Source organism: Chlamydotis macqueenii, chromosome 3 (assembly GCF_036417535.1).
Source record: "Chlamydotis macqueenii isolate bChlMac1 chromosome 3, bChlMac1.mat, whole genome shotgun sequence".
Taxonomy (NCBI): domain Eukaryota; kingdom Metazoa; phylum Chordata; class Aves; order Otidiformes; family Otididae; genus Chlamydotis; species Chlamydotis macqueenii.
Genome location: NC_141558.1, coordinates 11,348,856 through 11,420,944, shown reverse-complemented (window position 1 = coordinate 11,420,944; position 72,089 = coordinate 11,348,856).

The following is a 72,089-nucleotide window of genomic DNA, read 5'->3' as shown; positions in this document are numbered from 1 at the left end:
ACAACATGACAGGAAGCATCCCAAAATTACAGAGGTTCATCAAACTATTCTGTTCTATGATAAACTGAGCTTGTCTTAGCCTCATGACAGCTCAATGCCTCAAATTCAAATATACCCTTTCTTTCTTAGCCTTAGGAATGCAAGATGCTGGAAGAATTTTGGTCTTTAAAAGAAGAACATGGCCACCACGCATGCCTGAAAATTCATTACTGTTGTGCTTTGAGCTGGGTACCACCTCTTGCAAGGATGTGCCATGAAGATCACATGAAGAAAGAAGCAGAAAGTGTGTTTTTTGTGTCCACAGGTCAGTGAACCTACAAACCGTCTCAACAAAGGTTGCGGTAGATGCAAAAAAACATACATGGGTTCAAGGAGGCACTGGACAAGAACACAAAAAATAAATTCACTGAGGATTACTGACTTGATAAATCACGTTAAACTCAGGAAATCCCCTAAAAATAGTTGGAAGCTGACAGAGTATTTGGGAAAGCATCACTTATACTTCCCTGCTTTTGCTACTCTTTAGGTGTCCCTTACAGTCAGTGTTAGAGACGGTATGTCTGTTCTTACGACCTTATGTACTGGAGCAGCAGCTGACTAGCATCCTGATTCATATATGGATTATGTCCAAGGTGCACATATCTTGGTCTTGTGTAACAGGGACCACATGGCACCACATGGAGCAAGAGTATAGCATGTCAGTCTTCTTCCTTCCCCTTTCTTTCACCCCTCCTCCTCAGCAATACTGTGAAAGTAGCTGTTTCTGTTACTCCTCCTTGGGCCAAAGAATGAATGATGTCTGCATTAGTTAGAAGGAATTCCTCTTTGAAGGAATTCCTTTGAACTGCTTTTTGAGTTCCTACATAAAGGTCATGCATCCTTTCATGGAAAGTGGAAGAATTGAGGCTTATGGACATATTTCGGAGAATTAACACTAAAGCAGGGATTGCCATTTAGTATCTATTTTGGGTGTCAGGAAACAAGGCTAGGGCTCTGGAAACTAGTTTCAAAGTATTGGTAAAATGGAAAAAAAAAAGGAGATTTATTGAACTAATTCAGCATGTACTCTTTATTTTACTACTATTTCCTAAAATTTTCAAGTTTAGTCCTGTGCTGAGAAGAAGAAAAAAAAAAAACCCCATTTCGTCATAACAAAAGTTGCGCTGTTGCTGAAAAGATAGTTAGTGATAAGAAGATCATTCAGTAGAAGCAAACAGCAACGCATAGAACTGCCACTTTGGACACACACAAGCATTTCTGCTTAAGCTTTAGCTAAACACCAAGGGGAACTCTTCCCTCTATAGTCCATTAAGTTTTTCTTTTAACAGAACCTAAAATATAATTACTTTTGTTGATTTTTCATGGGCATATATGCACATGCATACACATATATTAGTATTTATATTCCAATGCGCACACATACATATATTTACAACTGTCTATCTATCTAGGAGTAACTACTGTGAATATTAAGCTTACTGAGGTATGTGATAAGTAGTTAGAAATTACCCATTTTTATAATACACTAAAACCCAGAATGTGAGTAAGCAAAAATACAGTGTAGATCTAGCTAAGGTTTGAAAAAGATGTGGATTAAATTAAAAAATACAATAGACAAATCCAAGCCCATGAGAAGCTAGCTAATTTACCAGGAATCTGTTAAGCTTAGAAGAGATACTGTAGCACCAACTTTTAAATTTGCTTTTATTATTTTTTTTTTCCTTCACAGCATAACTCTTCTTTTTTTTTTTTCAGAATATCACTAGCCTATTAAGCAGAATTGCTCCTGCATATATGAATAAAGTTTTGGGTAGTTGTTACAGAGAGAATTTGGGGCATTATTAAATTTTCAAATCTAGGAAAAGATGTTAAGTCTAAAGTTTGATCCTCACTTGGTTACTCTCTATATATATGTGGTTTTGTGTGTCCTCTTATATGTAGGTATTACACTCACATACCATCTCAAATTTGTGTATGCTAGATGTTTGGATAATGCTGCGTGTTCTTGAAAGGTATAATCAAATCACACGGAACTGTCTTTTAAAAAAAAATTAAAAATGTTGCTATTAATGGAAATTCATAAAGAAATATATATTTTTACAATTTTCTAAATACAGTCAGACTAACAGGTTCAATGTAATTCATGTTCTGCTTCCACTTGCACTTGAATCCAGCTATAATCAGTAGATCACAAAGGGTTTATATATGTATGTGTGCATATGTGTGTATAAAACACACAAGTTGGTTTAAACACAGAACATATTTTCAAAATTATGTCTTAATTTCCAGCTCCATATTTTCTAAAATAAATAAAGTCTACAGTATGAATATATAAGTACAGCCTGAAATCATGGAAATAAGTTTGACTTAAATGAAAACTCAGGTTCGCATATTTTCCAGCTTATACCTGGAAAATATCAGCTTTTATTGCAACTTATCTGCAAGTGCCGGCTTATAAGAATTAATGCAAATAATAAGAGTGAAAGTGAGATTACAACACCAAGATTTCTCTTCGTATGAAAATGTTCAGATTTTTCAGACCCATGTGCTATTATTGTCCATGAGCCTGGAAACAAACCCTGATATAAACACAGAATCCAAACCACAGAACATGACTTGTTTAAAAAGTTAAATTCTGTGAAGTAAGGCAGGAAACGAGATTTATCCTTCTGGGAATTTTTTGGCATGAATAAGGAACTAGGCATGCTCAGTGCATGTCATATCCTTCATCTATCACTGCTCTCTGAAGTAAATCAATTTCTTTTTTTTTTTTTTTTTAACTCAAACCAAGGGGAGGCAACACAGTCACCATCTGAAATGTGTAGAAATCCTTCTGTTTGACATGGCATTAAACAGAAGAAGGCAAATTACAGTGTGTTGCCTTAAGGATTATTGTTGCACATTTTGTGCCTTCTGGCTGTGGCAGTATTTGTTCCTCCAAGTGAAGTTAGCTGGTCCCAAGCCATTTTGCAACACTGTAAAAATAAATTGCTGTACTTGATAAGTGAATGTTAAACTTGTTGCTCTCAGCTAAGGGCAAACTGTTTTTAGCATCTTTAGGGTAACTTGGCACTCTCCAATACCAGCTACACAGAAGGTCAGCTTTCTCCCTTTGAAGCCAAGTTTAGGCTGTAGCTAGGGAAGGAGAGCAAACACTGCTGCTCGTGAGCAGGAGAAGGAACTCTGCCAACGCAGTCCAAATCTTCCAGGTTAGACTGTATCAGGTTAAAAATTCGGGATCACATCAACACTTACACTACATCAGGCTACACTTTGTATGGCAAAACTATTTAAACATCAAGATGACCTGAAGTGCTTACTCAGGAGACTGGAGCGAAGTCCTACCAGAAGACAAAATATGGAGGAAAAGGATCTTTGATTGGCCAGTTCTGTTGTGTAGCCCAGAGTGCTTACTGTCCTACAAAAAACCCTTGGTTTCACCCTCTCAGGACTTCTCAACCTGAATTGAATGCTATGCCTTCTTTCCAATACCCGCAGGATGATAGCAAGAAGAAAATTCTGGTATAAAACCAAATTTATTTGGGTGAAATTTAGGAATTAGCTCCCTCATATACACCACCTGTTTGGAATGCATTGCAGCTGAAATGCAGTGGCCTTTTTCTCGTTCAGCCTTGTAAATCTGAGAGTCAGTCAGTCAATCAACTTTTCTGTTGGAAAGTCCCACTTCATAAAATCTACATGTCCTTCAGGAAACGTGGCATTTTTCTAAAATAAGAAGTGATTTATTTTTATATGGAAAAACTGAAACAATGTCTTCATTATTACATGCCTCAGGATGCCTGCACAGAGACAGTTCAGCTGATCAGGAACCCCAGGCAGGCTGCTGGAAGGAAGGTTCAGGGCTGGAGAAGTCAGCTTTGGTGTCCCCCATGTCGTGCCTCCATCCAGACCCTCCTGCAGGGCCTGGCTTTGGCCAGCAACGGTGCAAGTGGCTGCTCATGTGTTTGTGGAAGACTCTCAACAGATCCCGACATGCACCTGGCAATCTTTCCCTACATCTGGCACGTAGAGGGGAAAAAATTGCTCCAATTCTACTTTTAAGGGAAGCTTCCTGGAAATCTTCTGAGGAAAAAAAAAAAAACAACCAAACAAATTTTCTGTTTATTTTCTTATTAAAGAATCAATAAAATACAATAAAATGCTAGTTTTGAGAGTGAGTCAAGAAAAAAGAGGCAAAAAAGGTGGTGGTTGGGATATCTCTCATCCACTTGAGTTTTGCAGAGGAGTTCCTTGCTTTCTCACGTCTATTCTCTAGTGGGAGGAGTAAGAAATTTGTACCTTCCGTAGAAAGCACAGACAAAAGGAAAGATTTCCAACACATGCTTGTTATGGGGCAATGTAGCCTTACTACTGGTCTCAAGAGGCCTCAGTGGGTGAGACAGTAGTTTAGAGACTCAGCCTGTGCAGTCGCTGGTCCTTCTCTTCCAAGACTGCAGCTGCTGATGCTTGCTGCAGCAGTGGCTTTTGTGATAACAGACACCTCCTCTGGGACCTGGATTAAGCCCAAGATTAAGTTACTATAGCAACAAGTTTCAGAGTCATTGCCAGTAAATATTGTGCTGATTGGCTACTGAAATCTAGGGTAAGTCATTATTCATGGCCTCGGTATCAAATATAATGAAGAAGCATATTTAATAGTGGCTTTTCTAGACCAATCCTTGCAACTTGCTTCAGGCTGTTCACAATACTTTAAAGTACAAACCAAATACAAACAACAGTAATAGAGTGACAATGTACAATGTGAGTCAAAGTTATAGTGACACTCAAAGACATTTTCAGGGCTTAAAGTGGAAGTCTTCCAAAGAAAAAGAAGGATCAGAGGTCTTGAATGCTTAAAATAGTTATATCTAAGACAACAGAGATAATAATGAAATAAATCAGTTATGAAAGCTTAATGAGTTTGTCCACTACATTGTGTATAAGACATATTACCTCACTCTGCCTCACCACATTTTGCTAAGAACTCACACGACAAAGACCCAAGCAGAAAAACTGCAATTGTCGAGTTAATTTCATAAATCTTCTCCTGCTTCCCTCTATTCCCTTCCTTTTTTTTCCTTTTTTTCTCCTTCCTTCTCCTCCCTCTCTCTCATGAGACACTGAGAGGTACCAGTGGAAGATTACTTCCATTGCAAGCTGCTGTGTGATCAGCTGCAGCCTCTGGAGAACAGCCTGGCTTTATGGTGGAAATGAAGCATCTTTTATAAGTATTCTAGTACTACTGGAATTGCTGTTCTCACTAAATTTCAAATTAACTCAACTTTCAATCAAGTACATAATTTCATTCATCTCAGAAATTATTTCTGAAATATTTTGCTGCATTATCTCTGAATGTTTAGCAGCAAACCTGGAGCAGGAATTGTCTTTTGATCGGTATTCTTTGCAAGTGAGATACTTTATCGCACTTCATACTAATAAAAGCTTAATAATGGAAAGGGTTTTTTGTTTCACTGCCATGATGATAAAGAACTGAAATCAGTATTGCCAAAAAAACAGATCAGTATAGCGTGAGAAAGCCCCACATAAACTGCGAGGTGTAGAAAAATAAAATATAGGTAATCATAAACTAATATATTGTGAGTTCTTTTGCTTTGTCTCTTAGTTTCTGAGCCATTGTAGTGCATGCAGGTTACCCAATCAAAACTTTCTGCAACATTAGAATGTCTAGAGAGATACTTTATTTTAAGTGTAACTGGGATTCTCACATTCTCACTCATTTCCAAGGGCCCACATTTGATGAAAAAAAAAAAAAAAAAAAAAAAAGATTCCAAGAGAATAAGAGAATTTTTGGTTAAATCGGAGACTCCAGGCACAAAGGGAAACCTACACCATTCATTCTGAAAAAAAAAAGAAAAAAATAAAAAAAAAGGAAGAAGTAAGAATCAATCTTCATCAAAGCCTGAAAAGAAAATTAATTTATTCTTCCACTGTGGAAAGTCCTTTAACTCATCTGGGCAGATGAAACCTCCTTCATTTCTTTTCTGGCATATCAACAACAGCTTTGCTACTTTCCTGGGTCTGGGAAATGGGACTTGTTTTTTCTGTTGCATAGTTTGAGGGGTAAGAATAAATTTTGAGGTGTTTTCACATGGCTGGCTCTACTCACTTCCTATTAACATTTCCCCTGCAGTGCTAACACAAATCTGCAAAGGGTGGAAATTAAAAACTCGTTTCTCCTGTACCAGGCAAAGGGAGTTGCTGCTGACTATGGCCTTCTACTTCAGAACCAAGCTGCAAGAAATCCTGTCGAGTGAAGAACTGAATAATCTGCCTCACAGGAAACTTTCTTAATTTCGTCTAGTAGCTGAGGTCATCTTCATCTCTGCAGGATGAATATAGAAGAGAGGGGGTGTGCATGCTGTGAAAAAAAATTACATCTGAACAGAAACAGAGCTGTAGGTCAGAAAAAAGAAAAGAAAGTTGGGAAAAAAAGTGTCATCTTTTTTTCCCTATTTGTTTATTCTGTACCTGAAATGAATTCTTTATCCTTTTTCATTTATGATCTTCACATTATAAAATAAATTATGTCTGTGTAAAGGGAAAGTGTTTCTTTCTGGACTAAAACTCTTGGAGAGCAAATGTACATTGACATAAATTATTTTAAAACTTCTTTTTTTCTGACAACTATGTTTGGTGATGATGTAATCCCGGTTCAAGTCATCTTTGGGGTGGCTAGTTTTGTGGGATTTATAAATCAGGACTTGTTTCCAGCAAGAAAGATAGATTCTGACTAGCATACAGTTGGGATTTTATTTAAATTAATGTTGAACTAATTAATACTTTAGCTTCAACCTAAGTGTCTCTTCTCATTTTTATTTTCCTTTGATTCATAGCACTAAAACTTGAAGCCACATACTAGCTTATGCATAAAAATCAGGATATATCTTATGAAGTTTGATAGTACATTTAAGACCCCTTTCTACTGTCTTTGTGTCAAAACCTATTCTTGTCCAAAGACTGTGGCATGAGAACACGGCCAACAAACAAAGCTTGGTCAAACACAGTATCCCTTCTTAGACTTGGAAACATGGGACACAGCTGGAAAAGAATTTTAGAGCATATAGAAGTCCAAGAATAAGTATCACCAGTGCAGGATACTCCTTAATCTCTTGTCCAGTTATCCAAAGGATAGTCTCTAAAGACAAAAAGAACCTGGAGGGCAGCTGGACTGCATTTTGAAGCAGCATGGCCTAGTATAAGAAATAGGTCAGCTTAACCTGCTTCTTCTCTTGATGGAACTGCAGCAGCTCTTTGTGGGCATTATTAAGCCCACACGTACATGTCTTCACTAAGGGCAAATCATACTTGACCAATTTTGTTGCCATCCATGACAGCACTACAGTGTTGGTGCACAAGGGATGACCAACTGATGTCATCTACTTGGACTTGTGCAGAGCATTTTACACTGTCACACATGTCATCCTTGTCTCTAAACTGGAGAGACACATATTTAGTGGGAGGACCACTTGGTGGATAAGGATTTGGCTGGATGGCCACACTCAAAGAGTTCTGGTCAACAGCTCAATGTCCAAGTGGAGACCAGTGACCAGTGGCGTTCCTCAGGGGCTGATATTGGGACTGGCCCTGTTCAACATATTTGTTGGTGACATGGACAGTGGGATAGAGTGCACCCTCAGCAAGTTCACCGATGACATCAAGCTGTGTGGTGCTGTTGACATGCTGGAGGGAAGGGATGCCATCCAGTGGGTCCTTGACAGGCTGGAGAGGTGAGCCCGCTTGAAGTTCAACAAGGCCAAGTGTAAGGTCCTGCATGTGAGTCAGGGCAATCCCAGGCACAAATGTAGGCTGGGCAGAGAATGGATTGAGAGCAGCCCTGAGGAGAAGGACTTGGGGGTCCTGGTGGATAAGAAGCTCAACATGAGCTGGCAATGTGAGCTTGCAGCCCAGAAAGCCAATTGCATCCTCAGCTGCATCAAAAAAGAAGCACAGCCAGTAGGTTGAGGGAGGTGATTCTGCCTCTCTACTCCGCTTTTGTGAGACCCCACCTGGAGTACTGTGCCCAGCTCTGGAGCCCCCAACATAAGAAGGGCATGGACCTGTTGAAGCAGGTCCAGAGGAGGGCCACGAAGGTGATCAGAGGGCTGGAGCACCTCTCCTATAAAGACAAGCTGAGAGTTGTACCTGTTCCACCTGGAGAAGAGAAGGCTCCAAGGACACCTTATAGCAGCCTTCCAGTACCTAAAGGGGGCCTATAAGAAAGATGGAGAGAAACTCTTTAGCAGTGTCAGTTGCAACAGGACAAGGGGTAATGGTTTTAAAATAGAAGAAAGTAGATTCAGACTTGATATAAGGAAAAAATTTTTCCAATAAGCATGGTGGAACACCAGAACAGGTTGCCCACAGAGGTGGTAGATGCTCTGTCCCTGGAAACATTCAGTGCCAGGTTGGATGGGGCAATGAGCAACCTGATCCAGTTGAAGATATCCCTGCTCCTTGCAGGGGTGTTGGACTAGATGACCTTCAAAGGTCCCTTCCAACACAAACTATTCTATGATTCTACACAAACAGCGAGCTCAGGCACAGCTGCAGCAGCAAAAGGGTGCAGGGAAAACTTACCATCCTGCAATTGGAGTGGGCCTCCGTCCTGCTGCTTGCAACCCTGCACCATGGATGTGGTGAAGGTATGAGTTACTGGGAATGGAGCTGTGGTTACAGCTTATACCACAGCTCAGTTGATGCATGATACTAGCTAAGTAGCAGCAACTTGATAGCATGTCTAAGCTGTAATTGGTGTGGCTTTGTCTACTGTGGTGCTATCTGATCTGGTAAGGGAGATGACAAATATATGGATTTATTTAATTTCTTCATTCACATTTATGATAATTTAAAAAGATGCCTTTCCAAGGCATCTAGCCTCCCCCCCAACATCGTTAATAATTCTATAAAATAAAAGCACCATTAAAGTAATCATTTCCACATGCACTGAGCCAGCCAGCTTCCTTCTGAAACTCCTTCCCACCCCTTTATCATTGTGGGAAGCCTACAATCAGCTCTCTCCAAAAACTCTATCGAACAAATGTCTGGACAGAGTGGTGCTGAGTAGTGAGGCTGTACAACATATCCAATGAAGGCACAAAGCTTTTTTCAGAGCAAAACCAGCATGAATTTATGTCATTTTCAACCTGTAATCTATAGCTGTCTTTGAGCTGGATGCCAAAACAAGTTCCCATTAGTACTGCTTTCTCTCTCCCTCACTTAATAGTTGTTTGTACCAGCATTTTAAATACAGACAAGAGTGGACCAGTTATTTCCTTAAATTCCCTTATTTCCACCACCAATAGCCAGTCTGCACTGAGGACTGGGCAGCTCACCGCTGGCATGATGTAACAAGACTCTTTGCTAAAGATTTCAGAGCGGAGACCTGTTGAGTTTATCAGCTTTTTGTTGCAATGTCCCCAGCACAACTATTTTTTCTATAAAGGGATGATAAGAGTCTTGTCTTATATGAATTTGGCTAAAACTATATCAAAGGTGGTACAATAGAGATGACAAATTGAAAGTGAGCAACTCTCATTTCCTACCTCTGCCTACAGTCCTGTAGAATTGCCATCCCTGAAGCCAAATTGTACTGGGGTACCAGAGGAATGGTAGAGCCCAATCTAACAGAAAGCATTAAATATTACTCATGCAGTTTGAGGAATTGAAGGTTGGAAATAGAAATTATATCTACCTATAAGCATGTATGAATTCAAAAACTCACCATAAACAATATTTGGATAAAAAGTAAATAGATTAAAATAGGCAAAGAATTTAGGCTAATCACTTTCTGAATATCAGAAGAGTTAGTGGATAGCCTCTCAGGAACCATAGTAGGAGCAAAAAACTCTAACCCTTAGCTGAAGAGCTTGGAAAAATTTGTGCAATAGGAGGGACTTGGATTTGATCCCCCAGACCAGACCTTACTATAGCCTTACTGCAGAGACAAAATACTAAAATATGAAGTTGAGTTAAAGCATGTGCTGAAAGCATCCCATGTTAGCACTTAGCATCATTCCTTGAAATATTATATTGTACAATAGTTCTAAATGCACTGACCACTTGCCATAGATACTATTTGATTTTCATACCCTGAAGAGTTTGTAATTGAAGCTCCTTAGCCTGCCCTTGTCTTGGCAGATCCTTTGGAGTTCACAAGTATTCTTCAGAGGTTCCTCCATCCAGCTGCAAGTCAGTCCCTGAAGAGTAACAGAAGGTGTTGCATGTCTTTACTGAATATGAAATGTAGATGTACGATAGCAATAAATAATCAAAAGACCCACAAATGGTTTAATAGATTCCCTGAGAGACAGTTGAAATGGAGTGGATCCTGCTCTGAGTCAGAGATTAAGAGTAGGTGATCTACAAAGATTTCATCCCAGCTCGGTTACTCCGTTGCAGCCTTGTAAGCACGAAATTTCTTTCAGTAAGTCATGCTCTCACTCAAGTTGCATCAATCCCGTCATGTTTTGGAACCAGCAGAGTATCAAGACTGAGAGAAATATTGTGCAAAAAAAAAAATATATAATTTACTAACTAGGAAATTATCTTTCCTCCTGAAAACCATAGTGCTATAAAAGGGAAATGTTTCCTTTTCTGCTAGCTTTGTGATTATGATGAATAGAGGTAGTAAAATCCCAACATGCAGAGCAAAATCTTTCTAAAAAGGAAGGGGCAAATTGCTGTTACTCTAAGTAGTTCGAGAAACACAAACATTTCCTTCAGTTTTTCTTCTCAGGAGGGAAAAGAGTTCCTAGAGGGGCTAATGAAGCTCAGCTGAGCTTTGGAGAAGATCTATAGCAAACAGTCCCTACATTGCACATTTCTCAAGCTCTCATACTACTAGATTGAAGACTAATTCTACCATGTAGACATCCAGCCTGAAGAGACAAAAGTGAAAAAGAATCGCTTTTAAGTTATTCTTTCCTCGCTGGTTCTTCAAATATGGCTCACACCTGTGCCAAGAAATAATAAAATTCAACTTTTTTAATTTAAAAAAAAGATACCTGCTGAGGGACAATAGGGAATCAAGTCTGTATTTATTAGTGTTTTTCTATTTAATACAAGAAAAACATTTAATAATGGAGAGAAGAAAGTGACATTTCTCCCACCTCCCCAACTTTTCTTTGGCACTAGGTGTTTCATAGTTCAGCCATTGAATGCATTTCCTCTATCCCCTTCCTGCAAGCAGGATCCTGTAGTATTGATCCCTGCATTTTCCCATGTTTTGTATTACCTTTGCTGACTATTATGTACTAGCTTATCTCAAATGGAAGTTTCATGACCTACATAGGCTATTTCTTTTCTCGTCTTCATAAGAATTGCACCCACAGATGGACAATGTGCATGGTAAATTTTTCTCACAGCAATAATACTTCTGTCTATTCTTATGAGACATTCACTCTGCTTCCAGTCTTAGCCTACCTTTATGATTACGTGTATGAGAGTCACACAAAACTGATGTCACTGAATACCTTAGCTCCTCGGTCTGCTCCCTCATCTCCCATTAGCACTTCATTTCATTAGTATAGAGCCTCTTTTAGAGCAAAACAGCTAACTCCCCTGAAGATAAAAATGCTGTGCACATCTACAATATGCTTATTTCTTTGGTGTGTGGGTTTTTTACCCCCCATCGATAAGACACAAATAAACAATAAGAGTGTCTCAAGACTAAAGTGATGTCACACAGAGCCCAAGATGATGTGCCCAGTAGCAGGAGCATTGCCAGTTCATGCTAGACCGTGCTAGCTCTGAACATCGTGGAAATCAGCCACTGTACCTTTTGTCTTTAGGATAACAAACATTCCCTAAAGCAGAACACTTGCTTTTGCCAAGATAGTCAAACTGAGCAGATGGCCAACTGTATCCACAACTCACAGAAGCTGCAAAAAAAGAAACACTTGAAATTTTGAACTATTTACATTTCTTTTTCTTTTCTTTTAAATAAAATACTTATCTCCGCTAACAGATAAACATTTTTTTTCCTACATACGCATGACTGTCATTGTCGTTGAATACACAGCTTGCACAACTACCCCGTTCTTATGAAACAAACTAGCATGTTGCATTTAACGTCCTGGCTTCTTAGGACTTCTCCTTCCCATTCACAACTCCTGGAGACTTTATGGACCATGAGCTATAATAAGGGGCTTGGGGAAGAGCAGTGGGTCCACATACAGGAAAGGGCTATGACAGAAGGACGAGCAAGGCTCTTCTAAGAAGGCACCAGCTCACCAGTTCCAGTGAGTATTTGCTTATACTGCAGATCAGTGTAGGACAGCTGCCAAGTGGTGGCTTAACAAAGACCACTGTCTTCTTTACATAGTAGGATGGAATGACAGAAACTCATCCCAAGAGGGAAAGAGTCTGTCATCAAAAGTAACACAAAGAAAACCCTGGACACTGCGGAAAAAAAAATATTCACAGGAGTTAAGGACTGGAACAGGTTGCCCAGAGAGGGAATGGAATCTCCATCCTTGGAGATTTTCAAATCCTAGTGGGATAAGACTCTTAGAAATGCAATCTTCATTTGAAGTTAGCATGTTTTTGAGCAGGAAGTTGGACTTGTGGCCTCCAGAGGTCCCTCCCAACATAAATTTTTATATGATTCTATGATGGAGCTTCTTCATGGAATTTAGCTGCTCCAAGTATGTTTTTGGGAAGAGAACAGATTCTCAAGTTTTCTTTCTTATCTTCTCAGAGCATGGGTTTACTAACCTTCCAGTTACGTTGCAGTGAATATTTATTCTCAAAGACTTTTAACAATCTCAGAGATTTTTAGACATAGGTATTGTAGTTTGAAGAAGGTTTTAAATGAAGTTTTATGGTATAGTCAGGTAGTATTTCTAAGAGAGGACATTTAAAAGCACTCAATATTGGCCTAAGTAGTTCCACTGACATCATCGGGTACTTTACCATGGATGTGAATGACGGCAGTGTTAGGTGAAAGCCAAGTGCTTTAGAAAATCCTGTCAATAATCTTTTGGGAAAGTCTATGATTTGGAAAAACACATAATTAGAAACTTAATGAGTCAAAGTACGGTAATGAACATTGTGGATTTCCTAACTAGGCATGTTAAATTTTAGGAGGTGCCTTTAAGTTCCGGCACCAGAGAAATCAAAATAATAAATAATTCTCCAAAGTTCTCTTTCCAAAAACCATGGCAACAAGAAGATGAAAGACATACAAACATGTACTGTAATATTAGATCTACCAAGAAAAGAAAAAGAAGCCCACAAAAAGAATTCAATACTGCTAATAAAAATAGAGACTAATTTGAATAATTTTTCAAAATGACAGCTGTTTTACTAATGAATCACTAAAATATTTTTCATTCAGTCAAAAAATATTTTAGAAATTGTGGTACCTAGAAAGGATATCCCTTACTGTGCAGAGAAACATAATATGTGCTCCATGGAGTAGGAAACTTTAATGATATATGCAGTTTTGTTATTAAAAGTGAGTTATATATTTTGCTGTACAGTGGAAAATTGTGACCCAGTATAACATATCTTCACATTGTTTATAACTTGAGGAAAATCAACATTCTAGGTTCTCAGTTCGCACAGTAGGAATTACATTTATTTTGGCCAAATGTAATTTATATAACTGCAAGGAACAATAAAACATGAACTTTATAGTGTTTTCTTACCTAAAAGTAATATAGAACTTGTAAAAGTGAAGAGATTATTATTGTAAAGAAAAAGACAGTAACTTAAAAGCTGAAGCTCATTTTACAGCTCTGTAAAACTTATCCCAGTATTAAAGCACCTGTGTTAGCATTTTCATTTCAGCACAGTAATCTCTGATAGTAAACTTTGTTTGCTCAGTAGCAGCAATCACTGCTGCAGGAAAAAAAAACCTTATCTTATACACCATACATTTTTTCTTACTTATCAGTAAGCTGAATTTGCTGAAGTCCTAAGGAGCTCTGCAGACATTTGTGCCATTCAGCAATATGGGTATGGGTAAACAATGGGTTGTCCACAAGGCTCCTATCCTACCCTATCCTATCCTATCCTATCCTATCCTATCCTATCCTATCCTATCCTATCCTATCCTATCCTATCCTCTCCTATCCCATCCTATCCTATCCTATTCCATCGTTTCTTAATGACTTCATCTATACTAATAGATTAAATAACATCAAAGTACAAGTGCAGTGATCTTGATAATCTCTGCTTTTGAGTGGTTTGGACAGCCCAAGCAAACTAACTCTCTCCTGAATGATTCTTTGGAGAGTTTACAGTCTAGCATGTACCAGGGATTATTCCCAATAAACAGTAAGATGCAATCATTTTATTGTGGAGGCTAAAATAGTTTAAGAGTTGCGGGGCAGACTTCACCAGCTGATCCCTGGGACAGTGACTGAGCTTTGAAACTGTTTAGTTTATTAATATAATGTAAAAATTAGATTAAAATATATTAGATTTATCAGAATGCACTTCAGTAACACAGACAGTAGGAGCAATAAAAATCTGTCATAAGTGATTCATTGTTTCTCTTATATTTTTTTGTGATGGGAGAATATACACAGGGAGAAGTAGTACTTCAGTTTTACAGATGGGGAAAATAAGCTGCAGTGATAAGGAAGTGAATCTTCTAAAATCTCAAGAAAGATTCTGCCAGAGCTGAGAACAATTGAATTTGTCTCTTGTTTTCTAGTCCTTTTTTCACAAGTTCATTTAAATTCTTTTCTTACTGAAATGGGATACTGCACTATAATTAAAAAGAATACTCTATTGAAAACATGAAAATAAAACGATTTTTAAAAAAGGCAATGCCACAAATGACAGCATGAACTGTAATCTTGCAAAACTGTATGTACCGCAACTAAATCATGCATACTCTTTCAATGAGTTTTTCAAATCTTGATGAAGCTGTGTAATATCATTTGTAAGGCTGGAGACAGTTGAGTTGTACCTTGCTGAAGAGACTGCAAATGGGAGATGAGACATCCACAGAGTTCCCATTTCCTGCTAGGCTGTTCCAACATATCCTGTGCTCATCAGATCTGTTGCGCATACACAACTGATCCATGCATATGCAGCAGCCACTTGTTCAGAGCAGATAATTTGGTTTCTAATGGGATGAAGCCAGTGGTCCAAAGCCCTTGGTCTTACTTGCCACTGTAAAGCAAAGAATACCTTAATCATTAAAAATCAAGGAAATCTCGTATGGAACATTTTACTTTGGAATGGTTGATAAAACTCTTATTCCTAGTTTTGGGAAATGCATTACTGATGTAATACTCATAGACATGGATATTCTGCACATTTGGCTTTAGGCACTTGAAGAAGACACCTAAATTAGGTATCAATAGAAAGAGATGGGGATCTGCAAAGGCTGAATCAGATCATGTAAAATTAACAGTCCTCTAGACAAATACATTCCTTGCCATTAGACACAAAATAAGCCTTGGATCTTATTTAAATAACACAAATGCATATCTGAAGTGGGATGAATATAGTATGCACACCTTATTTAAAACTGCCAAAATAAGCACTCCGTTTTTTTCAAACTAGTAACACCAGGAGCAAGTGAAGAGTTTGAAAGATCATTGCTCATTTTCACAAAATCCAGAATTAATTTCCAAGGCTTTCCCTTAAAATATAGTCCTCCAGCCATTTGCTCTTTATGTCAATAAATTCCGGAGTTAATAGCGATTAATTTCCTACTGATACGTAATAACTGTGAAGCAGGATGGCTGGAAAATGGGTTTGAGTCCTTAAAATGGAAATCAATATAAACATTTTTTAAATTATGTAATTTTGATTATTTTGAATAGAAAACTTTACTTTTGCGGTGAAATACCAGCTTTTCTTGGAAATCAGTGTTACAGAAATACTATGTAAAATGTGCCTGAAGTGCAAGAAGCTTCTTTTTTTTTTCCTCACAGTTTCAAACCATTTGGACTATCTAAATCTCCCACAATACAATTCTCTCCACGCTGTTGAAGGGAGAGTGTATTGCTAGCATACCTGGACATGAGGCTTTCTGGAAGATTTCAGCCAAGTACCGTTAAAGAACAGGGGCAACATCAGACACCCAGGACCTCCATTTGGAAGAGACACAATAGTTGCTTTGAAACAGCATGTTAGTTTTCAGAAGAATACTTCTAGGAATTTTTGCATCCTGTTTTTTTTTTTAAAAAAAAAAAAAAGAAATTTTCTTGTGGAACAAATTCTGCTGTAGAAAAAAACACTCCTTTTTTTCACAGAAAAGTGTAGAAACACTTCTAAAAGAAAGTTCTTCCCACTGTAAAGCTGAGTAACTGTGTAATATCTGTTTTTCTTCCTTTCTTTTCCTATCATTGGTCATGCACAGTAATTTTATCACATAGAACCACAGAATCACAGAATGGTTTGGGTTGGAACGGATCTTAAAAATCAGCATCTAAAGGACATCATTATTCCAAAATCATGGATTGTCAGTAACACACCTAATGGTCCACCAAGCACTCTTTTGGATAAAATATTTTTAAAATAGATTTTTCTTTTTGTTGTTGTTCTATCAGTTTTGAAGTTCGTTTTTGTTAATTGTCACTAATAACTAGAAAACCCGTCACAAATTACTGAACTGCAAAGCAGCAATAAAATGGATAAATGCAGTAAAAACGAGGTAATGGACCACAAAATGTACTTTGTGTGTTTATTTGGTCAACTGTAGTTTAGCTTAGTTTTTTAATGATGCTCTATTTTATCCAGTAAATGTTTCTAAGATCTGTTTTGTAAGCGATAATAAAACTTTGGTAGTGTAAGTTCTCAGGGCACTCCTTGCTAAAGGAGAAGACAGATGGATCACATTTTTTGTCATAACTATTCTGTTTTATTTTGTGTAGTGGAACAAATATGGCGCTTTGAAGGAAAATACAAAAACGAGGGGATGACTTTCATTTATATTGACGTCCACTTATATTACTCCAGCAGTGTAAAGGGGCTTTATAAACTAAATGTAAAGAGGCTTTAATGCAACTGAGAGTCAGTTCCAGTGTAATTATTCTGAGATGCCTATGAATGAAGCCAAAATGCTGGGAAAACTGCAAGCGTAAAACAGAGACAAAATGGAATTGCCTTTGGGGTCGTAGGGAATGGGAGCAACCAGCTAGTACACGGCAAGTAAAATGACAGGGACTAGGGAAAGAATATTCTCATCACCACTGGGGAGAAGTCCTGTTTTGAGGTCAGTTCCTACTGTCTTTAATTCCTGAGGCAAAGCAGACTGCTGTTAAGGAGTTCAGAGCTGACTCCTTTTTGAAGAGCACCATGAAATCTTTAATGTTCACACAATGCAGCTCTGGCCCCAGGAGAAAAAGGTCTGAAAAAGGGGGCAGAAAACTCAGCAGCTTCTTTGAGGTCATCCTGTTCAAGGTGTGGGGTTTCCTGCCAGTGCTGTGGGCAGGCAATGAGCCTCCACATCTATCAGAGAAAACCCCAGAAGAAAGAATTTCATGGATCTGAAAATATCCATAGGGGGGCTCAGTCTTTTAATCTAAACTGTTTTTCTTTTAGTATTTTCCTGTTTTTTCCTGACAGCTGCGGTATTATGGAAAGTGCAGTAAATACGTAGGAATGCAAAGTTATGCTTCCTGTATGACTGCAACAAAAAAAAAAAACCACTGAAATTTCTTGCTAAAATCTCGTGAATCGTTTGAATGCTGTATGTGAATTACACAGCCCTGGGAAAAAAAAAAAAGAGATTAAAATATACTTACTGCTGGGTTCTGATAAGATAGCACACAATTTATTATTCATCCCAATCAATGTGCGTAATTTTATTATTTAGGCTGCTATATTCTGCCTAATATTTATACACAATGATATATACATCACATTTATACACAAATATATATGCATATATATTCATGAATTAAAAGCTTGTACTTTGAAATTATGCTTCCTTCTCCAAGCATGCATACATCTGTGAAGCTCTGTGAATCAAAGTTATCTTCTTGACTTGTTCCATGTAAAGCCATGCTTAAATGCAATCACAGTGAAGAACTGAGAGAGCCTGAGAGGAATGCAAAACTGTTTTATTTGAGTTTATCACATCTGTGATATAATGAGAGCATATTTGGAAAGATTTTGAGATTTATGATCAAAACTGAGTCAAAATAGCTTTTTTTTTTAATGTAAAAATGGCGTAATCACAATACTAGTATTTTACTGTTAATGAGGAATATTAACTCTCTGTTCAACAAGAGATATAAACTTTACATTACATCGTGTTCTTCCTCTGGGAATGTAGAGGAAAGAAGGTTTTCATGCTTTCTGGTTCATTATATTTGCACTTAACAATCCCTACTCTTCTTTTTAACTGTCAATGACCTCCCTGTGCAAGGTAGGAGAGATGAGAGAAGTAGAGATTTGTAATCCCAACAGCATGATCCCAAAACAGGCCAGGAAGTATGATGAGGCGAACAATTTCCGATGACGTACCCAAACCACTTGCAGGTTATGGTAGGTTTTCTAAACTAAGAGATTATTGAGAGACAAAATGATTATTCAGAAGCCCATCTACCCTCCTGGGCTGATATTTGGGAGACCACAGCTACATTCTGTTTCATGCTCTGGGCTGAGAATAATTTTAGCACAGTTGCCATTAAAAATTTAGTTGCAACTAGTGTAAATCTACTCTGGTCACTTTTAAACTGTGTAGAACACCTAATGTCCAGACAGAAGGCCAGGAACATAATTAATTATTAATAATTAATTATTAATTAATAATAATTAAATTATTTCCTTTTGCTCAAATAGCCAAATCTCTGGTACATATCAAGGAGAAAATGCAGCCCTCAAGTTGAAAGAAAAATATGCTCCTACACTATGAAAATTTGGGAAGCACAGAGAATGGCTATCTGATGGAAACATGCACATGCCATAGAAATGTATTACAATACCTCCTTTTCTTTCCTGGGTGGAATAGCCACATCAGCTGGGTCACATGATGTGAAAACGTGCTATGATGAAAACTGGGCTCACAAGGGCAGCATAAAACAATTAGTCATGTTTAAGAAAAGAGCAGCACTACGATTTAAAGGAATTTATGTGAAAATAAACACAGTCTGAAGGAGAGTGGGATTAGACATTTATGAGACTGGATGATGAAAGCTATTGCACCATCTTGGATTAGTCTTTTTTTTTTTTTTATCTTTACTGCCATATTTTTGCAACATGCTTGAAGTAGTAAATTGGTCTTGTAAATGCTCCTTTTGATTCCATGATTGTGCAGTAAACTCCCACACAAAATTTTTGCATTTTATAAAAGAAGTAGCCATGTCCTGATTGATATAAACCTGTGATACTCTAACATATTTCTAGTATGTCCTGTTTTCTAACCATGCCACTGACACAGGGGTCACACCTGGGAGCTTACTGACAGTAACAAGACTGCAAGAACCTAACAGTTGTCCCAAAGGCAATAACACATTTGAACAGTTTAAAACAGCCAATGAACCAAGGAGAGAGTGGAGGGCACAGATCAACTACCCCATCCCACTCCCCTGACCCTGAACCTGGAGGATTTCATGGCAACAAATATCCACCAGCAAACTGATTTGGAAAAATTTGACTTGGTTTGAGTGAGGAATAGCCGCTGGCAGGAAGAATGGAGCAGAGAAAAGACGAGTATCTGAGACTGCAATTAAATCCTGTGGGACTGCCAGTGGAGGAAAGCTTTCACTCTTAATAAAACACCCCGGGGCAAAATCTGTTCTTCTTCACTGGGAAACAGGAACATCTTGAGCTGCAGAGCTTGGGACACCCTCCCATTCCTTCCGAGTTCCCATGTTTCAGTGCACCAGAGGGAGAGCTACGCTAGTGCGGGTCTTTCCTGACTACAGCACGTGAGGGTCCATGGATATGTGTGTAGTGCTTGTTCAGTGAGGATTTCAGCCTTTTCTCAGGACCAGACTCACATGCCAAAAAGCTGCTAAATTTCAAGCCTGCGCTATGAACACCAGCTGTACCAGGACACAAACTTCAACGGCATACTCAAGAACCCTCAGTACCTACCGATGGCTCCCCATAACATTATTCCCCTTTTCTTAAACTCACCATTGTTATTTGGATTTATGATAGAAGTAAATATCACAGACAATTAAAACCTCCTAGTGATGCTGTTAAAAGGTAATAGTTTGGGAGAGATTCAGATAGCCTAACTATCCTAAACTAGGAAGCCAATTCGTCGAAACGTATTGAAAATTACTCCAAAGGGACATCTGCAGGAGCCTAGCCATCTCAGTTGTCTATAAAAAGGCTGAATTGGATGCCTGAAGTCAGGCACCGTGAACAACCTTCTCCTCCATACCTCCCATCCTCCTCCCTCTCATTCTTTCTCAGATGCCTCCATCTGTTCTTTTAGTACAGGGAAGCTTCTCAAAGTGCTTATTTTTTTTTTTTTTTGTGGTTTAGTTCTCTATGTACTGCTTTGAATAAGGAGTTCATCTTCCCCTTTGAGATGAACACTGTCTCCTCTCTGAAAGAAAGGGGAGGGGGTCTAGTTCATAAGTGATCAGCATGCAGCGTTCTCCTGCAAAACGTGATGTTTTGTTTAAGTATCACTGCTGGACCTCGCACAGCTTGCAAATATTTCCTGCTGTCTCTGTAGCTCAGATTTCATTGTTGTCTTCAGGATGGCTCTTCACGCTGAACCTAAAGGAAGCATTTAGACTAGTAGGGGAAAGCAAGCATATGCGCTAAATATCAGCAGAAAAATAGGTCAAATTTCATCTGTATCCAACATTTGAAGAACCTGTTTTGAGATGTGTATATAAGACTCTCATTGCACCCTGACATAGGTATGGTTGACTTGATTATCTGTGGCTGTGGTTTTTTTTCTTTTCCTCCAACCTGTAGATTAGACTTAATATGCAGGGAAACCCTGAAACTGGATTATTGGCTTCTGCAAACCCAATGATGTGTGAACCTTGATCTCATTATCCCACAAATAGCTCTGTTTGGGAAGTGGTTTACATGAATGTTAAAATACATAGGTATATGTAGATGTATTTGTTAGTTGACAAAGCTTAGAGACGTCTCAAGTGAAACAGAGTTCCACAAGTATCTCCACACGATGGTATCAAAACTACAGGAGGAACAAGATTAAGAGAAGTCTAAGTGGCTTCAGATGAATCAAGAGAGCAGAGGCAATTGCTAACTGTTTTGGCTTTCTCAGGCCTAGCTGGACAGATTAAGTGTCAAGAGTTAGGCGGCATGCATATGTAGTGATTGCAAGATTCTCTGGTGACCTGAAAATAGAAGTAGTTAAAGGATTATGGCATTGGAATGGAGGATTTAATTAAGCTGAATTTTGAATAAACATAATTTGTATTACAAAATAAAAATTTCAATCAAAACAAGAGACAAACCATTAAAAGATGTGAATATACACAGAGAAGGACTTGTTCTAGAGAATTTATTAGAACAGAGAAACGATGAGAAAATGGGAGAAAACACAGCATAGATAAAGTGTCTTGCCAGACATTTCAGGGGAAATCATTTGTAGGGGAAACTCTTTCCAGAGCTGGGAACTGATCCCACATTCCCTGAGCTCTAGCCTAGTGCCCTCACTGCAGTATTGTGTACACAGAGGTAAAGGCCATGTACAGCTATGGCTTTTGACAGTTAAAATATGTGCAAAACCCTGGCCCAGCTAAAGTCAAGAAGGATTTTACCACTGACAGCAATGAGGTCAGAGTCCCTCAGACCCAGAGGAGTCTGAGGTGTCAAGGGAGTGTCAAGGTTTGCTGTTAGTAGCCACCATTGTCTGCTGACAAAGCTGTTTACATGCCCTTAAAGGCTACCAGTGCCTTGAGGTATCCTGTGTTAGAGACCCAATGTCCTAGCTCCTGCAATTCTCCTGGCCTTCACTGAGGATATATATATATATATAAAAAAAAAAAAAATACAGCCAACTCACGTGTTTTCTTTTTTTTTTTTTTCAACCCTTATTGTGATATGTGAGGAAATTGGGGGTTTTATAGGAAGCACATTTCACTTACAGCAAAGGAGGGCACCAGGCTTTTCAAGGAAAACAGAAACATCCATGACTTTTGTTTTGGCAGTTACTACATAAAATTGTGCTTATTGAACATGCACAGTGATCTCAGAATTCAGCTAGGCTGTGAGAGGTGACATTTCAGCTCTTTCTTTAATCTTTTGGACATCTGAACTCATGGCTCTTGTCTCCCACCAGAAGACCAAAAATAGGTAGACTCAAAAGGATTGAAATAGATCTATGGGTCAAGGGAGTTCTCTCATCTTTTCTTTCTCAACTTCTTCTTCATTCAAAGGATCATTAGGTCAAAAAGAGATTATAGGTTGATGTACAATCACATAATTTAACAGTTTGAGGACCCACTTTGTTTTCTGCATTTATGCCAAGGATATGCCTATGTATTTTATCCAATTCTTTAAAGCCAAGATTGGCTTTAAGATCTCCTCTTACCAAGCTGAGATCCCTAATCACTAAATTCAGAATCATACTTACACTTTGTCATCCTCACTGAACCCTGAATTATCTCAGAGTATCAGAAATACTTTAAATGAGGGAGGATGAAGAATAATGGTTGAGGAACTTCTGGAATCCCTCAAACATGCCGTTTCTCAGAAGAAAAAGCCTGGTAAGGATCTTTAAAAGTTGTTTAGAGAAAGCAGCTCATGTCAACACAGAGCTCATGATTCACTTTTTAAGTTTATTCAGAACTACTAAACTTTTATCTGATTAAGTCAATGGCTCACAGTATGTGCAAAGCATGCTGCTAGCCTTCAAAGCTGTGGTCAGTTGGCAAGTTAATCTGATCACTGCAGGATAGCCTCATTCTCACATCAAAGGAGGAATTTTTTTTTTTTTTTTAGAACTTTCCCAACTCTTCTACAGGAATCTATCTTGCCTAAACATAGGCAGGACTTGCCCCTTAAATAAATATGTGTATTGAATACTGAATTAGAAGGTAGTTACTGACAACAGCTTGAAATTCCTGACCTATATTTTCAGGCTTGCATGATCATTTGCCTAAAAAGATCACAGGTGGCAATTTGAACATGAGTATAGAGCCAAGTCAAGACTTTCATATATACATTGGTAAACACATGCTTCTGTTCTGTTTAGTCATATCTCCAGTTTTCAGATGTTCACTACAAAATAAATGCTTCTATCACTTCTTGAGTTTGAAGATCCAAATTATTCTTTTTAATTGCACCATAGAATAACTTTTATAAGTTTACTGTCAGGCTACTCATTAAATTACTACTTTTCAAATACGCAAGCCATACTAACTATTGTTGTGACAAGATACTGCCTGCAAGAGTAGCTCACACATGAAATCTATGGCAGATATTACAGAACAAAAAGGTCAGCTTATTAGTAAATCTGTATACTTTCTTAGTGGCTAAATTTGGACCCACATACCTAACAAGTACTGGAGTAACATAAAAGGAAACAATATTTTGGTTCTAATACTGCTCATCGGTAAAAATTGAGCCAGACATAAAAGAAGCAGTTCTGGTGTTACAAGAACTGTGTTAGGAGTTGTTGAGATCAATCTCTCATTTATCCAAACTCAGCAGTCACTGACTTCATTTTGAAACCTTTTATTTGAAAATACTTCTAATATAAAAACAGGTGCACCTACAAAACTCCTCCTATATTTAAAGTCTCTTCTGCTTACCATGCATTGAGATGACATCTGTATTAGACAGCCAGCTAATTACTGACAGCTGTTTTGTCCAATATTTTACAGAGACTGATAGAGAACCAGTTTTGTGTCAAAAGTCAATAGTAAGATTCTAGACAATGATACAATAGAAAAGAAATGGACTCATCAGGTCTAACAAAGATTAAGTTGGCAAAGTATAGCTATGAATCCTGTGTATCACAGAGAGAGAAAAAAAATCAAAAGAAAATGTCAAGGTTTTACATCTAAGTGAAAGATTATCTAGTTGATAGTGAAAGGAAAAAGCTGGAAGTACAAAGACTGGAAGAAAAGAATAGAAGCCAAGATCCCAAACAAACACCCTTACTTCACAGAAAAAAAAAAAAAAAAAAAAATTCTGTTAGAAAACACACGTGATCAGAATCCTACTGCTCTGAAAGATTAGATCATCCTTCATTTCCTAACACCATCTTGAAATAATGGTTCAATGCTTATTTAAGGAATGTAGTGTCACTTTTTTAATTGATAGTTCTGATTTTGAAGTGCACAAGTTCCCTTATATAGATAATATGCTCATGCCAATCTGATTCAGCTCGGTTTAGCTGTGGAGATCAAAATGGTGTCATTCCATGAAACCAAAGTTTCCTTCTTTATCCCCTAGGAAGACAGCTTCGTTAGCAGCAAAAAGTGGAAGAACAACAACAACAAAAAACCCAAATAAATTCATTCAAGGGAGGTTAAAAATGGACCTATATTTAGTCTTAACACTTCCCTGGAACTTACAACATTGTAAAATCTACAAGCTTTACATTTATTGTTACAAATGCCCAAGTGGATCAAACTGGAAACAATCACTGGGTATCAAAATCCAAGTAAGTACAGCTTGACTGCCAAATCTAATGTCCTTACACCAACTTGCAGCTAAGATCATAAAGTTTTATTTTATACTGTATTTTGGCCACAAACAGTCTTCATTAGCAAAGGCATAGAAATAAAAATGTGGTTGTAAAACCTTGGAATGAAACATGAAATTCAAGTCTGAAAACAAAGATAGATGTAGTAAATGCTGCTGTAAATGATGCCAATTTTCCTGATTACCTAATCCTGTGTAGTATATTATTAATTAATAGCCAAACAATTAGAGATAAGAGCTATGGGAGAAGAGAAGCACAGAGTTAGGAGAGAAATATAAATCTCCTGTAGCATATCAGGCAGAAAAAGGGTAAATATGTGCAGCTGCATGTACTTCAAAGATATGTCAGCTGCATGCTTGTTCAGGGAACAAGAGGCCCACAAAGTGGCGGTTCCATAGTTTTACAGGGACATAACCCAGCTCAGCCACCTCGCAGTTACTGATCACTGGTGCCAGTCAGAGCAGTTACGGACTGAGCAAATCTGCGCCTGGGTCTGGGTTCAACCATCGCACGAGTGCTCCCTTCCATTTCCTCTCCCATCTGTGAGGATGGGTAGATCTGCACCTTCAACTGTTTAATCATCACTATGTGAGTTTTAGATCTGTGTAGCAGCACTTTCCTGTTTGAAATGCCACGTGTTATTGAGCTGATTAGACCAGTGCCCTGCAAAGTCTTGTACCATCCTCAACCATGGTACTGCAAATAAAAAGTGTGAGAGGAAGTCTGGGCTCCCTCTTGTTCCCCAACTGTTGGACCAGTGGGTAGGATTCAGTTCACCTACTTTTAGACATTGGCAGTTCAGATGCGTACCTCTGGACCAGTCATCCAGCTTCCTTTGTAGCCAGTAGAGAGACGTGGCCTCCACCAGCAGTCTGCAGTAATTTGAATGCCACCTTTGGGATGAGTTGAACTGCCCTAAGAAATACTTATTTTTTCCTTTCCCTCTGCCCCAAACCATCCCTTCCTTCAAAAACGCCCACAAATAGAACAAGGAACAAAACACAAGACAGGAATATTATGAATAAATTTTTATGTGAAATTTTACTTTGGTGTTACCCACCTTTAATAATGCAATATACAGCAATGTGAGACCCCCAAAAAATTGATGAGAACTTTTTGTGCATTATGTAAGGAACATTGTATCATTTTAAAAAGTAGTAAAGTATTTACAAGTGTAGTATTTTAAAACTTCTCATTTTAAGAAAGCTTTTTGGTAGCAAAAATTGAATAATATTCCCATTCTCATAAGATGCCTTCTTAATTTAATGTTACATTTCAAAAAAGCAAGAGGTGGGGAAAAACCCATTCCAACCATTGTGTCAATTATTTATTTGGGAAAGGTTTGGAAAGAAAAAAAAGACAAAGTTGTAATGTATCTTCCAATCACTTTTGCTTATGCCATTATGAGGAACCGAATTTGTACCTAAAAGGTCAACTGATTCATAAACATGATCATCCTTTTCCTCCTTATGTTACTCTTCTTACTGTAGGCCTTCTCTGCCCTTTCTGAGATAAGTGATCAGAACAGCATACTATTATCAAGAGGTGGAAATATAATGATTTTAGACTATAATTTTTTTTCTACTTTAGTCTCAGATAATTTTTAATAACTTTTTGCTGCACACTGCATTTTTAACCTCTACTGAGGTAAAAGATTTCAAAATAGAGGGAGGTAGATTTAGATTAGATATTAGGAAAAAAAAAATTTTACACTGAGGGTTGTAGAACACTGGAACAGGTTGCCCAGAAAGGTGGTGGAGGCCCCATCCCTGGAAAGGTTCAAGGCCAGATTGGATGAGGCTCTGAGCAACCTGATCTAGTCAGAAATGTCCCTGCTCCTTGCAGAGAGGTTGGACTAAATGACCTTTGAAGGTCCCTTCCAACCCTAACCATTCTGTGATTCTATGATTCTATCTTTAGAATTTATATTTTCATAAAGAATAGTTGTGATGGATGTTTTCAACTGACAAAAAAAAATTATAAAAGTTGCAAACCTTCTTTCTAGATTTTGTGGTTTGAATGATCTACCATTCCTAAAGGAAGCTTAAGAACATCAATAAACAATTAATAAAAGTGAAAGAGGGGAAAGAAAATTCACTCTTACCACTTTATTTTTTCATTTTGGAAACTGAGGTTTTTTGCTATCCCAATTTTTCCTTTGTTCAGTCAACAAAACCCTCAAAACTGTGAATGTATATCTGCACTTTTTGCACTGAAAATGTGAAGAATTTTATAAACTTAATATCTTAAGAAATAAACTTTTTTTGCACACTTTGTCAAAACAAGATGAAAGAAACAGCAAAGGTATGGGGTTTTTTACTATTTTCTGTGGTTATTTATTTCTTGAATTATTCCACTAGAAAATAGAAGGCAGGAAGCTAGGAAGGTACATAGGTAGGCAGGCAGGCAAGAAGGAATGCAGGAAAGCAGGAAGCCATGAAGAAAGGAAAAGATTTTAATTTTTAGGTTAAGGAATTTTGGAATGTCAATATTACATTCATTTTATAAAACATAAAACATCTTTCTAACAATCTCAGTTTCATACACCTACCTATACAGGCTTTTCTTATAGATTTCTTGCCAGGGCAAGCATCTGGCCTACATTTAATTCTTTATCACTCACTATAGAAGCTTCTGCACGTACACAAATATGTGTGTATGTGTGTGCACGTAAAACCAACTGTAGAGCACTAGTGGATTTACAGTACTTTTATACTTAAGTCCATACTCCTGCATGCTAAGAAATGTCCCTGTCAAATCTTGCCATATAAGCAGTAGGTGGGCTTAGAGTTTATATTTTCTTCCTTATTTAAAACGTATATATTAATGTTTGAAAATTCCCATTCGGTGTACGTAGTGCATTGAGACCAAAGCCAGGAGAATAAAGCCACTGCCAACAAAAACTGAATATGTAAAACAGGTTCAGTTAATTCTACATCAAAGTTTTCTCTTGCTTTGTAAAAGAAATCTGCAACAATAGCAGGAAATTGTAAGAAATATGTAATGGGGGAGGGGATAGCTTGTAAACCTAATCTCATTCCTGTTTAAATTAATACGTATTGTAATAGTCCATGGGCACTTGCATACAATTACAGTCATATGTTTCAGAACAGAGCAGCTTTATTCCCCAAAACAGAAGAAAGGGAAAGCAGTCAGGGCCACCCGTGGGGGAGCAAGAGGGGCAGCTTGCCCCAGCTGCCTCCTTGGGAAGAAGGAGGGGTCATTGTGCAGCAAGGGGATTTCCCAGATGACAGCAGCTTTTGCCATATATAGGTTAAGTCTAATGATTCCCTAAAGTGTTAGATATATTATGAAAATGTATTAACTCTGAGGCTGCCTGGAAAACCTTGGCTGTCCCATGATTAAGTTTTATGGTGCAAATGGTCATATCCAAGACTTCCAGACATGCATTGATCCTTGATGAAAAGTCCTACAATACTGTTCCCATTCATGACCCACATGTAAAAACTTGTACAGTAGTACCAGGACCTATAATTAATAAAAGGTATGTTACACATCTGGAAATCTTGGGCAAACTAAGTAGTTTTTCAAAAACTACCCACACATAATTTGTAGACTGGACAAAAAAAAAAAAAAAGTGACATAAAATGTGCTCAAACAGGAATGGACAAGAGCTAAGGGAGCATTTGATCCTTATGGTCAGCAGAGAGAAAGATGCAGAAATGAAACCTTGAGGAAGTGTTGACCTGCTCCTGGTTCAGGTTGGTGCTGGGTGGTACTGCCTGAATCTTTCCTGATGCCAATGCCAAAGAAGGTATCACTACATCTCACAATGTGAGCATTACTATTAAACCTTTTGTACACGGGATTTTGGGTGAGAAGAACCCTTGAAATACACTCCTCTTTTCCATTTCCACTTGTGGGACGGGAACGTCATGTTGACACTCTCAGTTTCCCTCAACTTGCAGACTTATAGGTTAGGTGTACACTAATAAAATAAATGCTGCCAGGGATCATTCACAGGCACTGGCACATAATCATCTGTACTGTTAAAGTGTGAAGTGTCCTTGGTATGTTTCAGGCACTTGCCAACTAATATTCTCCTAAATAATGCCCAAACATGGTTGAGAAGTTAGCATGCTCCAGAGACCACTCGCAGCAGGGTATGAGCACATGAGCACAGCTGGCACATGTTCAACCTGCTGTCCACGAGGACCCCCACGTCCTTTTCTCCAAAGCTGCTTTCTATCCAGTTGGCCTCTAGCCTGCACTATTTCATGGGGTTAACTCATCCCAGATGCAGGATATTTCATTTGCCTTTTTTGAACTTCTTAAGGGTCTAGTCAGAACATTCTCCAATCTGTTGAGGTCCTTCTCACTAGCAGCTTTGCCCACCAGTGTATAGGTTGCTCTCAATTCGATATAGACTGCAAGTTGCCTGAAAGTGTTCTCCATCCCAGTGTTTAGCTCAGTAAAGAAAGCATTAAACATTTCTGGGCCTAATATTGATCCCTGCAGGACACCAGTAGTAATCACCACTAGCTGGACTTTGTTCCATTATTCACGACCCTTTGAGCATGGTGGTTCAACCAATTTTACACCTACATGACCATCCATTTCTACAGTCCCTATTTCACCAATTTGATTATTGTAATGCTCTGGAAGTCTGTGTCAAAGCTCTTCCTGGATTCAAGCTGAACAACATCTGTTTTTCTGTCCTTGTCCACCAAGTCACTGAAGGCAATTAGGGTGATCAGGCATAAATTAATCTTTGATAAATTCACACTATTACTCTTCTTCTGTGCTGTTGGAACGAAAATGTCGTCAGATAGCATTGCCCCAGCTCTGGAAATAGGTAGAGAAGTGAAGAAGGAGAGTGATAGAGCCATAACATGTCTAGGTAGCAAAAAGAGGGGAGAACTGGGCCAGGAAGGTCTCAGGGGTGTAAAAATGTAGTATCAAGAGAAGTATGAGTGATCCAGCAACAAATAGAATCATAGAATCATTTAGGTTGGAAAAGATCCTTAAAACCATCGATTCTGACTTTTAACCTAACACTATCAAGTCAACCACTAAACCACACTCCTAAGCACCACATCTACAAACCTTTCAAATACCTCCAGGGATAGTGACTCAACCACTTCCCTGGGCAGCCCGTTCCAATGCTTGATAACCCTTTCAGCAAAGAAATTTTTCCTAACATCCAGTCTAAGCCTTTCCTGGTGCAACTTGAGGCCATTTCCTCTTGTCCTATCGCTTGTTACTTGGAAGAAGAGATCAACATCCACCTCGTTACAATCTCCTTTCACATAGCTGTAGAGCACCTCCTTTTCTCCAGGCTAAACTCCATCGCCTCAGCCATTCCATCCATAATGGATTGAGAGCAGCCCTGAGGAGAAGGACTTGGGAGTGCTGGTGGATGAGAAGCTTAACATGAGGAGGCAATGCGCCCTTGTGGCCCAGAAGGCCAACCGCATCCTGGGCTGCATCAAGAGAAGCGTGGCCAGCAGGTCGAGGGAGGTGATTCTCCCCCTCTACTCTGCCCTGGTGAGACCCCACCTGGAGTACTGTGTCCAGTTCTGGAGCCCCCAGCACAAGAAGGACATGGACCAGTTGGAGAAGGTCCAGAGGAAGGCCACGAAGATGATAAAAGGGCTGGAGCACCTCTCTTATGAGGACAGGCTGAGAGAGTTGGAGCTGTTCAGCCTGCAGAAGAGGAGGCTCCGGGGAGACCTGATAGCGGTCTTCCAGTACCTCAAGGGGGCCTACAAGAAAGATGGGGATAGGCTGTTTAGTAGGGCCTGTTGTGATAGGACGAGAGGTAATGGTTTTAAAATAGAGGGGGGTAGATTTAGATTAAAAATTAGGAAAAAATTTTTTACGATGCGGGTTATAGAACACTGGGACAGGTTGCCCAGAAAGGTGGTGGAGGCCCCATCTCTGGAAGCGTTCAAGGCCAGGTTGGATGAGGCTCTGAGCAACCTGATCTGGTTGGAAATGTCCCTGCTCCTTGCAGGGGGGTTGGACTGGATGACCTTTGAAGGTCCCTTCCAACCCTAACCATTCTATGATTCTATGATTCTATGATTCCTCATAAGAATTGTGCTCTATATGCAAGTAGCTGCATTATCATTTGGTACAATGTAAAATTAGAACCATAGCACTAGAGTACCGTGATTGTATTGCCCATCATTTCTTCAGAAACACAGAACACAATGGCATCTCTAACATTCATTGTAAATTGTGTAGCTGAGGCAGCAATCCTGGTCACCGAATAAGACCCTAGTGATGGTAGCTCTGGATCTTGCACAGAGAATCCTATTAATACAAGAAATGCCAGTAACTAAATTCCACTGGCTTTTGATGGAGGCAAGAAATCATGTGCATACGATTTCATGCAGTATTAGGGCATGAGGGTCCTTGAGGTGTGCAAAGAGAGACAAGCAAAAGGGAACTATTGAGATAAGAAATGCTTTATAAAGGAATTCAAATGCTACAGTAAGTATGAAAATTTCACATGTACAAGCATGACTTAGAAGCACAAATTTGATATATACCTGTAATTTAGGCACACAGAAGTCCAAGTCTTACTGCTTTTCACTGGGTACATTACTTAACAGGGCAACCTAAGACTTGTACTTGTTGGGCCAGGGAGATAAATCTTTGTCTAATCTGCAAAAGTTCCTCTTTCCAAACAGGTGCCAAAGGGGAAAAAGTACAGGAAGAAGGGAAGATTTTTAAGGAATTCAGAAAGCAAACATTAATTCTGCACCTTCATGCAGTCAACTGAGAGAAGGAAAATAATCTAATAGCATACTAAAAAGGGGCTCATCTTCCCAAAAAGAAGCTGCTTTTTGTAACATGACCTTTGAGTGACCCATAATATCCCAGTCTGTGGTCTCTATAATAAAATAAAAAGATAGGGAATTCTACATAAAGCTGTGACATATCCCTGCTGGCTCAGAGACTCTACATTGTGCTGATTATGTTGATGCTTCCTTCGTATTGCTGTACTTGGCGCAGGATCACAATGAGAGGCTGAAGCACTATTTTTTGCTGGCATAGAGCCACAGCAATAGTAAGGAATAAGACAGAGAAGCGCTCTGAGATATCTGTATTCTTTTCAAACAAGAAAAAAACATAACAATGCTTAAATGTTGCAAATTCCCTACTTTCAGCCCAAAAGCATTTATCTCATTAAGACTGCAGGGTCACTACAGCAAGTATTCTGCATTAAGCACCAGCGTCAGCAGCAAAATGAGCATGTAATGAGTAACGTCTTCCCTCAACCCTACTAGAATCACAGAATCGTAGTTGGAAGTTAGGGTTGGAAGGGGCCTTTAAAGGCCATCCAGTCCAACCCCCCAGCTAGGAGCAGGGACATCTTCAACCAGATCAGGTTGCTCAGAGCCCCGTCCAACCCGACCTTGGATGTTTCCAGGGACAGGACATCTACGAGCATTATTAGAGCAGTATGTCCTAGCTCCTGCAAGCCTTTGCCAGTAGGGCCAAGGGATTTTGCCCTCCACCTATGCACGTAGCACTGTGTGTTTCAAGTGCTGTCTGTCACAAGCAAGGTTTTAGAGCATAGTTTTAAAACTCTGCTCCTTCTTGTACTGGAAGCTTGTGTTATTTTAATATTTGTTTCATGCCATGCTGTACCATTGGGACAGCACAGGTACTGTAGCTGACAGATTTGGAGTTAGATCCCCCTCATCAGAGGCTTTGTTTTATGGTAGTCTGAAGACTGCAAGGCCTGAGGTGAGGTAGCTCAATGCAAACTTTTGCAAAGTTTCCAGACGTTGAGAGCTGCTGTTCCAGAGCCCGCATTTCCTATGAAGCTGTTGCACTAGACTGGAACATGACATTTTGTTTGTTTGGATTTTTTTTAAGAAGTGGAGCTAAAGTTTCTTCAAAGGACGTGTATTCTTCCCTGGGTCCTCTCAGAGCAACTACTGGTATGCTGCATAGGGAAAGGGTTATATATTCAGGTTCTTTGTTACATTCGGAAGGTCACCAAGAGGTCCCTTGCAATCTGATGTCTTTATTTATTAGAGTCTACTTTTGTATCACTTTTTCTGCAAAGCAAGGAATGTTTCTACCATTTAAGATCCATCAGTAAGAATAGTTGTTTACATTATTATACTGCCTACTACATTCTCCTAGCTGTAGCCTAATTAAAATTAGTTAAAAAGAGGTAAAATTTTTCACTAAGGCCTATTATGTATCACATAGAATCAGCTCCCTTTACAGAAGTAATATCAGTGCTACATTTTCTCCTTTATATTTCCATTATAGAAGTATTTTTTTCCTATAATGCTTTTGACAGATTGTGTCTTTACATTTGGAAGCAACAAAACAGTCTTAAAGGGATCTGATTACATATCTGCCTGCTAAGCGCTCAAAATCTATTCTTTTTTCCTTCTTCACTATTTTGGGTGATTAAGTACCCCAATTATCTATGAATCGTAATATCTTACATAGATCTTATTAATAAAAGTTTTTCTTATGCATCTGCAGAGCAAGGTTCTGTCTTTGGATACTCTATTTTGTCATTTCTGTTGACTTTGGTTAGCATTGTTCTGGAGTTGGAGAGGGGTTGAACTGGGTTGTTGCTTGCAATTTGCAATTTAGTGAAAAATCTTGTTTATAAATTTTGGCAAAAAGAGGAGAAACTATCAACTTGACAAAAAACTTTGGGTAGAGAATATGTGTTCAGCAAAATGAGAGCAAGACATCATCCCATCTCCCTGCATGGTTTGGCAGTTTATGAAACAACCAAAAGGAAGTTGCGTGTGGCCTAAGCCAGGCCATGCTAGAGAAAGCGCTATAAGCAGCAGTTATGGTGGGTTTCAACAAAAGGAGTCAAATGGCTATTCCTAGGATTCGGCCTCCCATTCGTTCTTTAATAAATAAAAACCAAATGAAAACGTCCCAGTTATTAACATTGGAAGAGCTGGCTACTGTGCACATACAGTATATTTCCATTACATTTTAAAATCAATTCATAAAGCTGCAGGCCAACATTCCATAGACATACTGCTGGCCATGAATGACGTCTTTATTGTGAAATGGGATGGAATATGTGCTCCTAAATGCACAGTGGACACATTTTGCTAAATGCTAACAACTGGGACATTTTCATTTGTTTTTGCTTATTACAAAAATAAACAAAGTAAACAAAAGGCATGAGTGCAAAGCAAGGGAGTTATTAAAAAGAGCCTTTCACTTGAGTCCTTCTGGCATAGCCATCTTCTGTACAATTTAATTTCTAGTGGGTATTCTCTCAGCTGGTTCCATTTAGTTTTGACTACCAGATGTGAGCACGGGTCCATTCCTTGGCTTAAAGAGACAGCAGCGTAGGCAATTAGAGCACTCTCAAATCTTTAAAGTATTGTTTTGTCATTGTAAGAAATCTCTTTTTTTTTATTTTATTTTTTCCGTTTTCTTCTAATCAAGGCAATTTTGGGAACATGTTGCCTAGTGAAGATCAGGATTCATGTTTGAAGTATTCATCTCTTAGAGGTGTGAGGCAGGCACGTCCCTTCATAAACACTCAGCTCACACCGCCAGTTTAAAGGCAGAAACCTGCAGGGTTTAGCTGTGCAAGAGCTGCTGTCCCTATGGGGACAGAACAATCTGGGGGCTGGAGGGGAAAGGAAATCTGTAATGTATGGTCTGTCCTACAGGGAACAGCAGAGAGAGGAGCAGCTTCCTCCCATCATGTGTAATTACACATGGCAGTCTGACTGTCAGATTGAGCAGGGCCTGAACCTTTCAGAGGTTTAAAGTACAAAGGTATTCATTTACAAGGAGATCCAGGTCTCTTGCGCAGCTGTATGGAAGATGGGAATTTAAAATCACAAAGGATTTTCAGATTTCACAACTTGTCCTCGTTCACATTTGGAAAGAAACCTAGTTATTTCAAAGGACTCCATGAAAGACAATGAGAATGGTTTGAGGACAGTCAAAGCATTGTATTACAGTTTTGAGTTTTGTATTATATAATATACTATATATTAAAAACAAATCAAGAAAAGAGTCAGTCTAAAATCAAAACAGCTTGTTCTGGAAAGCTGGAGCAGACAGTTTTGGCTGTGTCCACGTGAGCAAGTTGTGCAGCCGAGGAGTGGGGCTGCAGTGAGAAGCTATTGGTGTTCAGGACCTGATATCTGTACTACACACGTTTTTGGGGGTTTTGCTTCACACTAGCTTTAGTCTGTTCCCATGGTTTAAACATTTGTAACTGTTTGGAGTGCATTAGCCGTGCTTCTGGAGCCCATCTTCCAGTTGAATTTAATCTGAAAGGAATCCAGTTCTCTTGCTCAGAGACCGCTCCATGATGTGAACCGAAGTGTGGTAAGTGGGAACAAACGGGGAATTCATTTCAAAAGCGCTCTCCAGAGCCGAATGAACATGCTGAAGTAGACTCTCTCTTTTTCTACCTTTTTAAGGCCAAATTTCAGAGAAGAGGATATTTTTTTCCTCCAGCTTTTCAACAAAAGTACACTTTCTGACAGAAAGCTGTTGGGAGTTCTTTTTGCCAGCTTTATTTAATGCTTCTCCTTTCAGCGGGAAATCAAACAAGAAGCAGGCACCCATTTCAATACCCCACCCCGACCCTATCGAGTGCAGCAAGGCATCTTCAGGCCTTGAATCACTCTACAGAAATGTCACCAGATCCTGCTGTATCTGGCAAATGCCCAGGGGAAACATACGGGAAGCATGTGCCATGAGTTGGGGCGGGGGTTATTATTTTCATAATCACTGCCACAACTGTGCTCTAGTTTTTTTTCTTTCCTGAAATGCCACTGGATTCAATTTGAACACAAGTGTTACTCCTCCTTGCCTCTCTGCTCCTCGCCTTGGAAACTCTTCCACACAAAGACTCTCCCTCACTCAAGTGACATAAAAGGAAGATGAACTCGCTGAGAGATTGCACCGTGTAGGAAGTTAAGCTGTTTTGTACTAGCTGTTCCTCACTTGTCTTTTTCCTTTAAAAAAAAAAAACAAACAATAAAAACCCCTTTCCCCTCCCCAGTAATATTTTAGAGCTTGTATATCAGCTAATTACAAACTCACTCCCATTGTTTTTCCTGATGGTATTCTTTTTCAGGTACAGCAAACCACCAAGCATACGGCCAATATCAAAGTGACAGGGGGGGAATTTCCCAACATCAAGAAGTTTATTTGACTGGATTTTAGTTTCAGGTCCATTTTTTTACATTCCTAACTAAAATAATTGCTTTTGGTGCAAGTGTCAGCTGGATTCTGACTGATTTTTTATTACACAAAGAAAAGGGCAGATTTTTCTGAAGTACTTTTGGGACCAAAACACTAAAAGGATCCTAATAGGAACTTCAGAAACAAGTTCTTGCTTGGTTTTTGGCAGTTTAAATTGGAATTAGTGTTTAGCTAACTAGTAGAACTTAGAATTAGTGCTTACTGAATTCCTCACTGGAATTGTAGTTGGTTTTAAATCAATCTAAAAATTTTAACTCCTATGCCCATTGAAGAAATAAGATATAGTTGTATTACAATAGACAGGGGATTCTGACGCCAGCTCCATAGCATGATACAGATTGTGACAGAAGTACCTTGATTATATTGAAATCTGCCTATATATGTATATATTTATAAATGTAATTTGTTTCCTGGTTTCCATTTCTAACTGCCTTTCCTAGTGGATTAATTCTCCATTTTGCACTGTCTGTACTAGGTAGTTTCTGAGTATTTACATGCTGCCCCAAATGACTGCAAATTTTCAAATCTGGAGAAAGGGCACCGAAATTCAAAGTCAAACTTGGGGCAAGGGTTCCTGAAAAACAGAACAGCTAGAGCGCAAATTTCCGCATTTCAGGAAGAAATGATGGAGAGCCTGAATACAAGGAGCATACCTGAAACCAGCACGCCCGTTGCTCTGGAAGGTTAGGAGAAAATAGCACTGGGATCAGAAGTATGGTGTTCAGCTGAAAAGCAATTCAGCCAAGAATACAGCAATTATTATTAAATATTGTTGTGTCTTTTGGTCTTTATTTTTTTTCCTAAATGACTTTACTGTTTAAATAAGGGCATTCACTTGGCTAAGGTCTTGACCTGAGATAATCCTTTTGGCTGTGGATATTAAGATAGAAATAACCATAGCAACCATAGAGAATTTCATAAAACATTTGTTTGCTTCTGTTTAGCTAGAAAAGTCCAAATAAAAAATGTCATATATATCTGGTGTGTGTTATACATTGTGCCATAAATGTCATTTGTTAGTTGTTTCTCTTTTTGTGGTTTGGGAGGAAATTCCAGATGTAGCTGAGGGAATCTGGCTTTAAACATACAGAGAGCACTCATTCACTACTGAAATGCATTCTGGGAGGACTGCAAGATGTTTTGTGCAAGCAAAATTTGCCTGTACATGATAAGAAATATATTAGGAAAGCATAGTAGAACCAGAAGAACGGAGAAAACGTAGACACTGAGTTTCTTAAAGAGGTATGCTTATCACAGTCAAAAAAAAAGATGCAGTTTCATCTATGGATTCACAATTGTAAAAATTCCTGGTACCTCAGAAAGACAGAAATAGAAAAACTTTTTTTTTCTGCAGGATAAATTCTTTATGAACTTCATCCCCAGTAAGGCTTTGTCTAAAGAGATATTCCCCAGAGGACTTCCCAAGAGACCTATCAATGGTATCATGTTCCAAACACTATTTAAGGCTACATTTTATCTTGTTTGATTTGTGACATGAAACATAAAACAAACATATCACCACAGAATAATCCTAGTTTGAGACTGTTTTAATTTACCCCATACCCAAAAGGAATGCAACTGTCCAAACTGGAATTATCTTCCAGCAGTGACAAGGCTGTGTTAACGACCATAGCTGGTAAAAATCTGATTCTGTATCTCATCTGGAAAACAGCATTTACAGTAGCATACTGTGGCATTGTAATGTAGTACTGGGTCAGTGGAAGAATAGAAATCCCCTTAATGAGTAATCCTGAGGCCCTGAAAAACTCTGGTTTTCTTACAATATTTCCTCTAAGTTTGGGGGTTTGGACAATCCTGCAGGATTTGTTCAGAGGGGAAGATATTCAAAATTGCAGTGAACTGCAGAACTAATGAAGGCATTCTCCCCTCACCATGCATATGTTTCAGTAAGAGTCCAGAGAGATGTCAAATTCAGTTATTTTCAAAACAGAGCTTGATAAGCTTAATAGAGCTATATATGACATGGTGGCTGATGACAGTCTACTGATCAGGAAGTCCCTTTTGTGTTATATTCTGTGCTTGTCATGTGAGAAGAAGAAGTACTTTTGTTACTAAGATGGGCTCAGAGTGTAGCTTCACTCACCTGATAAGGCTTCCGGAAGAAAAGAAGGAGAGAGTGTTCTTTGCACCAGAGACCGAGGCTGTATGAGACAAGGTAGGACATCACAGATGACATCATCATCTTGACAAGACAAGTCAAAAAGACGTCTTTGACTCATTTCACATCTGGAATTTTCTCTAAACTGCAGGCATAATGTGAACTTTGATTAAAATAAAAAAATTAAAATTCATTTTTAGATTTGATCTCAATAGCTACATAATTCAGTAAAATCCAGCCGTCCACGAAACTGACCTCCTGCTGCTTTCACTGCTTGCTCTAGGTGCAAGTTGCTGTTTAAAAGTACAGAGAGTGGCCCAGGTACTGGTAACTCATAGTGCAAAATACAGCCAAAAAAAAAAAAATAGAAAAAAGCGCAGGAATTAATCTCATTCTGGAGATATGCCAAGTGCTGCTTAAATCAGGAGCTGAGTTAAAGGAACTGAGGACATTTTGACATCTTGATCCAAGTAGGAAGAAGGCTTCAAAGGCAGCTTGAGGCAAAATTCGCTGGCTGCACACATTGGAGTACTATCAAAGAAATCTTTGAGGTAACCCAGCCAGCATAGTGAAGAGAAAACCTCAAGTTTATCTGCACTTCAAGGCTCACTATAAGTCATGCTTATTTTCAGAATGGTTGGTTCCTCACATTACGCATGGCTCAACCATTTCTGCTCTATCATCTGTTGTTGTGGAGTTAATGACAGCTCAACGACCTTTCTAAAAATGTAAAAGCCCCAGCATTGCCTGCTGCAATGTATAGGATGTGAGTCCAGGCTGATCACAGAAGTGGAGACAAGTTGGAGTGAGTCCTGAATGTGTTCTGGGCTTCATGGTTTGACAAACACATCTCCTTTCTAAGAATGACTGGATAATACAGGCTCACTAGGGAGAAAAGTCATCTTTTCTTGTTTGTTTCTTGGTGGTCATTGTCTACACTGCAGGTGTCAAGAGACTGAATGGTTATAAATGAGTCTCAGAAGCTAAAAACAAAAAATGTGTCATATGATCAACAATTAATGAGTTTGGGCCTTAATAAAATTAAAACAAAGTACTGTTACAGCCTTAAGAATGCTAAATGGATGATAAATAATATACATCAATTCAGAAGAAATAAGAGACTGATTGCAATGTAATTGGACAAGAGTTCCAGAATACTTCCCGAGAAGGATAAACACATGGTGCTTCTGAAGATATTCACAGTATTTTATCTTCAACAGAAATATTTACAGCAGAAAGCACAAAAGCCACCCATCAGCTTATATTGCAAAGCCAAGTCCAAGCAGTAAGTTTGTTCTTTAAGCTGAAAAGAGAAGCTAAGAGAGCTCAACAACTGTTAGCCTTCCTTCAATATCAGTATATTTTTTTTTACTCAGTTGTAGTAAGATAATTAAACTACTATGATCTTGCCAAAGGACATTTGAGGACATTTGTCTTCAGTTACTTAAATGCAATCAATTGATACAAGAATTTAGTGCTGTTAATTGCATTCTCTACATGCTGCTAATAGAAGCTGCAATGGCTTTCAAGTAAATATTGTCTTAAACAGTACATTTTCTTCCACTTTACAAGTCAAGACTAGTGAAGCAATTAACAGCTATTACCTGTTAACTCCTCTGTATGTGAACTGCCTCTTACTGGATCCTAAGCCCACACAAGAATTTCAGCTGATTTTGTACAGTCATGAAAGGTGTGGGAAATGCTCAGTACCTCAAACATGGGCAACCTTAAGGTAAAATTTTACTTGGGTAGAACTGTTTCATATTATCCACAGATATCTGAAAAGATTCTGGTGGTTCAGTGCATTACAGAAAGAGTAAAGACACTTCATGCTGAATATTGAACTGGCCTATGTAACTGTGCAATGGAAAATGATGACATTTATCTCACATCACTGATTTTAAAGATATATTGCTTTAAATCTGACTATTGCCTGCAAGTTTGTATGCTAATGGGAACAGAAATAATAGATTATAATTTCTGAATATCAGTATTGTCTTGGCTATTGTAGCAGTGGATCATACAGATGTTTTTCTTAGAAAAGGAAAACCTGTGATTTCTGCTATGCCTTAAGGTAACCTGCCTCATGTACCAAGTATCACATGATAAGAAATACTTGCATTTGAAAAATCCATTGTTAGACTCAAATAAATAAACAAATCCTTTAACAGTTCATATTTCTATTTTACTGTTCTTTAGAAAGGACTGAAAGCCTTAAATGCTCCATAAAGGACTGTGTTTTGCTTCAAGGGTGACATTCATTCTACCTTAACTTTAACCATCTAAGTTATTACTGTGAATCCTTCTGGGGGGTATCTTGCTTTCTCTTGTGACCAAATACTGAATTTACACTCATAAATTTTAGTTACTGAACTCAGATTAGTTTCCTAAAGTGAACAAAATAGTACCTTTCTATGCTGATATTTTTATCTTTGAATTAGTAATATCACAAAATTGTTACTTCTATTGTGACATTGTGTGTATGTAATAGGTAAACAGGAGCATCTTCAGTTTCCTGAGATTTAGACTAGTTTCAATAGACAGACAACAGGTTTTCTCTGTGGAGAAAAGGGACTACTTTTCTTACCCATTTTCCACAGCCTCACTGTAGACTTTAAAAGACAACCCAGCTGTCCCAGGTCTGGATTCTCGGTTAATGTTAGTTTTAGCCTTTGGACTCTAACAGCTATGACAGGTTCCTCAGGCTGAAGATAGGTCCAGTGGTTCACCTGCGGAAGTCAATTAGGGATACTTAATGCCAATTGTTAACAGGCAGGAGGGAAGGTGGTGCAAGATTTTTTTTTAAAAGGGAATGGTGTATGTATCATTGTTGTATTTATGCATGTATTTGTTTTCTAGTTGTATACACAAAGTATTCACTCAAATCTGGAATCTGTACTTACGACTACCATACCAGGTAACATATAAATGCAGAGCTAAGTCTCACTTGAGAAAGATCTCTGCTCAGATGGAAGACGAGTGGTGGAAGAATAAAAATGTTCAAGCTTTATACTAAGGTATTTGAATAAAGTTTAACTTTAAGACTTTGGTCACTGAATATTATTCAGTATTTATTGCTTTATGATCTTAGATTTCAAATAACTACCATTTCTGTTTAAAATATTGGAAAGTATTTTCAAAGAAAACATATAATTCTTCTGTTTTTCCACCTGTCGTAGTTATTAAGATGAAAGAATCACACATGAATTGGCAACAAAGAAATAATTCCAGTGTCCGAGTGAGGTTTTCAGCTTGGTGAAAAAGTTTTTCCAACTTTGAATGAGTATAATTTCATTTTCACTGATGGGAGAAAGGGAATTATCACCTATGCTGTTTTGAGCTAATAACTGTGATTCAAGATGTTCTGGTCCATCTATCCCAAAGTTAAATTAATAACTTTGTTATATCATGTTGTCATCATCCAAACTGTGGCCAGAAGTGTTCATTTGGGAAAGGGTCCCACCAGTACGACATACTCTCCTGTGTAACAGAAAAATCACATTCAAATATCAAGCTATTTCACGCCAAGGAAAAGAAAGTATTACTTAGCATGGGAAGAGGGGCTTACAAGCAGAGCTGCAGAGAAGTAAGCTTGACAAGCTGCTTTGACTTGGCAGAGGGCTTGTGTATAACTTAATCGTTGCTCTTAAGAGTAAGCTTATTCCCTTCTTCATTATTCTCCTTTAACACGAGTTTCCTTCTGCATTCTTAGTATGTCAAAAGCAAATTGCAAATCCTTAACATGAAACATGAAGCAGATTTGTTCAAACGCAAGGCTTCACCTTGTGAGAATTAGAGTATCCTTGACCCCATCCAGTCCCTTAAAGATTCAAACCATGTAACATACATTACATCATTTTTCTCCCTGCAAAGTTTTGTGGAGCACTAAGCTTACTTGGAGATAATTAAGATCATTAAAGTGATAGAGGAGAAATGTGGCATAAGAGGAAGATCCTGTGCATGCACACTTGCATTCCTTTTACAGGCATATCATCTTTGCTAGGCATCAGTGACAGTGATAGTGATAACACACAGACTTGAATGGCTTGGGACAAATTAATATTAATAAAATGCATGATAAGATATAAGCAAGGTAAGATTTATAGATGATCTTTCCTTAAACCAATTGATATAGCTGTAAAACCACACAAACTCTCTGGTACACTGGTCCCAGATTAGGTCTAAGATACAAAACTTCAATGTCAGGCATGAATAAGCCTTTCCATGCCTGAAAATTTGTCTTTCTTTTTCTAATTTGTTGTTCTATCTGTTCCAAAGGTTCTAGTTAAATTGCTATTTTAATTAAATGAAAAATATCAGGCTTTCCTGAGATTCTGTTAGGTTAGCAATTCCCAGTTCAGAGTTTGAGACCTTATGTTGGTCTGTGGAATTCAAAAAATATGGTTCCTGGTTTGTAGTGGAAAAAGTTTCAGAAGAATTGGTTTAGGCTCTCATGTAAAATAAAGAGTGGACAAAATTCTCTGGTATTATAAAGTTAATGGATCCAAGTGGTCATCCCTTCCATCAATATCAGCTTTTTATTTGTCCAAACAAGGTCATGTAATTCCCATACAACTCAGCCATCCTTCTTTCATCAACGTACAGTTCAGAGGAGAATATGTCTCTCTTACCTCAAAATATTGGCAGGTGTATCAGGAATTAAGATTTCTATTAAAAATAGATTTATTTTGGAGTTCATTTAGATTTTGAAAGATTTGGCATCTATGACACCTGATGTGGTTGCTGTCTATTCTGTTTGTGCTGTTTCCCCTTCACCACAAACTTTTACAAGATAATATTGAGTCTTTTTAATTTAATTAGAACCTTATTTGATTCTCTTTCTGGAGCTGGCTCTGCTAATCATGGTCTGAATCATTTTCAGTTCTCCATATCCAGTAAAAATATTATTAGATAGCTCTTTGTTGTGGTATTTCACAATCTAAAATGTATGCTTCTCATTTGAAAATATTATACACATCACTTCAGCACGGTATTTCAGAGACAACATGTTTACCATAGATGGTCTGAGGAAATTAATTTTTCTTATGCTGAAGTGCATGTTTTAAGTATATATTTTTATACTGCATTTATGCAGAACCAGTTATATGGGTTTCTACTCACTATTAGTAAAATAGTAGACTTTTCCTTTCTGATAGTTTAGTTGTCTTGGGACTACTTAACCAAGATACTACTAACCATGAGTACATGGGAAAATTTTGTTCCAGTGAGTTAACTCTCTATGAGTAAACTAAGGGATAGGATAATGGCTTGAGCATTGGTATACCCTAATCTATGCTGACAAATCCTTAGTATGCCTCTTGGCATGGTTTTCACATGTGCCAACTAGTAGTCTCCCAGGCAATACAGATCAGGGGCAACATGGATTAGAGACTACATCCAAAAGCTGGCATGGATGACGCTACTGTGCTTGTGAGGTGGGGACGCAAGCATTTAGCTATGTAGACACAAGCTATGCAGCTCTAAACAGTTGGCCTGACCCATACTAGTAAGTCTAATAGCAATATAGGTATGTTCTATCTTATCAAATATAGCAGTAAGATATATTTTCACATTTTTATTTATATATTGCCACATTCTTTTTTTTTTTTCTGAACTTCAGTACATTAGCCTAAGAAAACTGCATTTACTTTGGGTTGGAGTTAGATTTCTTGTGTTGAGTATGGAAGACACTGCTCCCTGATGCTTACCTAGAAACATTAACAATCAGATGAATCTCAGCAAACACTTGGACATAGAGTTGATCAGGAAACACAGCTTTCCTATGAAAACATTTAATCAAAAACAAGTGTAGCATATTTTGGTTGCAATTTTGACTATTTAGCCCTAACGTGTTAAATCATTGCCCCATATTTCTGTTTTCACATGCAGGTTGGGTTGCCTTCCTGGATGGTATATACTGTTGTATTCAGTGAGACCACTCATGACTATCGGGTTTTGCAGCATGTGAAGGTTTGTAAAGCCCCACAGCATGGAAGTTTGACCAAAAAAAAGCACTACAGTGCCCCAGTACTGAAAATTGTTTTGAGCAATTTTTGTTAATATTAGGAAAACTGCTGCTTTGTAAAAATAAAAGCAACAAGGAAAATCTAATTTCTTCATACACAAATGTTTGAAATAAAAACTTGTGAGCAGTCCCTCCAATTTCCAATCTACTTGCCTGAATGGATTCTCATTTTGCTATGAATAATTTATTAATAAAAGTCATTTGTTTATTCCATGGTAAAACTTAGCTTCAGAATATAGTATTATAGCTATAAAAACGCAGAAATCACCAATGCCAGTAGTGTTTTGAAATCCTTTCTTTAAATAACTTTCATTTATCAACTGAAAGAATCAGAATTCTGAACCAAACTCTAGGGATCTACAAATGTAGGAGTCTCCAGTAACATATCCAATACATGTTCCAGTGAAGATGATGATTTCTGCCCCAAAGTTATAGAAATCCAAACCATTTATGGATTGGAAAAAGAAAGCTTTGGCATGATCATTTCACAAAACTTATTTCTGTGGCCTATGAGGACAGAGAAAGCTGTGTCAGAAACTGCAGGTAAAGTCTACCTAGTCCTACTGCTTTGTCTGACAAGAATCAACCAGTAGTAACAACGAACTCACTTTTTGCAAAGCTAGTGTTGTTAATAGTCTATCACTGAAATCAAACTTAGGTTTACAGCAAGTCTTAAAAATTTTAAGGGATCCTGGAAGAATCTGATGAACCAATAGTATAGTTTTGAATTTTCTTCTTCCCATTGAGGCTATCTTTATAACTTCAAAACCATTTGCCACCCCTGTATTAACACTACTGAGTCATGAACTCTTTGAAAACAAAGACATAAAACTAGGGAATTCACTCATGTCATACCTGAGGTTATATCTTCGATTTTTGGCACTGGCCCAAGCAATGCAGGACTTCTAGGCATGCTAATGTAGTATTTGCATATGAGCCAAAAGCCTTTTTTTTTCCCCTGGCCTGTCTTTATTTACCTTATAGCTTAGACATTCTTAAAATGCATTTGTGTTGACGAGCTAGAGCAAAGGAGATTATTCGTGCTTTTTGAGCAATGAAAACAAGCAAGCTAAGCAAAAAACACTTTTGAATTTTTCTGGCTTTACATTGTAGGTTCACGGCTCCTTCCACATTGTGCTGTCAGCGTATTTTACTAGCCTATATCATTTTTATAGATCATGAACAGTAGAGGCCTTAATTTTGACCCCTGTCGGGCCCCAGTAAATCTAGTTTTCCACAATCTAACATAGCTTCTCTGTTTTCTGTTTTTCCATCAGCGCTTTATCCACTCCCATGTACTTCCCTAGATCCTGGCAACTTTTAGCTTAAACAGAGACCAGTAGTATGGAACTTTGTCAAAATGTTCTGAAGATCCAAATAAATTATGCTGTGTTTTATCAGCTTTGTCTGCAGCCTCCTGAAGCATCAAGTTAGCCAAGACCTTTTCTTTCTAAATCATTCTTGTTATCTCTGTTAGTTTAGCACTATGTATTTACTTTTATAACATGTCCTTTACTATACTCTGTATTAAATACCATAGTGGTGGGACTGCAGTTCCTTGAGAATGCCCTTTTCAACTTTGTGCAGAGCTGTACTGTATTATCCATTCATTTCATTTGGAGTATGTTAACTGAGTAGAGAAAGCTTTCCAATACTCTACTGGAAAGCAACCCCAAGTGTTTTGTGAATCTCAGTGCCTTTTTCCCCCCAGATTTCTGCTTAAGGGTCCCCAGTTCTTCAAAGATTTCCACTGCTGCTCCATAAAGTTTTAACAGATTCATCTTTGCAGATTTATACTGAGTATTGTGATGCCAATAAAGTCTTTACAGCAGAAGTTTTCAAAATGTGTTCAGCAATGTGTAAAACATTTGAAAGATAGTTGAAATATTGTAGGCTATTGTTTTGTGGTCAAAGGCCATCTGTGCACTGAGTTAAATCAGTTTCCATTCCAACTTGGATTTCCAAATTTTTTAATAATTTTGATTGGTTATCATATATAAATGAAGTTCTTTCTGGGATAAAAATTATTTTTATAACATTTAAAACTGGTTATTTTGTGAATCTCAGAGACTTAACATAAAGCAATATTTTGAAGAATAGTTGAACAGTTCATTTTTCAAAGTGTATATAGGAAAACTTTTCTTCTTAAAACTCCCTTCACAGAGCTCATTTTTGAAAGACTTATGGATTTTTCATGTTTTAACTTTGAAACTTTCAGTTTCTTTAGACTTGACTTTTACATCAAAGACAGTCAATGGCTAAGGTAAAAATAATTAGCAGTTCAATTACGTCTCTGCTTTTCAGAACCATTGACACTACTTTCAGATTCAGTACATTTCCTTTTCTTATAAACCAGTGCAGGCATGACGGTTAGAATAAACCTTTGGTTTGTTAAATCAGTATTATCAGTGTCACTAACATGACAAGTCAAACTGAGTTTGAAGCTACACTCTGTAAGCTCTCAGCAGTCAGCAGAGGATCCTTCATGAAAGGATATTGGTTTTGCTTAGAACACTCAATTCAGTTGCTAGATATAGGTTTCCAGTGCCATTTGAGAAGATTCAAGATGCCTTAGTTGTCCTCCAGACAAAGTCTTCCACAGAAGGATGTTGGTGTCTCGCAGATTTTGTGCTATGTCTACCAGCCCTTTGCAGATGTCTTAGGCAATCTGCTGTATCACAAATGGCACGAGATAAGCGAATTCACAATGGAATTCTGAAGACTTCTGTCTTTAGATACATACACTGAAGATGTTTTGATTGGTGATCACGTTAGACTGTTTCTGCGGTCTACTGAGGTATAGACTCTTCTAGTGTGCAACTCATCTTAACCTATTTTAGGATTCATTGAGAAGAAATGAGTCATATCAAGGACTTCTGATTTTTTCTCATTAGGTGTCTCTTGGTTTCCCCATGGATCCTATGGTAAAGGTTTCTCTGGTCTGGGTGTGTAGGATATCCCTGTTCAGGCAAATGAACTGAATCCATCAGCAATGCAGTTAATGTAGTATATAATACACAGTGTAGCTCTTCAGCAGGAGTATGACAGGTGTATAGATTCCATTTCATGTATCGACTGCAAACCATTTAATCAGTTAATTTGTTTAAAATATGTATCTGACAGCATCTTGACTGCCTGACTATACCTGTAATACCCAGATGGAGCTGGCAGACATGACAGAGAATCTCTGGAAGATCTACGTTTTCTGAGATGGCAGCTGCAGGCCCAGAAAAATACACCACAAATGCCACTGTGTGCCTACATTTAGGAAACTAACTCTGTGTCTGGATCTCCGAAAGTGGAGCTCATATGTCAACATCTACATTTCAGCTCTCCAAAGTTTAACTGTCTGAAAGAAATAAAATTCCACCCTTTCTATATATATAGCCAAAGAATGATTCAGTTGCTGGAAGCTGGGTACTGCAGATTCACTGAGATACCCATACGAGATGTTTAGCCCAATCTCCTGGCTTAACCTTCAGGAGTCTAACTGCCACTCCAGAATCTATTAAACCCCAGACTGTAGCTGTCTGTTAGCCACATAAGATCCTAACATGTCTTAAACTGCACTAAATGCCTCTGGTTCCACAGCTCAATAGTTCCCTTAAATTTACACCGATTAATGTAATGCAGAGACACCTGAGCTCCAGAAGAATTTGAAGGCCTGAAGTAGGAAATGAAACTTTTCTCCTAAATTCTTGAGGCCACTGATGTTACTAAATCAAAAGGGGCATAAGAGAGAGTTAAAGTACTGAATCTTGTTCATCAACACTGTTGAGTACACTCCCTGACTCTGTTTTAGATTAGTCCACCCTGGTCTTTCCAAGACACTTTTGCTATAAATAGACCTTGTTCTAAGCAGAGTGGGTATGAGCCATGAGATATGTACCTGATTTTGCTTTTCAATGAATAGCAGTCCCCTAGAAAGCCTTGGTTAAGGCTCTTCTGCTTTACCCGAACATATGAAGATTTGCAGCACAGCAGATGATTGAAAAATTTAAGGTTGCTCTCTAGTCTAGTGGTTAGAGGAGTACATCAGACTGGTGAGTCTCAAGTGCCAGTGGTTTCTTGTATCTTTGTCATGAGTAGACATGACCAAAGTACAAAACTAGGCCTTTAGGCAGGAACAGAAGCTCAGAAAACCTCACTTGGCCATCTTGTAAAAGTTAGTGAGTCAGGCCCTTACAGTCTTTTTCCTTCTCCTTCTCTGAGTCACTGGATCTTCTATACTTCTTCAGAAAAGTGAAACAGCTTTCAGAGGAGGCTAAAAATATGTCCTCTCCTGAGCCATGAGTTGTCTGGTAGGAAATAAATTCAGTTCTTCCATAGCCCAATGTCTACTCTTCAAGAGGAAGTTGGGACACAAAGCGGAAGGTATGGTATTTCTATTAGATCAAGCTTCTCAATAATTTTTTGAAAATCAATACCTGCTTTGTAAAGTCTGGTAGAACTGTGATAGGAGATGGATATTAACCGTACTGTTCTGCCTCATCTGGATGGAGGTGTTAGAAATCACCGAAAGCAGAACATAAATGTTAAGAAAAAGTGATTGAATACTAATGGCATATGGCAATGCATTTTAGGTCTTTCCATGATTAGGCAGGAGTTGATTGGAGCAGGCTAAGAACCCATATTTTGAATGTCAAGTGACAGATTACGCTGTTGAACCGAGGTTTCATATGTAGCAGCAGAATCAGAAAACAATCTATTTATGTTCATGTGCCTCTCATTCAAGTTACTGAACTCCGCTGAGAAGGTCCATTTTGGTCCATCCAAATAAGAGTACATGAACAATCCATGGGGAAGTATCTGTGTTAAACTCTTTGTGTTTTCAAAATCATTGTCCATACTGAAGATATTTGGAGAATAAGTCTCTCAGTGATACTTCCATTTCTAAACAGAGAAGGGATTTGAACCCAGGGTTAGACTATTTTAAATCTTGGGCTATTTTGCCTCCTGGAATCAGTGCTGCAACATTACAATCTACAAAGCAAATCTTATAGAACTACATAAACAAAAGAGCATCTAGATGTACTGCTTACTTTAAGTTAAGTAAGTGTGTTAAAAGAAGCAGCAGCTGCCACAGTTAAAAGCAAATAACAAATTGATCTAAATCCCTGATCAATTCACTCTGGTCTTTCACATAGTACTGTATTTCATGGCGCTGGTCAGCACAACTCAATCTTTTAAGAAAAAATCTTGAGTTTACTGGCTGAACTTCTGGCCTTTTGCTAGCTTACTTTGACGTCTTAACTGCTATTTAAATGTTAGTATCCCAGCCACTATCCAAAAAAAAAAAAAAAAGAAAAAAGAAAAAGAAAAAGAAAAAGAAAAAAAAAAAAGGAGGGTAGGAGGAAAGGTGCTTAAGACAGGAGTGGGAAAAAAAAGGAAAGAAAACTGACTCAGTTCAATAATCCTGTATGGCCAATTGCTGTAACATTTTATTTTGGCTTTTGTGTGTGTGTGTGTGTGAGAAAGTGTAATAAGCCTGCATTGATCTATGGACCTTATTCTTTGGGGAAATATGAGTCATAGATGCATACTTTGGAGACACTCTTAAAAAATATTATCTCTCAAGTGTTGTGTGAAGCTTTACAGCCTTCTTCCTGCAAATCTTCCATGTCACTGTTAGAACTACGTCCAAAATATTTACATCTAAACAACTTATGGCATCTGTCAATAAAAATTCAGTCTGCTCCTAAACATTTCTAAGTGCAACATTTAAAACTGCATAAACAGGAGTGAACTAGTAGCAGTCTAAAGTTGTCATCATTGACAGTTATGATTTATCTTAACTCTCCCTAGCCATTTGGCTAAAGTTTTAAGTAAACACTTTCAGTCTTCCTCATGTTCTCTTTACTGCCACCTCCCACTAATAAGAGATGTTGCCAAGAAAAGCAGCCAGACAGTTCATTTACCTCCCAAACTTGCCTGAAAGTAGCTTGCCTGGTTTAGACAAGGGTTGAAACTACTACTGCACATTTTCAACAGATGGAACAATGCTTCACAAATTATTTACATTAAAGTTATTTGCTTTCAGGATGTGTGTTTAACGAATGGTTAGTTGAATGAAATATTGCAGCTCAGACAGAGAATGCAAGCAATTCAAGCAAGCCATTTATGGTGATAGATGTAGCTGTGATCCTTAATTTTCTACAAAGCAATGTAGCATTTTGTCCTCATTCTTCACCAGCTCCTTGAATCTGACAAAAGTATGGTTTCTATTTTCACCCTCTTCCTCCTCTGCTTCCCCCTCCCCTGCAGGCATAGTGCCATTAATCAGCTATGTTGTAATAATACCTTACACTGATAAGACCCTCTCATTAGCAGATCTTCAGAGATCTTCACAGAGATAATAAAGAATGCAAAATTATCCCCATCTAAAAAAATGAAGGCGTAAAGGCATTACAAAGTTTAATGTGTTAATTGAAGCCAGCCAACAAAATACAGACATGAAGTCTGAAAAACCAGCACCTCCTTCTCTGTTCAGTCTCACATACTGTGCTATTTTTCTTAAGAAAGCATTTGAGGTAATGTCACTGCTGCTAGCTACCATCACTACAGTTCTGAAACTTTAAACGGGAGAGTGAATTGCACAGGAACTTAATTTCTAGTAATTGCTAAAGAAGAAAATCCATATGGAGTTTCTCCCTTCATGATCAGCTTGAATTGGACAGCATATCACTGCTACATGACTTCACATTTCTTCAAAATACTTATGAAAATAACAGAACCCAGCCATCAAATATGCTTAGGTAATTGTTTCGCAGGCTGGCCTGTTGGAAAAAACAAAAAAAAAACAAAAAAAAAACAGAGTAACTTCAAAAAGAGGAAGCACTCCACCTTGAAATACTTTCTGCTCCAAATCAACCCCAAGCAAAAAGAAATTCTCCCAACTCATTTATGTTTCTGACAGAAAGGTACCTGCAACACTCTGTTTGTCAGTATACTAATAAATATCTCTAGAACACCAGGCTACTAATAAGATTAAGAAAAGTTTGTTCTAAATCCGTCAAAAACAATAGGAATGCTTCTGACATCAGTAGCTTCTGCTTGGACCTGCAGAGAACGGCACACGGGGGAGAATCCCAAATAAACATTTAGCATTCTGCAGAATGAATAAATAACAGAAAAGAGTTTTCCTCAAATTGTACATTGCCTCACTGCTTTCTGCTGTTCCAAGAGGAGCACAGGATAGCACTTGCCAGGAGGATCTTTTGCCCTTTTGTTGGAACTTCATGGTTCTGTCACGTTGGCAGGGTACACCAGCTGAGAGCTAAGATTCCCCAGCCTTTCCTTGGGCTGTGGACATCAACATGAGCTTGCCTGAAACATCTATTTTGTCTGAACTTGTGACTTTCCCTGAAGTTTTATACTTCATGCTTTCTAAATTATCCCAAAATAATTTAACATTCTAGGCAAGTTTATAACAGAAACAAAGGGTTTTTTTTAACCAAATAAAAAGGTTCCTAATGACAAACTTTGACAGACATCTACAAAAGCATAGCAATAAAAACCCCCTCATCCCAGAGTAAGTTAAAAACTAACCTTAGCTGCTCCAGTGTCTTACCTTGTTTCACATTCTGTCCAACCTTCCTTTCCTAAGGATGGCATCTTCTCTTCCTTCTTCAACTTGTCTTTCATCAGAATAGTCTCTCATGGCCTTTTATGTAGTAAGAATTCAGCTTTAACTATGAATAATTATTTACCAAATATAACCTTTTTCCATTCTTTCAGCTTGGGTCAGGATTTTCCTTTTCCTTGGAAGTTTGTTCTGAAATTATATTTATTCAAATCTATACCCCAACTAGAATATAGTTCTGTTGCTTTAGTGACCATTTTGCAATACATGATATTTTAAAGGTGGTTGTTAACTTTTATAAATCATATCTCAAAAGGTTTCACAGTATGCATATTTTATCAAACCTCTAGGACTAATTCACATGAGCTGGCTTTAGGTACATGGTGCTAATCCCTCTAGGCTCCCTATATAGTGCAGAGAGAGAGCTAGGCCCCTCTATAGAGCAATTTAGTGCATGCAACTCAGTGGGATATAAATCTTTAAAGCTCCTTGGTGGAACTTACTTTCCAGGATTGCTTATGCACACTGGCAGTGATGGCGGCTAGCAGCATACTGGGCTGTATCAACAGAAGCATAGCCAATAGGTTGAGGGAAGTGATTAGTCTCTCATTTGGTGTTGATTAGACCACATCTGGAAAACTGAGTCCAGTTTTGTGCCCCCCAGCTTAAAAGACATCGATAAACTTGAGGGAGTGCTGTGGAAAGCTGCCAAGAAGGCCAGGCCTGGAGTACTTGCCTCAGGAGACGTTGAGGGTTCTGGGCCTGCTCCTCTTAGAGAAGAAAGAGCTTTAGGGGATCCAACAGCAGCCTGCCTATACCTACAGGAAGATCAGGCACCTCACTAAAGCATATGATGGGAGGATGAAAGGCAATGGTCATAAACTGAAATGTGGGAGGTTTTTACTGACTATAAAGAAAAGCATTTCCACCATGAGGATGGTTCAGCACCAGAGCAGTCACCCAAAGAGGTTGCACAAGCTCCATTCTTGTAGTTTTTTCAGATACAGTTGGGAAAAATCCTGAGAAACCTGACCTGACCTCACATCTAACTCTACTCTGATCAGGCTGCTGAACTAGAAAACTCAGGAGGTCCTTTCCAATTGGAACGATTTTATTGTTCCATTAAATTAAAGAGCAAAGGAATCTCTAGTTTCTATTCATAAAAATGGGACCAAATAGAATTTTAAAACCCAAATGTCTTTTGTCTTCCATCAGTGTAAGTTGAGACATAACTGAAGTGCATGGCTACACAACAGAACAAAAACGCAGTAAGTGAAATAGAAACAGGCCATTGGGTTTTATGTCTGTAGGGACTGTTTCAGGCTAATGTTCTAACACTGAAGCGAGTATTTTTATTCTATGCTGTTCTTTGCCTACCTGCAATACCAGAGGACATCGTACCTGTTTCTTAGCATGTATCTTGGGGCTCTTTGTATCTGTTTCCCATGTAAAGCTTGCCTCAGAATTGAATAATCTAAAAACATTTATCCAGTTATATATATGATATGAAGTATGAAGCATTCCAAGCCACTAAAATAATGGGGGGGGGGGGGGGGGGGGGAAGAGAGAAGCAGAGAGGTAGTGCAAGAATAAAAATAAATACAAAATAATTTAAACACATACTGATTTAAGTACATTAGAATCTGTGCCCGAGAACGCTCTGAGTGTTAAGGTGTGAATGTGAAGGATGGAAATGAAAATATAATGAAAAATTTCATTTACACTTGTCTGAGCTGACTGCCAGCTCTGTTTCTGGCTGAGAGGTTTGCATGATCCTGAGAGCTATACTAGACACCCTAGTGTGTAGTTCAAGGGTTTCTTGAGAGAAAAAGACTACTCAGAAAAAATACAAAAAGTCCTAGCAACCGAGGAGGAAGAGCAGGGAATTTTGTTTGGTGCCCATCCAAAGGAAGGACAGCTTCATCACCACCAGCTGACACTGGCAGTTAGGAAGAGATACTTCAGTTCTTGAACAGCAGCAACTGTAGTAGTTAGAAGAAGCCCAAGGACAGAGGATGCAGAAAACACAAGGACAAGAATGGAAGAATTTGATTCACATCTGGAAAAAAATTGCGATGAGTGCCAAAATGTCCAGCTAAAGAATTGTACAGACTATAGAATCAAATAGTAACATCCTTCTGTCATTTCAGGGAACATTTCTTGAAAGGGAACTGAAAGTAAACTGAATCATGGGACAGGTGTTTGGCTCAGAGTGGCTGGGGCTTGTAGTTAGCAATGTTGTCCCCAGCAATGAAAAAATGACCTCCAGTAGGCTATAATGACTGAATTATGCCTTCTTCCTGAATAGCTCATTTTTCAAACCTGGGGGTGCTATGCATATTAGATCATATATATGAAATGTTAATATAGTATAGTGTGTCATATGGAACTTAATAGCATCCAGAGTGTGCTGAATAAAATGCAATTGAGAGTAATAATTTTATATTATTCAACATTTAATATATTGCAACTATTCTAAGTGTGCAGAAACTCATTTATCAAAAAATTCTCTGCAGCTTATTCAGAAAATTCACAAGTTATTTTCTGTGTTTGATACTATAGCAAAAATAAGCAAAAGTGAAGTGATTTTGAGTGACTCCTTTTATCACAAAGTGAGTATTTACCTAACTTCAAAGGCATCTAATTTCATATAGAAAAAAGGAAGAACTCCAACTCATTACTCACCTTTGCAAATTATAACTCCATCCACCTCTGCTAGTCCTATCAGTGACACTTAGCCTTAGCAGGAAGGCACCATATTTAAGAGTAACAAGGCAGATAATTCAGTTGTGGATGTCATTGCAGAGACCTTTAATTTAATTAGCTGGTTTTGCACAGGAAACTGTCTTCCCACCTAATTGTAGACTTATTACTTTGGATCAGTGTCACAGCTGAGTTATGCCAGTGACAGTCAGCTAAATAAAACCTTGCAAACACCATGCAACAGCAATAGCATCTTTGTAGATTTGAAAAGGAGTGGAAGCCAAGTCTGCGCTGACTGTCTGTGTTGAAACCCCACCAAACAGATAAAGAACTATTTACTAAAATTAAGTACAATCAGGTGGAAGAGAGATTTCATATGATTCAAATTGCCATGTTAAATCAAAGCAGTTATCAGTAATTTGCTAACAATAAATTTTAAAAATTACTGGTATTAAATGTTTAAACCATTTATTGACAATGGATTAAACAAATGTACTTACAATGACACCATATCTAAATATTGATCCCTTTCTTGCAAATTTTATAACTACTGTATAATCTTAACATCTGTATCCAGTAGACTGTGGCCAATGCTGTTGAAGTGTTTGGCCACAGATCCTAAATTTCAAATAACGTGTGCTGACTTGCAATTGCTACATCTTGTAGACCATTTGCTCCTCTTCGTATTTTTTCTTACATTTTGCAAGATGACACACGCTTGGATGACACACGCTTGGATGACACAGTAAACCAATAGGTAATTCACCAATTTGTTTTGTGCTTGTGGACAATGAAAACCACTGAAACAGGGGAGAATATCAGTTTGGATCAGAATACTGTAGTTTAAGCCTAGATTTTATATTTTATCTTTGACTCGCAATAACTTTATAAATGACATGTTTTTGCAGTTTGTCATGTCGCTGTTATTATTTATATAGTATTATAAATGTACACCAAGCTTTATGACAGTGATCCATAAACCGTAACTGAATGAAAATGAGAAAGAAATCAATCCCTGCATCTGAGCTGCTCTGAGCTTTGGAGAATTGCTATTAGAAACATGATGTTAATGGGGAGCTTGTATTTTGGACAGGCTGGATCAAACCCACATACCTGAAGTTTGGTAAAGTCTGGATCCAGACCTCAACTTTTGAGCTTTAGTCCTCACTGTCATTAATTCTGCAATATGTAGTTACCAGAGATGATGTCAGGGAACCTCCTCTACTTTTCAACTGTCTGCATTCTGCACAGATGAAGCATTAATCTTCTGGTAAGTTCCATTATTGTGGTCTTTTCAGGAACGAGTGCTGAAATCATTGGCTGATGACACCAAGTGTTGAAATAAACATGTATTAAATCATTAATAACTAAGCATAACGGTATCATCTTGGCTGCCTCTAGAGGATTCAGTGTGGTGTGGGATATAAGTGAAGTCCCTTGGTTTATTCCTCTGTTGACTCTAAATCTGGCCACTCTGAGGCAAGCTGGGCAGCTGCAACACCCACATGCCAGTTCTGGAATTGAATTTTCCAGCAGTTAGAAAATGAGCTGGCACATTTGCTTGGCTGGTTCTAACGAAGTCATTTCTGGGCCAGGTCTAGAACAACCTGTGGGACTGCTTCATGGCCAGGCTGCTGGTGGGCTATTTAATTTTAACATACACAGTACATTATGAAAGAATTTGCCTGTCTGTAATATGTCAAAGGATTAAGAGTGGTAAAAAGGCAAAATGAATTAAATCTTCAAAATTCTTTATGGCTTTGAAGAAAAATAGGCATAGATAGCTTTAGTCTATTTTTCTACAATACATTTTAAGTAAAGACATTTTATACTCTGTGAGATGAATAGTTCCCTAATGAAATGGTCTTGTAGCATTTAAAAGAGCTGGAATTAAGTTTTCTACAGAAATATATTAAGTTTCTGTAAAAATTGCTTGAAACAAATTTATGTATAATCAGATGTTTAAAATACATCTTAGTTACGTAATGGAGCAGTTCTATGTGATTATTTTGTTTATGAAAACACTATTAAGAGGATACTGTCTAATACTATGTCTTCTATTGAAGCCTATCAATGTTTCCATAAATTTCTAAAAGGAAGGGCACTTGCATTTTTCCTCTCTTGGAAAACAACCAAAACTTTCATCTAGTTAGAGGGAAGGGGATCCCTGCCTCAGAACAAAAAAAGTCACTTTTGGGGTTTCACAAAATCAGTGGGAGAAATGCTAAAACGGAGTAAATAAGAATCATTTACTTTCACTAAGTGGTAAAATCCTGGCTCAAATTAAGATAATGACAAAAGTGGTGGAAACAGCATTCTCAAGAAGTCTGTTGTATTATGATTAGAATGTTTCTGCCATAGACTGTCTCAATCTATGATGTTTAAAAGTCTTCCTACAGACCAGATACAAGCATTTTGTATAAATATTTTAAAATATTTACTAAAGAACAAAACCATATTGAAGTCATATTTTAAAACTTACTTTAAACTGACTTCAGACATTGCATAGCCACTGATGTTTATTCTTTGATCTGACACAGAAAAACTAAATCTTAAGCATTTTCCATCACCAGAGGTCATCTGAGCCATCCATACAGTAAACCTCAGCTTTTGCCAAATCTCCAGTTGCTTAGTAGTGATAAAAGCAACAGAGAGGGCAGAGAAGACCCAAGAAACTCTAGCATTTCCCTGGTAGCCCTCCTTATTAACGTTCATCATTTCAGAGCTGCAGAGCAAAGGACATAGCCTCCAAAGCAGCCTGAAACTGGAGGTGCATGAGGAAGAAAATCCTGCTCTGCCAAAAAGCAGTGGAGCAGAAGAACAGAAAAATCTTGTTAGGTGTCCTTCTTGCTTGCTGAGAGTGTGACAGCATTGTTCCCATAAGTTTGCCTAGATCTTGGCTGTTTGTTGTTGATTTTCCTGCTTAAGGTCCAGCTCCTGGAGTTGTGAGAAGGGATTTTAATTTAAGAGAGAGAGAGAAGAAAGGACATTTCTAGTTCCAAAGATTGTGAAGCAATGGTAAAAAATGTGACACCAGTCTGACCTACATGTTAAGAAAATAGATGACTCCATATTTTTTTCTTTTTTTTTTTTTAACAAAAAAAAAAATGATTTCATTTGTGGCATAATTCATAATTCCTGAATGATTGAGGCCAGATGTAGGTGCTGTATTGCCCAACTACATTTCTGTCACCCATCTGCATTGTACTTCTCAGTCTAGGTTTAGAGGCACAGCCTTGATCCTGCAAGAACTTCCTTGTTAATACCAATTGGATTTATCTGCTGTGGAGTAGGATCTCAAGGGCTTTCTGGCTGCGCTTCCATGTCCTCTTCCCAGATTCGCTCAGCCTCTATGAAACACTTAGGCCAGATAGTTCTAACATTAAAGAATTAGAAAGTCAGTCCTGTAAGAAATCCCCATTTTTCAGTATTTCTTTTTTATCTAAATTAGGTCAACATTTTAAAATATTATTTGCACACAAAGTATTGCTAAATAAAATTATATAGACATACCAAAGTGTCTGAAATCAGTTTGACTTTAAACATCAACCTGAGTCAGGGAAATGTCTCAGAAGAGCCATAACTTTGGTCATTCATGGTCTCATTCTTATTTATGTTTTAGCTTACTTATCTAATTTGTATTTCCGACAATGCACATCCTTTGGTATTTTTGTGCCACTTTCAGAAGTTATTCTTCCCTGGACAAACAACTTCTGGAGAATTACATTTTGATCTTAAATAGTCCTTTAGCTAAGCTGTGATACACAATTCTAGGGATAAGCAGGGATTTGCCTTCCTGTAAGAGAAGTCTTGCCCTTCTCAATCTTAGCATAAGATCTGTTACTACTTATTAGTTCTATTACAGTTATGTGTAGTAAATCCTAAAAAGCATTAGAGTCCTGATATATAAGGTGTGATTAAACAATGTTTCATCTCAGTAAACCTAAATATCCACAATGCTAGTGTCTCACCAGAAGGAGAAAAAGGACAGAAAAAGCAACAATAGCCTGACTGAAAACATGGATGAGAATTTCTTCCCAAGAAGAGAAGGTGCAGAGGCGTCTGTGAGATGATGATAAGAACTGGCACCATTAGTGAAGTGATGGTGGAAGTTGACTGAAAAATTCGACATTAGATTTGATAGGGGGTACACCAAGGATAAGCCCAAGGCCAAGTGTTTTTGAAGAGAGTGGGAAAAGGTTCAGGCTGGAGCAATGCAGAATTTTTATTTAGAGTTGTTATGATTTACTGAAAACTGCAATTTCTGTCATACATATGCAGTACACACACATGGAAGAGTAAAGGTGTTCAAGGAGAATAAGGTGCCACCTTTTATCAAAAAGCTTAGATATAAGAGATTTTGGCATGGTCACAAAATACCTTATTTCAATTCCCTGCATCTGGACATTTTAATTGTACTATCATACCATATAGGACATTGCCAAGATTACAATCTATTGGATATTGTAATGCATATTCCTCTGTGTGATAAAACAGTTCTAGCCAACAGAGAACCATTAAATATGTCCCAGAGCACAGATCAAGACTTCCTGGGTACATGGCTAATTGCTGGGCCACTAAGTCACTTTCACACTCTTGTTCTCTGTCTTCATGATCAATAAAATATACATAGTGATCTAGCTCCATCATATGTGATTTCAGCCTCAGTGAAGTTTACTTAGTAACGAAGATACCCAGCTGCTTGCTGGTGACTTCAGTTCAAATCCACCCACTTCCAGTTTCAAAACAGCATGCTTTCCTCCCACCCCTGCAGCTTGCAGTTGTATAAGGTAAGGTATTTTTCTGGAAGTAGTAAGAGATGGCTTCTGATGCCCTGAAACAAATTACAGAATTGAGGCAGTATCAGATATCTTGACTGTATTCTGTAATACTCTGCTACTGAGTAGGAGAGGTTTAGTGCTACCTCTTCCCATGGAGTTTGATTAGTTTAGCCCTCACTTTCTTTTATCTTTCAGAAATGTAAAAAGTTATTTATTTCAGTCTAAAACAAACCCACCACACTAAACAAATTAATTATTATTTTATTTTCTCAACATGTCAAGATATTAATCCCCGTTAGGTCAGGTTGTGTAGGCTCCGTCCTTGGACTTTTTCAAGACCTGGCTGGATAATGCCCTGAGCAACCTGGTCTGATCTCACAGCTGACTGTTGTGAGCAAGTGCCATGACTTCCTGAGGCCTCTTACAGCCTACATTTTCTTATGATTCTATTATCTTACATCCAGTCAAATGTAGTGATTTTACTGAGTTATTCAAACTAGAAAAAAAACAATAATTTACATATTTCAATATCTACTTAGCACTGATACCACTGTGTGAGTTCATTAGAACTTATTCTTCTGTGAGGCAATTCAGCAGCTAGTAGAAAGTTTATTTGTTTTCATTTTATTTATTTATTCAGTGATTGACTTTCTTCCATGCCAGATTAGATTAGATTAGATGGCAGAGAAAAAAAGATCTGTGTGCTGTAGGAGAACTAATGAGTGTCTGTGTGATTCAAACTAGATCATCAGCATCACAGAATACCAAGGAAACTATCTACCATTTGTTGATCCTTGAATAAAAAAAAAAAAAATAAAATAAAATAAATTAATCTCTGTAGGGTCTGGTAAACTATAAAATTTCACATAGTGTTCCTACAAATGTAAAAACACAAGTCTAATGAAGTTTAAGCTTCATTTAAGCATCCAAAAATTAAATTTATATTAAATTAATATTTGAAATAAAAGTCCCTAAGTATCCACCCATTTGTAACTTTTAAAAACAAAGCCTTAGAACATTTATCATGGAAAGTTGTAGGAAAATGGCTGAATGCCATTCCCAAGTGATATGAAGTCATATAAGTTTACTGCCTCTGACTTCAACTACTATTATGTTATGGTTTCAAAGTGTTCCGAGATGAATATGACAAAAATTAAGAAAACCTCCTGTAAAGTTTTCTTTCTTTTCTGGGATACTATTTCTGGTCTGGAGAGTTTTAGGGCAGAGGAACCGTTAAATCAGCTAATCTAACTTTGCTACATTATTAAATTGTAACTATATTTTATATATCTCCACATTAAACATAATTTTTATGTTTAACTAATGTATTTTTTTCCAGAAACATGTGATCTGAAGATGCTAGGAGATTAAGCATCTGCTGATTCTCTGGATCTGCAAAAAACTGGTTGGTGATTCTTCACTAATTTAGTCTAAATATCTTTCCCAGTGGCTTTCCACAAGAAATACAATTCCTTTGTTTAACATCTTTCTTCTATATAAAAGTTACAAATCTTGACTTCCCTATTAATTTAATATAAGTTTCTCAAATTAATCTGTAAGTAATTCTGAAATAATATAACAATTTTCTTGAACCTAGTGATGAATAGGGCTCAGGAACCACTGCCCTTTTAATTACTGTGTAACTACAGGATGAAATGATGAATCTATTAGAAGATGCACTACAATGCCAATAACAAGAAGAAATGAGCTTGAACAGGATTTTAAGTAACCTCAAATTGACATTAAATGTTGAGATAATAAATGTTATTTGGTCTCTGCCTAACGCTCAGAACTAATTTGTCCAGTCATCTCTGAGAAAGCACTGTATACTTCTGATTTCATGTGTCCTAGTTCTATTGTTGTGCTTGACTATGACTATAACTGCACTTGACCTTTTGATCAAGAACACAGTGGACAGTTTGGTCTTTTTCTGTCTTTTGCTCTGCATAAGGTCTTGTTGTTATTGTTGTTTTGAATTTTTAAAAATCTCTTCCCACTGTGCCATTTCACAAAGCCTGTGTTCTGCTGTGACCCTCGGGAGTCCGTTCTTTCTCAGTATCAGTATGCCACAGCTTGGCTCCATGGTGACACAAAACAGGCTGTGCTGCTGGAAAGCTATGTTCAACTAGCTGCCACATTTTCTTCTGATAGCCTGTGTTCAATGCCTCGATGAAAAAGTCCTGATATCATATCCCCTTCTTTGGGAACTGTACAGACAGACCAAAACGCCACTCATAAAAACTGGGACAGTGGTTTGAATAATTGATAGGATGTTGTGGTTTTGTTTAGTGAGGGGGGCCTAAGGTGGTAGCTTCTGTAGGAAACTGCTAGAAATCGCTCCCCTTTGTTCAGTGGACTCGGCCGGGCCTAGGGCGGACCCACTGCTGGCCAAGGCCGAGCCGATTGGTAGCAGAATGTTCCATGATAACGCCTCTGCGATAATGTATTTAAGAAGGGGAAAACAGAAAAAAAAAAAAAAGAACAGAAGATGTGAAGAAGCTGAGTTGGGGCAGAGGCGCAGAGGGGGAGGTGTGGGCCTCGTGGGCCTTGCAGGCCTCACCCTCTGGCCTCTTGCCAGGCAGCCGGCTGGGCCTGACTCAGCCTGGCCTGGCTGCAAGAAGTGGAGAGGAGATGTGAAGAGAATCTGAGAGGCGTCTGCCAGCCAGTTGTGAAGAACTTTTCTCGTGAGAGGAACAGCTGCAGATGCCAAGGTCAGTGAAGAAGGAGGGGGAGAAGTAATGCAGCTCCTGGCCAAGATTCCCCCTGCAGCCTGTGCTGATGACCATGGTGGAGCAGGTTGTCCCCCTGCAGCCCATGGAGGTCCACGGAGGAGCAGAGATCCACCTGCAGCCCGTGGAGGACCCCACGCCGGGGGAGGTGGAGGCCTGATGGAGGCTGTGGCCCGTGGAGGGCCTGCTGGGGCAGCTGGTCCAGAAAGACTGCACCCCGTGGAAGAGATGACCCACGCCGGAGCAGTTTCACAAAGGACTGCAGCCCGTGGGTGGGACCCCACAATGGAGCAGGGGAAGAATGTGAGGAGTTCTTCCCCTGACTATAAAGCAGCAGCGTAAAACATTGCGTGATGAACTGACCGCAACCCCCAGTCCCTCTTCCCCCTGTGCCGCTCGTAGTGGTGAAGGTAGTAGAGATGGTGTTAAGCTTGGGAAGAGGGAGGGGTGGAGGGAGGTTATCTTGTTCTCTGTCTCATTATCCTGCTGTTTTTAGTAATAAATGAATAGTTTTCCCCAAGTCGAGTCTGTTTTGCCAGTAACAGTGACTTTAAGGGTTTCTTCCCATCCTTATCTCAAACCTCGAGCCATTTTTCCTTATATTTTCTCCCCCTATTCTCTCAGAGGGTGGGGGGAGTGACAGAGAGACTGTGTAGTCTGGTCCTGATCGGGGCTGAACTACGACATAGGGAAATTCCCCTGGGGGTAACATTCCTGTTAATCCATCAGGTTTGAAGTTGTATCAAGACTTTCATTTTCATTTTCCATATCCTAATATTCTTATATCAGTATCTGCATTTCAGTCTTCAAGTCAGTTCAAGACAGATTCAGTTAAATAACTTTGCAACTCATAATACAGCAAGAATCAGAGGAAGTAGATCATTAAGTCAGGCAAATAATTAAATTTTTCACTAACAGAAAAAAAAATGCTTTTAATAACATTTATGACCTAATTTGAGAATAAAATTGTTAGATTTTCATAATAAAAAGACAAAAAAAAACCCCCAATGAGATAGATTGTTGGTTTCCAGCAAATGTTTCATTTGCTCTGGAGTGAAAAGAATGTCATTTAATTTCCAGGCAGTTTTTAGTTCATTTGCTTTTTGAGCTATTTTCATTTAATATAGACAAATTTTAAAACTAAATAGATCTTACTAACTTCTTTCTTTCCAAAGAGATTCAGCAAAATCAAGACAAACTTTTGGTTGTCAGGGATCTATATTGCAGTAAATAAACTACTGAAAAGAAAAACAAATTCTTAAACCTACTGAAGAGATCTTTCTTTTTTTCTCTAGAGCAAGCAAAACAATTTAGTATGACAACATCTGATTATTTCTAAAAGCAACAGAAACATATATTTTTATACACTTTTCTAACTAACAGGGAGGTTTTTCATGTGAAAGACAAAACATGCAAAACTGTCTACAACTTAAGGAGGGAAAATAATGTGAAATTTGAGATAAGTTTGAATCCTCAGGTCAGTTTAAAATTTGAATATTACAATGACATTTGCTAAAGAAACCACTGAGATAGGTAAAGACCCATTACTCCTTGAAAATTATCTGTTTATTTAACTGCAATAACAAAATGCAGATTTTAATCTCCTAAAGTTTCTATCTGGAACGTTGTTAAAACACAGAAAATCCAATTACTTATTAAAAAAGCAATGCAATCAAGATAGAAAACAATAGGTGGCAACATCTCCTAGCAAGCCTACTGTGTAAAGTTCAATGCCATGTGCAATCTGCTGCCATATCCACTATCAATTTTTTCCTTCTGAGTCACATGTAAGTACTGAGAACACAGATTCAATGTGTCCACGGAACACAATGTGCATCCAACAGATGGCAAGTATCCAACCCTATGGAAGGATGTACGTCATCGAGCTCCGCTAAAAGCTATTGGTGCCTTATTCAAGCACGGGCAACCTCTGAGCATCCAGGATCTACGGCAGGCAAGAATTTTACATTTGTTTGTTTAAAACAGGTGGTATTCTACTGTCACTCTGTTCAGCTGCAGAACCACAACATGGTCTCTAGCTTGCCCAGTTCAGTGAAATAGCAAATTAAATAATTTTATGTAAAGAGCTAATTTGTCCCAGAGCTGTTTCTGGGCTACTTTCTTTCTGGCCTTTGTGCTTTTTTCAGCTGACTGACTCATATGGATAGACCAGAGCAATTCACTTGGTGTTACTACTGGCAAAAAGGTTCCTGGGAGCCAACAAATGCAGATTTTATTCCTGGTTTTGGTTGCTGAGCTGCTCTTTTTGAGACCTCCTACACATTTTCTGGTCTATTTAGAATGTGAGACCTCCAGGGTTGGGTCTGGGGTTTGCTCTCTCTTACTACATTGCCTGCACAGGGCCTCCTGCAGACAGAATCCTGATTTTGGGAGAAGTGTTTATCAACCCCTGGAAGGCAGCTAGGAAAACTTCATTGACATTGTGCCGCCAGAATGTAGGCTCTTGCTTCAAACAGTAGTTAAATATGGGAAACTAAGTATCATGCCTCACCTTCACTTCCTGGAAGCACCCTAATATCTACTGGGTTCCCCTGCACTTAAAGAAGTGACTATGCAAAAGACACTTTAGAAGAGAAATCAGAGACACCTTTTTGGATTTTTTATGCTAATCTAAACATGGAGTAAGGCAACATGGTAGGGAGAGCAGCACTATCAGCACTATCCCTTTGCAGTTTAGCTTTTGATCTGGTTGATACAGCACTTTTTTTGGGAGGGAAGGATGTATGTTAAGGAGAGGAAGGAATGTGGGCGCATGAGTTACCTTCTATAGTTATATCTACACACACATACGTATGAACATGCCCACGCAGCTTTGAATCAGACACTTAAGGCACCTTCAGACATGGAAGGATTTTCCAGCATGGTGTACTTCTTCGTGCCTAACTATCTGATTTTGAAAAAAAAAAAAAAAAAAAAAAAGGCTATTTAAAATGCTACTTTTTGCAAATTGTACATTCTGAGCTGACTAATTCTCCAGGACACTTTGTGATGTGTGGTCAAGGTTAAACCTTATATCTCAGGATCGCTATCCTCCTGTCTTTTGTAGCTGTGTGTGTAGTGACATATGTCTATCATAGAATGGCCACAGCTGAATAGTTATAAACCTGAGTTTTCAAAACTTAAACAAGTGAACTATCCTCCCATTTTGAGTCTGATGTTTGCTCTTCCACTTATTGATTTTACTTTTTCCTCTCTCTTTAAAATGCACCCTAGTGCAAGCTGGGGTTGACGGATGGGACTTCCAGAAGTTTACCAACTCTACTGCTCACTAACTTCCAGAAAACTAACTCAGACCTGCACTCAGTGCTTGCAAAAATCCTTTCAATTAGCTACCCAAAATGAAATTATTTAGAAAAGAACTTCTCAAGATGTGCAATTTCATTTAGTCATTTAATCAGACCATTTTATGGTGACACTACAGCCACTACAATTCAGGTCTGAGAATCACAAATTGCTTTTCACATCAGCTCTGTTTATCTGATATTACAACTTGACTCCAGTTTTTATTCTCCTTGTTTGTTCTGAAAAAAAAAGTGGGCTTGTGGTTTTCAAAAACTAGTTGTGTACCAAGAGAAGTCTTGTGGAATTAGAAATGGAGGCAAATGAACTAAAAATATGTGTGCATTTGTTACTTTAAAGTTCTATAGTAGATGAGGTGTTTACAAAGTATACATGGAAAAATACTCTTCTGTAGAGAGACAAGCACTGGTTTAGGAGTACACTTTAAAACAACAGATGCAGAAAATAATGGATGTTTGGATTCCTGTATTGTGGAGGAGACTGGATTAGAAGATGGTAGTAGTACCACGATGCTTTAAGGCCGTAACTTTTGCTTCCTTCACTGTCCTTAAGAACAACCTTGATAAATACAATAAAAGGTTCATTCTCTGTGTTTCTACTGTGTCAGCTGCTAATACTAAATAAAACTATGGGCTACATAGCAGAAGCGAGTGAAGATGAGATTGTCATGTAGGCTGGGGCTGGCATATCGCTGACAGCTTTAATCCAGGCAGCACAAATCCAGTGGAGACCCTGAAAAAGTACCCTCACTCCTAATCCTTGTCACAGCGAGTGTTTTCGTTGCAACTGCATCCCGGCATCTAGTCTATAATTACAACCAGACCTTCATTTGATTACCCAGGGGTATCTCAAGAGTGGCTTCATTAATGAAAACAGGCTGCTCTATGTCCTTGGGACAAGTGCAAGAGAAACACTGATTTGTTCTCCATTTGGAGGGCTGACTGAGCTTGGACAAAAATTGCAATTAGTTCTTGGCCTTTGTGATATGAAAAGGAAAGAAAGATCCCCTGAAGAGAACAGTGTGATGATAAATATTTTCTTCTTTTTTTTTATATATGTATCGTACATATGTGTTGTTTGTATTATCAGCTACTTCATATCTCTAATCAGTGCTCGATTTAGGTAAGAAGAAATGTGTTGAATGAGATGTTCACATCTCAATGAAATCAAGCTTCAATTGGGCGACCAACTATCTTAAAAAAACCAAGCTCTTAAGTTTCTTGGGAAAGTTGCTGTTGAATTTGAACAAGAAAAGGAAATGGGCCTGGGAGGGATTCATGGGGTGGGGACATAATAAAGGAAACAGAAAACCAAATGCTTTTCTTTCTGTAGCTTCACAAACATTTGTTAGATACTTAATTAACTTCATATTTGGTTTTCGAGGCTGGATCCCACATTAGTAGTTTCAGTTGCTAAATATGTAAAATTCGAACAGTTATTACTGTTTTAATCAGCAAAATTGTTAGCTGTGTTCTCTTGGTGTTGGTTTATGGAGGCCCCATAAGCTGGCACATAAACATCCAATGTCCTGCCAGTTTTGTTTTCTATTTTGGCTGATTAATTGAGACAGAGAAAAAGGATTAACTTCCTTGTTTTTCATGAATTATTAGTGCAATGTTGAATACTGATACCATCCTCAGTCACGTGCAGACTGTGAGCCCTCACAGGAATCTTATTAGTGTTTATAATATTTTTTTTCATAAAACTTTTTTCCTTTTTTCACAGCACTCTTCTCACTTAGGGGACAGAGCAGATCCACAACTGACAGCTTGTGCTGGCACCTACCCAGCTGGTCCACAAGGAAAAGGGGTCATTTAGTTCTACTTCTGAATCTCTAAGAGATAGTTTGTGGGTTTTGTTGCTTTTTTTAGCTCCGTATCCATGATTTATGAAATAATCATGTCAACTTTCTACAATATGGGAATTCATTACAGATTAACACTCAACTATCAGATCCAAATGGGGGAAAGGCAAACAATTAATGCTGCCTAACTTGGAGAAATATCTAAAGAACTGTGCCTCTGTAGAGAGGGTTAGAAACCTGCAGCTTTTGCCAGTAAAAAGCGTGGCCTTTAATTTATTAAAAAACAATGGTTTGCTTTTATTTACTGCATGCTATGACTTACTTTTTGGTAGTTCTCTTTTATTTTAGGGTTTGCTTCTGAAGCTGAAGGAGCAGGGTTCTTGTCTTTGCTTCAATGTATGTATAACTGCATACCAAAATATGTTTGTACCTCACCACCCACTGCTTTGTACGCTTGAGTTTCAAGTGAAGAAACTGCTCTGAAGAAAACAAAAAACATACTTTAGTCAAAAGTGAGCGCATTCTGTTTGCAAATTAAACATATATGTTACATTTTCTCCAAACTCAAGTGTTCAGTTTACCTCTCAATTCCAGTAAAGTTTTTTCTGTGCAGACTTTACACAATACAACTAGTAGTAGCTTTGACAACTTTAGGGCTCTAGATAGCGTTGAGAATTTCACTTTAATAAATTAATTCTTGCAAAAAATGTCATAAAGCTTATCTGGCTTGAAGTATAGCAGTCAAAACAACAAGCAGATATAGGGCTAAAAAGCATGAGTTTGTATAAAATAGGCTTAATTTATGACTTTCTAGTCTTATACCGCAGAATCTATTTGTCTGACAGGACTTGTGTGAAGCTTAAGACCATGTTATGAAAGATTGGGAGAGACATTGGTGGAGGTCGTTAAGCTGCCGTTTTACTACTTTGATTCGTTAAGTGGCTAAATTATTCTGTGACTTGCATACGATTTTTATACAGTTGTCTAATTATCGTTTACAACTGTAAAATTAAAAATTTAGAGCATCTTTATGTAAATACAAGTAAGTCTACACTGATTAAAGCTCATACATTTTTAGTAGTTTGGGTTTTTCTATGCTTCTCTCAGCTGGTACACTGACTATTTCTGCCCCCACCATAAAGTAGGTTAAAATATTTGGGCATCTATATTGTGGAGGAATATTTGTTTTTTTTAAAAGCTCTGTACTGGGTTTTTATCTTCTTTTTATCTACCAGTTTCTCAATCTGTATCATATGTTTGCTCATAAAGCCTAAAGGCACTGCTTGGGCCGTTTGTCAGGATTCTTTTAGGAACAGGGCCATATCTAGTGATCCTTGTCCACTTAAAACTCTTTTGTCAGTAGAAGGACTGGGAATATAGAAATGGATCCCAAGAGAGATATATAGTAGCTATGAATAGTATGTTAGTTGACCACAAAGCAGAGCTGTTACTGGCACAAAACAGAGACAGCTCATTAGAGAAAATAATATTGTAGTAGTGGAAGAAGTTTTGCTTCAAATTGCTTTCCAAATGTGGCATTCAGAAATGAGATGGACCACAACACCCAAAAAGGATGGATGATCTTGAGGTTATTGGATTTTAATTCCAGGAGAGATCTTTGTCAGTGAGGTTTGTGCTAATGGACACACTACAGGCTCTGTCCATGCCTTCCCTTTTTTCTAAATGAAAGTTGTTCCACACAAGGGTACAGACTTTTTCTTCACTGTAAAGTCCTTAAACGGATTGTAAGATACAGCCTGATATGTTCTCAGCCTTCAAAGAAAGAATGGACCGTGTAAAACTGGACAAAGCTGATAATTCTTTACCTGGCATGTGGGTTACTTGTGAAAATATTTGTGTAGCAACGTTTTACAGGGAGGTTTAAAAATTTGTTTGTTCTGTTGAACAGAATAAAAAATTTACAGCATTTTTCTGTTTTCAGAAACAACAGTCCTTTCGTATTTTCCAGGCTCAGTATAGAACATGATGTGACTTACTTGGTCATACAAAATTTCACAACATGGATCCAGGAGCCCATGAGATGTTAATGTATCAATAAAAAGGCTGGGCAGTTCCTCAGCTTTCCTGTCCTTCCTGACTCAAATATAAAAGGATAACTTATGTCATCTTATGACAATGTGAGTTATCTGTGGTATTTACATGATCGCTTAATGTGCTATAAACTACTTGGTATATCATATAAAATGCTCATATTTCTTATTGTTTCCTCTTTCATTGTAGCTTATTGTAGTATGAAAATTCAGTCACCTAAATGTTGGGCTTAATCCAAATTCAAATTAAATTTATTGAACTGTTGGCATACCCCCTAATTAAGGACAGCATAATCCCTTTTGCTATGGTAGGCAACTGTAGATAATAACTAGAAATACTGCATTTCTAAAAGCTACTTTTTTATGGTTCTAGTGTGTTTTGCAAACCTTTGGTAGGGTCAATCTCATTTATGAGCTCCTTTAACTGCATTTTCCTCATACCTTTTGAACTTCATGCTTTATGTAGCACAGAGTAGGTCAGCTTTGTGTAACCCACCAGAAATATTTGAACTGGGTCGTAAGAGGCTCAGTCCAAATTGTTTAGCTTTTCCTTATCTTACAAGTCTGTCCTTTCTCTAGCTCTAAGTTTAGAGTCCTTTCTTTTGATGATCACTTTGGTACATTTCAAAGTTTAAGATATTTTTTCCTTCCCTTTACATTTTATAATGTTCTCAATGTTGAGATTAGGAACAGAGGAACACAAAAGCAACTCTTCTGGTTCAGACCTAGGGTCCATCTCCTCAAGCATTTTTCTCCAACAATAACCATAAGCGGGAAGAGCAAAAAATGATACAAGGCTTGGCTTTAACCATTCTCAGTGAAACAGTGACATGTGGGGTAAATAAGTTTTGTACTTTATTAACTGTAGTAGATTGAACAAATGGGATTCAGTCACCTAACTATAAATGTCTGCAGTCTAGACATGTACATTTGAGCTTTAGGCTCCTTATAGTCAGTGGGGAGCAATAGACTATGCTAAAGTGCAACTCAGTTTATCCTAAAGTCAATATCTAAAATGCCTAGTTGAATTGTACTAAAACATCCATTTTGCTCCATTGAATCTAAAGGGAGCTTGAGTTGACTAGCTAAGATACAGACAGAAAGTATTTACATCTGATCAGGTGACTTTCATATGAGGTTTCAAACTTTATTCTGTAATGAGTCATCTGTATCTTGTTAGTGATGCTGCATTTTTAAAGACGTATATTTAAAGTCTTTCTGCTATGGAAATCAGGCAAGGTTCTGAGTTTTCAGAGATGAAATCAAATGGTTCTAGGTCAGCATCCTTTTTTACTGGAACATCCTTAAATGGCAGGGGTGTGGAGGTGTGCTGATCTCCTTTTTGTTGTCCATTTATGCTACCTTTGCAAGAGCTTACGTTGTCCACCAAGACCCAGAATCAAGGGATTTCCTCACAGTCCAGCATCTTGTTTTCATTCCTTCTTTGCAAGTAACCTTAAATCTCAAGGTCAGACTGCTTCAAGTTTTGCCTTGTTTGCCTGAGTTGGTCACAGCTATGACAGTCTGATCGTTAAAATATTAGCTTGAATCTACATATCAGACCTTGCTGTACCCATCTCTAGCTGGTGTCTTAACCACAGACTGCAGACAACCAGTCACTCTTACACATGTGTAGCATTGTCTGAAAATTTCATTACAAGTGATATATCTCTTCCAAATAATTTTCCTTGTATAAAACAGTATAAATGAGTGAAATTACCTGTTGTCAAAAATCTCAGATGTCTCTTTGACAAGCAGGTTGTATGGCTGAGCTGGCATACTGAAATGTATGCCATGCTACAGCAGGCAATAGGAGTTGGGTGTCTTACAACAGTTTTTATGAAAATCCCTCCCCAGACATTTTGATAATGGATTAAATCTTTGCTGATGCTAATTGTACCATCGCAGTCTAAAGATCCAAGTCTCAGAGGGATTTAGGCATCTGATGTCCATGGGAGCTCATCACCACAGAAAGTGTGAGCCCAGATATGTAGCCCAAAACTGTCAGGTTGACTGAAGTCTCTCCAAGTGAGACTGAGGATGAACAACTCAGTCCTGCTACAGGTCCAGTGATGCCAAGGCTTGGCTGGCTGAATCCATATCTCATCAGGATGCAAACCCGCCTCTATGGCTAGGGAGTCCTGTAATGCTGCAGTCAGTCAGCAATGCTCAACAGCCAGCTAGAACCATGCTGTGCTGTAAATATTTCCAGTAAAATAGGAGGGGGAAAAAAGGCTTATTGAATATATTAATCCCTTTAAAATAGAGAGGTGAACTACTCTCTCTTCCCTTTGGAATTGTATTAAGAATATTTTATATTGGAATTGTAGTAATGTGTAAAAATGTATCATCTTTTATCTTGGTAGACCACATATGTGTTCTCAGTGGAATAAGTGGCAAATACAACAAGGACTTCTGAAATGTGAGATGGTCTTTTCCAGCCTAAATGATTCTATGTATTCAGGCTGCTGGTGGCTGCAGTGGGCAGTGGAAAATCTATGCAAACTCTTTCCAGTACAGTGTTCCGAACACACAAACCTGCAGAAATACTTAAATGTGAGTGCAGAAAGTTACAACTAAATATATCGTCTTAAATGTTTTATTATTAGTGCATTGACATTTTATAATCTGGGTCACTAAATTGAATTTATAGAGAAAAGATCTAATTCAAAACTTCCAAAATGTGAGTCACTGAACATAGGTTTTGAGTTATGTGAAAAAAAAGTTGGCAATTTCTCTCACAGATATATGCTTGTATTGACATATATATAGCGCAGAAAAACAATATATTTCTTTTTATTAAATGTTGCTTGCAAAAATAATATTTTATTTGTGTTACAACTTTGGAAGTACAAATACTTTAATTTTTCCTAAACTTGTCATGTGCATAAATGGAAATCTTTTAGTAACTAAGATATTGAAGTGTAGCTTGTGTTTTTGTGGAAATAACTATGTGAGGTAGCAGATTTAAAGGGCAGTTAAGCAGGTGTGCATGAACCATCTGCTGAAAAATCAGGTAATAAAATTAAAATAGAAGTTTATGTGACACTTTAAGAACGGATGTCATTACAAAATTATTCAGGAAAAAATAATCCAAGGAAATTGAGTCCTAGAAGCCCATTGAAGTTTTTCTCCAGGTATGTTGGTGGGAGTTCCTACACATAAATTTGAATGACTTTTGTC